General features: G+C 41.4%; 1 protein-coding gene across 1 annotated transcript; it reads right to left on the bottom strand.

Moving 5' to 3' along the window:
- Positions 1–1,516: 1,516 nt before the first annotated feature.
- On the bottom strand, positions 1,517–40,676 carry LOC131223854 (U-box domain-containing protein 62-like). Its single transcript, XM_058219380.1, has 8 exons — positions 39,548–40,676; positions 38,518–38,812; positions 27,823–27,904; positions 25,857–25,914; positions 4,352–4,440; positions 4,154–4,249; positions 3,997–4,067; positions 1,517–2,059 (listed from the first exon to the last, which is right to left on the bottom strand). The coding sequence occupies exons 1-8, from the start codon at positions 40,056–40,058 to the stop codon at positions 1,933–1,935; spliced, it is 1,329 nt and encodes a 442-aa protein (XP_058075363.1). The 5' UTR covers positions 40,059–40,676; the 3' UTR covers positions 1,517–1,932.
- Positions 40,677–72,089: the final 31,413 nt, after the last annotated feature.

The following is a 72,089-nucleotide window of genomic DNA, read 5'->3' on the forward strand; positions in this document are numbered from 1 at the left end:
AATGTGACACATGTGTGACCATCCATCTTCTCTTGCGCCCCATGTGTGCCATTGTGCCACATGTAACATAATTCATTTTTGCACCCCACATACACCCATGTGTCACACATGCCATTGTCCATCTTCAATCCTCCAAATATGCCTTCTGCCAATACCCACATGCACCAATGTGTCACAATATATGATATTGTCCATCTTCAATCCTCCAAATATGCCATGTGCCAATGGTGCACTATTCGTGCCACAATTCAGCTTCAAGTACCCACACAAGTACCCACACATGTATATGCAGCAAGTGCCACTGTTCATCCCTAAGCATCCCAGGTGCTAATCTAGCACATGCTAGTGACTGCCTACAAAATTTTCCAAGAGAATTTTTTGTTTTGCCAACAGTGAACTTGAGAATAGATATTAAATTTCTTCTCCAAAAATCTGGTTGAAAAACAAACAGGGAAACAATATTTCTTTTCTCACAATTTCCTGGAAATAAGGTTTCCCAAACGGACCCTTAACATTACGACTGGGCTATGAGACTCAAGGTTTTAAAAATCAACAGCATCATAGGATGATCCCAGACCGACTGTACACTTGGATTACCGATTCCAACAATCCGAGCAAACGTTTCAGTGGTCTAGAATATTGATCAGTGGGCCCTCCATGAATGCACCAGGCTCAGAATCTCCTTGATAAAATGGTTCATCAACAATGCCCAGGAATGATGACTAGAAGTAAGCTGGGGCAACCGAAAACAGGCCAAGGATTGGTGACTAGAAGTAAGCTAGGGCATGGTCCCTCCACACTTCGTGGATAACTGATCAATCGTTTAGATTAACTGAAATTCGGCCCTGGGCCAAACTGTAAAAGGAAAAGGAAGAAAGAAAATTAAAATAAAATAAAAAATAGTACTCCAAAGTCCAAAGCCTGTGGTTAATTCCTCTTTAAAATGGATGTCAGTGAAAGAAAAATAAAATAAAACGTAATTGGAAAATCAATCCCACGCTAAACACCAATGTCTAAGCTGTCAAGGCACTTGATCTCCGTATTTGCGAACCCACCTACAGCCCGATTGTCACCTCTACAACTTGTCCAATTAGTGGCTACTGGCTAGGATTACCCAAACAAGTATATGAATTTCCAGGCACACCTCGTCCACGGTTGGTTGGATACATGCACAACATGCATGTCATGACGACTACAATGTATAACAAAAAACAAGTTATGAGAATGGGGACCCTTTTTTAACTAATTAAGTCCCATAGTCCATCCACAATGGGCCAGCAAATAGACAGTTTTAATCCACCAAGTGTAGTAAGCCCCAACTACAATGGGCCCAGACATGATACAAATTGAAGTGATTGTATGCCCTCCAAATTGTATGGATGGGATCAGCAACAGTTGTATAGGATGATTAAGTACTTACCATTATCAATTCGACAACATTTACCTGAACAGATGAATTAATCCAACTACCAAAAGGCTGATGTTACACAATGCTGCGGGGACAGACAGATCTATGTGGATTACAATAAAGTAGCTTATATAACAAAACTCAGAGAATTTAACAAAACAAGATCATGGGTACATTTTCATCAATACGCAGATTGAAGCAATCCAAAGCTTATGTTTCTTCACATAATCAGATGGCTAAAGACAGATCAATAAGCCCGTTGGCACAAACCTTGCTTGTTGGATATTCGGTTTCTTTCTTCTTCTTTTTCTTTGCAAAGTGAAAAATGAATACATGTCTAAATGCGGACATGATTATGTAATCTCCAACCAGCATGCATCTGCTAGAGGATATCATGCATGGTCTACATGACTATCACGTCATCAATCAGGAGCACATGCATATAGTATGAGAAGATTTGTATGGACCTAGAGGCTACCACTTTGATGCTTGCATCACCCCTCCCATTTGCACGGGTAGAAGAATTAGAGCCAGTTTGGAGTAGCAGACTTACATGAAGTCGTATTGGAGGGTGGATTACCTGGAACCTTTGCTAAAGAACGGTACTGCAATTTGACACTCTCTGCATTATCCAATGTCTTTACCACATACCTGACAAACAATAGGTATTAAAAATATACAAGATATAAGATTTCACAATATCCTGAAGTTATGTAAATGATAGCCACATGCAGACAAGGTAACTAAACATGCTAGCAAAGACGAGCAGGGCAGGTATGTCTAGTTTCAGGCCAGTCATCAAGAAATCACAGCCACACAGATATGACCTGGAATGAAAATTAGGTTGGTCAGAGAAATCCCAACCAATTGATTTGGTGTTGAAATGGAAAATTGGAATAAGGCTAAACAATGGCCCATGTTCTATGCTCAAATCAAGCAGTTAGGATTGTCTGAACAACGGGCTCTTGTGCAACCAACGTGCCCAGAATTTCCTTCACAGCTGGTTGTTAGTGGAGAACGGGGCTATCAGAAGGGTTTTGTACCTCAACAACCCTTGGCCAAGTGGGATTGAGGTGTACAATGACAAGGGAAGGTACCCCTCCACTTCTGAGGGCCCATTCAAGAATGTTGTCAGACTATCCGTAGGAGATTCACCATAAAATGGGCTCGAGTTTTCTGGAGGACTCAAGTATCAAGTTTTGGGTGATTTTTGGTTCGTGGGAAAGCTAACTTAAAATGGGCTAACTAATGGTTTTGATTGGAGTTGAAAGTTTGAAGTGGCTTGAGAAATATGAAGTTCTAACCATAAATGTGACACATGTTATGAAGGAGGTAGTACCCATAGCAGTTAACATCAACCCAAATTCCAGATTCCATTATACTAGTAATTACTATTCTTGGAGTTGAAAGATATTTTGTGCTGGTAATAATTCCAAAGGTACAGCCAATTCAGAAGTACACCCAATGGATCGCAATTAAGTACAGAAATCATTGTCACTGTTTAAGAATCATTGAAATATAGTACATCACTCAAAAAAAAAAAAAAAAAAACCAAGTGAAATTATGGTATAATAAAAAAAGATAGCATTAGGGTCATAAACATAGTGATATATCATGATCATCATAGCATCATCCCAACTTGTTGATTGTAAGGAACCCATGTAATAGATTACTAGATAGTGGTTGATTGTAATCAACCCACGTAATAGTCTATTACATCATGCCTGTGGGAGTTCTATGCTCTCATTAGCGGTCCCCAGCCAGATAAAGGAGGGATTGCAACAGGTTGGCAGCTGGCATCAAACTAATGCCATACATAACTTCCAACATGAATCCAAACTAATAAACATAGCTACATATCAGACACCAAAAAGGAATACACTTTGCTATATCCAGAGCAAAATCCAAATTTAAGTAGCCAATCAGTCTATATTTATATTAGTAGTGACAAAGAATGGGAAATTTCCAGCTCTCCTAATATCCTACACCTGATACAGATGAGCAAGCTCATCATGATAAGCTTACTTGCAAGAAGGCCAAAAATAAAACAGAGGTGCTAGTGCTGCCAATGGCTAGGCTGGGTCTGCCTCAGCCAAGGTCTAGCCATCGGGCTTGAAAAACAAGCTTAGGAATGTCAAATGGTCTGGCTGGTCCCAAGCCCAGCCCATTTCTTTTCATGAATGAAACTCAGGACCAGGCGCAGCCCACGCTCAGGCCACTTCCTTCTGGGCCTGAAATTCAAGCCCAGGCCCAGCCATTGGGCTTAAAAAGACTTGCGAATGTCAATGGGCCTGGCTGGTCCCGAACGAAGCCCACTTCTTTTCATGACTGAAATTCAGGTCCATGCCCACCCACATGGACCTTGCACATTCTAGACATTAACGGGTCTAAATGAGGGCTAATGCCCAGCTTCAATGAATTGTCAAACCTGATCCCAAGGCCAGCACATTCATTTGTTGGGCCTGACAATTAGACCCAGTCAGGCCCAGAAGCCCAACATGCCGGCCAGCCTGACCCATTGAATACCCTAGAAACCGCACAGATAAAAAGAAAACAAATAGAACAAAAGACCAAGAGAAATCACTTACCATCCATTTAAGCACTGTGTTGTGACAACAGCTTCACGTCCAACAAAGCGTAGTGGTGTCCTCTTGTTCCCCTGAGCCAAATTTCTTCAGGATGATACTTTAAATTTTTAACAGCAAATGACTGGACCAAACAAAAGTCAGGGATTCTGTAAAATACCTTGATAATAACCCGGTCAGTGACTGCAAATGGAAACTGAACACCTTTACCCCTTGAAAATTCCATGGGAAATTGATCACCGTAACTACACTTGTCCTGCATGGATGAGGAAAAAAAAAGATATGATGGCATACATGAGAATTGAGAACAAACTAATTAGAAACTGGGTTTTCTAATTTCCTTGCATAAAAGACAAACCTGTTCAAACCGGTCTCTTCGTCTTTTGGATGCTCTCGAAAATTGCAACTCTTCTTCCCTACGGAATGCCTGAACTGCAGAGCGGAGAGCTATACAAATGCAGGAAAAGACATTCCAAATAAGAATGAGATGTAGTAAAAGAAGAAATACCTAGTATCGTTGAATTGAAAAAAGAAAGACACGCTACCGCAGAACAGAGAATGATTACAGATTCACCTTTCAATGATTTCCAAAAATAAGAGCTACTTGGAGTGCTCGCAAAAACAGGAGTAAATTAGTACAAGGTTGGCCAACTTGCCAAGTCGACTCAGGACACACCCAAGTCAAATCAGTTTCAAACCCCTACTGAGTAAATTCAGTATAGACTCGGAGGGGGTTAAAATCAGACAAGACTGGAGCAAGTCTTCCCAAGTTTTGGATTGATTCAGTGACGCATCCGAATGACAAAACTCGGGCAAGTCATAGAGGTTTACATGGCATTCTTTTGAAATAGGAACTGGGTGAGTTGAACGAATCAACGCGTGACTCACTGACATGGTTGCAAATTCACAACAAATGTAGTTAATTTTAGGTTTTTTCTTCTTCTTTTTAACGTAGCTTCCTTCTCTAAGACAAAAGTTTAATGCTCCGACAGAATATGATTGGTGATAGGCTGGCACTTAAAATTTTGTTAAGAAAGCACACATGCAATTTGAGTAATTCAATTTAAACTGTCAATTATTGAGACACCAATTACCAATTTAGATAAACCAAGAGCCAAAACTTGCACTTATTTGGTTATCCATCTATAAGATACGTGGGCCTTTATTGGACAATTAAAAATAAAAAGGTAAAAGCAAACTAATGATCCTGATTCAACAGACTAGTGCGTACAAATCTGAGGTTAGGACTTTAAAAAATCTGACTTTTGGATTGCACCTCAGAGACAGTGGGTTGCACAGTTTAGCCGGTTTATCTTGAATTAGTACATGCCACATACCAGTTCTTTTTTTCTTTTTTTTTTGCTTTTTTTTTTTTTGGCTATCCTAGAGTATCAAATACCCCTCTTAAAAGACTATAGAGTCAAACAGCTCTTAGAATTCCCCATCCTCAATATGAGCTTTGCTAAGAGCATACACGTGCAATAGAGGCCATGAACACGCAATACATGTGCCATCATGGCACATAGGGCGAGATCCGATCCAATCCATCCATTAGGTTGGTTGGCGTTTTAAATAGCTACATAAAGAAGCTTCGTGTTAACACTATGTAGCTCATGAAAATAGCTTCAGTCACATGTACCCTATGCTACATGATAAGTAGCATACGCTACACGCTGCGGCCTCCCTCCCTCATTAAGTTACCCCTTTGCTGATGTCTCTAAAAGTGATAAAACCAAATACGAACGAAGTGCCCCTCCTATATTACAATAAGACAAGTACATACCAAGTGCACTAGATAAGAATATGGGACAGTGAATAAAAATATAGACAGACTGGACCATATGACATAGGGTCATCTAGGTGGACTGTACAGTCAATTGGCACAATACACCCACACACCCGTTCACATACACACATTGACAATAAAAAATTTATATAATAAAATAATTGGAATAAGAACGAGTTGACAAGTCACTAGAAAGGATTTGTATTGGTTTCCAAGTCATGGGTGAAATCTTGCATTACTTTGATTCACTTGACACTTGATTAATTGATTTGACTAAGCTAAAAGGAAAACAAATAAATCACAATAGAACATAAGATCATTCTTTTCCATTGATAATGATTATTTTCTTAGAAAAGGGGAAAATACATCAACACGGAACTGAGAGAAGCACACCCACAGTAGAATAGAGGATCAGAATCTCAATAACCAAAGTAATCCAAAATCTCCCTCTAATGCAAAAGTATTCGCATCTGCACTGCCTTCCACAATGAACACGGTGAGCTGAAAACAATCAACACCTTACCAATACCATGGACCTCCATAAAATCAGTGAATCTCCATAGGAGACCACCCTTTCACAAGCCCACTGCCTAACATTTACATAAATTCTTCCATCATTAAAATGTATGGGGAAAGTGCAAAGATACCATAACCTACACTCCTCTTGAGTCCCTCTCTAATCTGCAGGAATACACTTTCAAAATCCAGCCATTGTGATCTCGCATCACATCATGACTTAGCACCAAGATAACCAAATCATTCATATCCCATTTCCCAACAGACTCTTAGGCTGTTTTCCAAGGTGCCATAATCTAGGTGCATTTTGAGTCCACATCTCCAACAACTAGAAGAAGCCTTCAGAATCCTACCATCATGGTTTCACATTTCTTCATTATGTAGCACCACTGAGCCCCAAGAGCACTGTCACTCGTATCAGATATCCCAACAGACACTGAGGCGGCATTTCAAAAGTACCCGCAATCAACATTTGGTTGAATATGACAATGGGATCACTTCGTTGGACTCACTGGCATTTGTGCAACAAGAAGAAGAAACCAAATTTGTTGGATTATTAGTTTTCATGTTTTTTTCTGGGCATTTGGGCAATAAAAAAGAAGATACCCAATTTGGTGGATTATAGGTTTCTTTTTCTTTTCTCCTTTCTTTTTTTCTTTTTTTCTTTTTTAAGGATTTATTAGTTTCCTTTTTTTTAATTCTAGATAAGTTGGGCCAGAACCTGATAGCTCAATGATGAAAAGCACCTGGTCCGCCATTGAGCTGCAGGATCAAACCCCATTTATTCAGATTATCCACCCCAAAACAACGAATTTGCTTGCGTCAACTTAAAGGAAGAAGATGCAAAATAGCAGTTTGCGGAGGTTGATTCCGCTGGCTCCTGATTCCTAATGTAATAGCTAAGGTTATTCAGATTTTGTGATGTTCATAAATAGTTCAAAGTACCATAATTCATCTCTAGACTAACTTTTAATATGGTGACCACACATTTGTAATCAAATACTCAACAAAATGGTGTTAATCCCATCAATGTGATCCCATTCTACACCAAAGAGGACTGTGAAGCAGCCAAAGAGTGACCATGATCAAGATATCCAATCAGTGGAGTGAGTCCAATGTTGTCAAAATACTATGGTTTATGATTTACGATTTACAATTTAAGTCAAATCTTAAGCAAAATGATTTGAATCCCACTTTTGATTCCCTTTTTGTATGAATCTTATGATTTTACAATTTGAATCCTATGATTTACGATTCAAATTATACTTGTTCTCTTCTATTTTAAGCTTCACTTGGCTTTCATTTTATGTTTTTAAATTGGTGGAGGTTTAAAGAATTGTTTAGAAAAAGTAAATTGTTTCAATTTGTTCTTTATAAGAGATTAAATTATCTATATATATATATTCTCTTCAACATTAAATCGTAGAGCTTTTTTTATAATGATTTCTTCTTCTTAACTGGTCAAAACGCCAAATTGATGTATGGTTTATCTAGAATGTTTTTGTGGATGGTTACGATCATGTCGACTTATATGTATTGTGGAATGATGGTTAGCAATCAAAATATCTTTTTTGGTCGGTCTACAGAATCAAATGCCGCCTTTCCAACGTGATTCTACATTCGAGAAAGTTAACAAGAATATAAATTATTAAAGGATCCTTGTATGTTTTAAGGAAATTTTCTTAAAAGACTTGAAGATAAGAATAAAAACACTATCATGACATGGTATTAATTGGTGCATATTGATGGCAAAAGGATGATTGCCAAGTTTTTAATTTTTTCTGATTTATTTAATTTTTCATATTTTTAAGAACAGTAAAAAAAAAAAAAAAAAAAAAACTTACGATTTAAGATTCGATACAATTTATTTAATTTTTCATATTTTTAAGAAGATCAAAAAAAATCTTACGATTTGAGATTCAATACGATTCAACCCCTATTACGATTTGCGATACACTAACGATTTTGACAACATTGAATTTGGATCCATGAAACTGTGATCAATTAGTTGGACTCAAATGATGGCCTTATTGATCTTTATGATGGTCGGATTGATCTAGCCTTATTGATCTTTATGATGGTCAGATTGATCTGTGGGCCCATATGGTTCATAGTGTTGGACTATTTCACACATTTAAAAGTTAATATGGAGAAAACAAATTAATTAGCAAGTTCTATTAGTAACCTTACTTTAGCTACTTATTCCCCCTACTACTTATCTTTTGGGCCGCTTTTCAGGGACCAAACAATGCTCCAATGACACACAATTATTCCCATTTGAAAACATATTGAGTAGCTTTCAAACCAGCTGATTATGTGATTTTGACATAAATTGAGTTATGACCAATTTACAAAAGAAATGTATGGTTTTGACCTGATCTAGGGATTTTATTTTATTTTTCGAACAATGGTAATCTCATTAAAAAGGGCTGAAGCCAAGGAACACAAAAACAATACAAAAGATTACAACAATGGCCAAGAAATAGGACATTGTGATGCGGACATCAGACCCTTCAAAGTTTATCAAAGACAAAGGCGGCCGGCGAATACATCTTTATGGCTCGATGATGGTTCATGGCACAACCGATGATAATTTTGAAGATATGGTTTGTTACACAACTAAATGATGATTTTGAAGACCTTACACGTGTCATTGGTTTAATTGAAGGCCCCACATTAGGAGGGCACACGTGTAGGATGAGTTAGAAGACTGATCTGTTACGCATGATTTATTTTTATTTTTTTTAGAAAGCTTTGTTTTGCGCATTTATTTTTACTTTTGTTACACGGGTATTTTAGTCATTTTCTTTTAAATCCGAATTTTATAAATAGGGTGTTTTCTACCCTAAACCTAATAATATTTTTTTAATGAAAGCTTGGTGCCTCCTTCCCCTTTCTCTCTATGGTAAGTTATTCTCTTCCCCTAATCTCTTCTCTTCTTCTAACTTCTATTTCTAGCCCTCCAACCTTCTTCTCCTTTTATGCCCAGTCTTTTTCTCTCTCTTTTTTTTTTTTCTCTTTTTTTTTAAAGAGGAAACTTGCAATATCATTAAAAGGGGAAAAAGCGAAAAAAAAAAACAAGAAGGAGAGAGAAGGGTCGCTGAGAAAGCGACAAAGCAGACTCTCGCCTAAAACAGAAAATTAAGAACAAGAAGAAAAAGAACAAACAGCCCACTCGGTGATGCAGAAGTGGACTTTAGCCATAAATTCTAAGAATCGATCCCAACCCTCTCTCAAATTTTCCAGTCGTCCCTATTCTAAAAATCCTTTCATTTCCTAGACTGGAGAAGTTGCATTGATTGTTGGATTGAAACCATGCAAGATCGGGAGGTCTCATCCCTCGCCGGATCCAATCCACGCATGCTTTGAATACGGTACTGCAGGATTGTGATGATGGTCTGCAACCATTGCATGTTCCCTTTATTATTATCTTTCCTATGATGTAGAATGTGAATATTTTGATTTGCTTAGTTTATTTCGCTAGATCATTTTTGTGCTCACATATGCATTCTAGTCTAGACCGTCCTGCATCAAATTTGGTATCAAAGCTTTAGGTTTTGCATGGTTTTTGTTAGATCGAGTTATCTGAACTCAGGATCATCCGTTTTCTCATACAGTATTGTCTAAATAATTCCAGATCTACATCCCACAGAAATTGCGAACCTGAATTTTCAGATTCACAGTCCTGTGAGATATATAAATCTGAATTTCTAGATTTGTATTTTCATTCTAGTTGAATCTGAAAATTTGCAGCATTCATACATCATATAGAAATAGGATCATACATCCATATTGAGGTCTGTTCAAACCTTAGAGTCGAGTTTAGGAAAATCAAGTTTGAGCTTTTGATGTATGCTCACTAGAAGTGGTAGAGGTTTTGGCACACCCCATCATGAGTAACGAGTAATTAAGCGACCACCTCGCTCAATTACTCCAAAAGATACCCGCCATAAAGACATCCAACAAAAATATCGAACGAAAACTGATCGCCACCGAGGCTAGACTTGAGCGATTAGAAGCATCCCAAAGGGAAAACCCCACTGTTGGGGGAGATGTGCAATCGCAGGCAGGTGGTGTTGGTGAGGGGCCAGCCCCAAGACAGACCCCCACCAATGGCGGGCATGTGGGCAGAGAATGGGCATATCAGGACTGCTTCGATCCTGACGAGTGGGCCATGAAGAATGTCAGGATTGATGCCCAGAGCATTAATGGTTGCTTCGACCCCAAGGCATTTCTTGATTGGTTAGCTAACATGGACCATTATTTTGAGTGGCATGAGATGTCAGAGAACCAACAAGTGCGGTTTGTCAAAATGAAGCTTGTGGGGCAAGCAAAGATGTATTGGACCAATAATGAGCGTAGGATTGAAAGGGTGGGAGGAGCTCCCGTTACCCAATGGAGCGAGATGAAAACTATGCTAAGAGAGAAGTACCTCCCTCTTTCTTATCGCCAGAAGCTCCTGGAACAATGGCAATCTTTACGCCAACGATCCATGCCTGTCACGGAATACATCGCAAAATTTGAGAAATTTATGATGCGGTGTGACATTGAGGAAGACCCTCTAGTAACGACGGACCTTCGATCGGATCTTCAGGGTGAGCTTTGGGCTCGTCTCGTGACAGATTTGGACGATATGTACCAAGTGGTGCAGGAATTAGAGCAGTATCTAAAGACTCCTGTCACAAGATGGTTCGATTTCTGAGACTCTAATGTTAGGACTAGTTCTCAAGGAACTAGACCTAACATTGGTAGTCAACCCAGGGCGTAGGCGAATGTTCCACCTAAGTCTAAGAATGACAAGAGAAAAGGCGTCCTTGGTGTTGGTCCAAGTGGAGGACAGAATGTACGATGCTACGAATGTGGGAATATTAGTCATTTTGCAACTCAGTGTCCCACTAAGAGCAAAGGAAAAGCCTTAGTCATAGGCGATTCCCAGGATAGCGAGTATGATCAGGACGACTCTGAAGTCGAAGAATATCAGCCCGTAAGATCATTGAGTGATGAGGATGAGGTGGGTGATGATGCCACACTAGCAGTTGTCAAGTGTGTGCTAGCCCAGACTAGAAGTAGTGTTGACTGGCATCGCAACACTATCTTCTACACGATCGCCAAGTGTGGCGAGAAAAATTGTAAGGTGATTGTGGACAATGGGAGTTTCTAGAATGTAATTTCTACTAGCACCTTAGGCCGTCTAAAGTTAGAGGCCACCCCTCATCCTGACCCGTACAAAGTCTCATGGGTAGATAAGACTTCCCTCCTTATCACCCATCAATGTCTTGTACCCATCGAGTTCGGGTCTTATAAGGAGTCCCTGTGGTGTGGTGCGTTGCCCATAGATGTAGGTCACATCATCCTAGGCAGACAGTGGCTATTTGATAATGACGTCACAATCTACGACCGTTCTAATGCGTGTACGTTTATGCATAATGGCAAGAAAATCAATCCTATGTCACCACAAAACACTGCACAAAAGAAAGGTGAGAAGGCTAGTGAGCCTAAAGAAGTGAGGAAATCCACACCTAAGTCTCTCCACATCATCACAACTAAAGAGTTTGAAAGAGTGACTGAGGAGGATTCTACGGTGCATGCCTTAGTGGCTAGAGAGGCTACACTAGAGGTACCAATAGGGTAACCCCACAAGGTAGCCCCGATCTTAGAGGAATACAGGGATGTATTCCCTGAGAATTTGCCGAATGAGTTGCCATCCATGAGGGACATCCAACATGCCACTGATCTTGTCCCTAGGTCGACCCTACCAAATCTTCCTCACTATAAGATGAACCCTACAGAGCATGCAGAGTTGAAGAAGCAGGTAGATGACCTCCTGTGAAAGAGTTTCATCCAGGAGAGCATGAGCCCATGTGTCGTACCCGCTTTACTGACACCTAAGAAAGACGGCGCTTAGCGCATGTGTGTGGACAATAGAGTCATCAACAAAATCACAATCAAGTATAGGTTTCCCATACCTAGGCTTGATGACATATTAGACATGATAGCTAAATCCACCATTTTCTCCAAAATAGATCTCAAGAGTGGGTATCACTAAATCCGTATACGCCCTGGTGATGAATGGAAGACAGCATTCAAGGCGAATGATGGGCTATATGAGTGGTTGGTCATGCCTTTTGGCTTGACTAACGCACCCAGCACTTTCATGCGGGTGATGACCCAGGTCTTAAGACCGTTCATGGGAAAATTCTTAGTGGTGTACTTCGACGATATCTTGATCTATAGCACCACTAGAGAATCACACCTTGAACATTTGGAGTTGATCTATAGCGTCCTTAGGGCGGAGAAATTATGCGCTAACCTTAAGAAATGTTCGTTCATATCTAGTCAGGTTGTGTTCTTAGGGTTTATAGTGTCAATAAAAGGGATGCGTGCAGACCCGGAGAAAGTCGAGGCCATAGTTGATTGGCCTGAACCGAGGAACATCCATGAAGTGCGAAGCTTCCATGGCTTAGCCACATTCTATCGTCAGTTCGTTAGGAGTTTTAGCACGATTATGGCTCCCATTACAGAGTGGATGAAGAAGGGAGAATTCGTGTGGTCGAAAGCCACAGTTAGGCTTTCAAAAAAATTAAGGGCAAGATGGTCGAAGCTCCCATCATGCGCCTTTCGGACTTTTCTAAAGTCTTTGGAGTTGCATGTGATGCATCTAGTGTCGGTATAGGTGGAGTCCTGAGTCAAGAGGGTCGTCCTATTGCCTATTTCAATGAGAAATTGAATGAGACAAAACAAAAACACTCTACCTATGATAAGGAATACTATGCGGCACTGCAGTCTTTGAGACATTGGCACCACTACCTCCCACCGCAGGAATTTGTCTTATTCTATGATCATGAGGCCTTACGTTATCTTCACTCCCAGAAGAAACTTAACCCAAGGCATGCTAAGTGGGTTGCATTCCTTCAAGAGTATTCGTTTGTCTTGAAACACAAGGCCAGAGTAGAGAATAAACCAGCTGACGCCCTTAGTCGTAAAGTGGCGTTGCTCAATTCTTTGAGTGTAGGAGTTGTCGACTTTGAGCAACTGAGAGATGAGCACCCCACATGTCCAGATTTTGGGGGTACTTATACGTCACTCTCGAGTGATCAACAAAGTGCGGGGGATTTCGTTTTGAGAGATAGATTCTTTTTTAAAGGAAATTGTTTATGTATTCCCCATACGTCCTTCGTGAATTCCTCGTCTAGGAGCTTCATTTGGGAGAGATAGCTGGCCACTTTGGACGCGATAAGACTATTGCCCTCGTAGAGGATCGTTTCTACTGACTAAGTCTCATGCGAGATGTCGCCAAAATTTTAGGGCAGTGTAGAACGTGTCAGATGGCGAAACAACAAAATAAAATTTTTGGATTATATACGCCATTACCTGTGTCACATGCTTCGTGGCTAGATATTAGCATGGATTTCGTGCTTGGGCTTCCCAAGACGATTAAAAAACACGATTCCATTTTTGTTGTTGTGGACTGCTTCTCTAAGATGGCACAATTCATCCCATGTTCTAAAACTTCGGATGCGTCTAATATTGCTAAGGTCTGTTTTTTATGGTGTGGTCCGACTCCATGGTTTACCTAAGACCATAGTGTCTGACCGTGATGTCAAATTTACCAGCTATTTTTGAAAGACACTATGGTGCAGGATGGGAACACGTTTGCAGTTTTCTACTGCATACCACCCCCAAACTGATGGCCAAACTGAGATGGTTAATCGAAGCCTTAGAAACCTCTTACGATGCTTAGTGGGTGAACATATGAAAACTTGGGATTTCATTCTACCTATAGCCGAGTTCGCCTATAACAGTTCAGTCAATAGATCTACAGGGTTGAGTCCATTTGAAATTGTTAGTGGGTACAAACCTTGGATGCCCATAGACTTATTACCCATGTCAGTTACCCAAAGATCTTCTGAGTCAGCCGATGCATTTGCACGACACATTCATGATTTGCATGCACATGTTAGACAGCGAATAAATGTGATTAATGATAATTATAAATGTTCAGCTGACCAACATCGTAGGTGGACAGAATTTAATGAAGGGGATTATATAATAGTTAAGATTAGACCAGAGCGGTTTCTTTCGGGTTCCGTAAGAAATTACAAGCTCGCAGTACTAGACCATTCAAAGTATTGCGTAAAATTGGGTCTAATACGTGCAAGGTAGACCTTCCACCTAAAATGGGAATAAATTCGACGATCAATGTGGAAGATCTAGTCTTCTGTCCTAACCCTTCCATTGTTTCTTCTTCCCACCCTTGGCCACTTTCCGACTTTACTTTTCAACCTACTCCACCCCTTCCACCATCAATTAACCGTAAGGAAGAGATTGAAGGGAAAGTGGATGAGGAGATTATTTCCACACGAGATGGGAGCTTCCAAAGGTACCTCGTCAAATGGAAGAACAAACCACCATCCGATTCCACGTGGCTTATAGAAGCGGAACTGCAGTGGATTGATTCGGACCTTCTCGAGACACAAAAGTTTTAACTTGTCGGAGCCGAGTTCTTCTCACCCGAGGGGAGTTGATGCAGACATCAGACCCTTCAAAGTTTATCAAAGACGAAGGCGGCCGGCGAATACATCTTTATGGCTCGATGATGGTTCATGGCACAACCGAGGATGATTTTGAAGATATGGTTTATTGCACAAGTAAATGATGATTTTGAAGATCCGGTTAACTGCAAAACTAAGGATGATTTTCAAGACCTTACACGTGTCCTTGGATTAATTGAAGGCCCCGCATTAGGAGGGCACACGTGTAGGATGAGTTAGAAGACTGATCTGTTATGCATAATTTTTATTTTTTTATTTTTTTTTAGAAAGCGTTGTTTTGCGCATTTATTTTTTACTTTTTTTATAGGGGTATTTTAGTCATTTTCTTTTAAATCCGAATTTTATAAATAGGGTGCTTTCTACCCTAAACCTAATAATATTTTTTTAATGAAAACTTGGTGCCTCCTTCCCCTCTCTCTGTGGTAAGTTCTTCTCTTCCCCTAATCTCTTCTCTTCTTCTAACTTCTATTTCTAGCCCTCCAACCTTCTTGTCTTTTTATGCCCAGTCTTTTTCTCTTCTTTTTTTTTTGTTTTTGTTGACCCTGAAAATCTGAAAATTGATCCCAACCCTCTCTCAGATTTTCCAGAAATCCTTTGATTTCCTGAACTAGAGAAGTTGCATTGATTGTTGAATTGAAACCATGCAAGATCGGGAGGTCCCATCCCTTGTCGGATCCAATCCACGCATGATTTGAATACGGTACCGCAGGATTGTGATGATGGTCTGTAACCATTGCATATTCCCTTTATTATTATCTTTCCTATGATGTGGAATGTGAATATTTCAATTGATTTACTTAGTTTATTTCGTTGGATCATGTTTATGCTCACACATGCATTCTAGTTTAGACCGTCCTGCATCACATTGGCTATAGAGATCTATAGCCACAGCCCATTCCTCAACCTACCCCTTAGCCCTCCTAAACACATCCAATACTCTCCCTTAACGATTTCTAGACAATGATCGTTCCTCTCACTCCAAAGGCCCCATAATCCTGCAAGCGTAGCCAATCTCCATATTTTTGACCCCCTTGTTCTACTCCCTCCTCCGTGCCATAAGAGCAAAAACACATCCATAGAACCCGGAAGCACCCACTTCACTCCAAACAGAAGAAAGAACTCATTCCAAACTACTCTTGCGAAAGAACACTGAAGGAAAAGATGATCCACTGATTCTGCATTTTGGAAGCAAAGCAAGAAAATATTTGGAAGACAATTTCCTTTTGTAAAGATTGTCCACCATTAAGACCTTATTTCTCACTACTAGCCAAGCAAAAGCTGCCACCTTCGACGAGGCACCATGCCCCCAAACGAACTTTGTCGAGCATAATTCGGCACCTACTCTCCTACCGCTAATCGAGCAATAGAAAGATTTCAATGAGAAACTCCCTGATTTATCTTTAAACCATCTTAAGGAGTTGATGCTTGCTAGATTCAGCACCATACCATGTAGCACTTGGAGAAGACGAACAAATTAATCCACCTTACCATCATCGAGATTCCTCCTACACAGGGGAACCCACACTACCTCCCTACCCCTCATGGAGAAACAAGAAGACACTGGTAAACTTCCCTCCCTAGCTATCCCAGCTAACCTTGGGAATTCATCGCACAACTTATTGTCTCCCACTCATATATCCTCCCAGAATTTGATATTTTTCCCACCCTCAAAATTGAAACCCAAAACTTCCCAAACCCGATGTTTTTAGGACGCTACTGACATCCACAAATAAGAGGCACGATATAACAAAGAAGATTTAGTCCACCAGCCCCCTTCCTCCACCCCATATTTTCTACCCAACAACTCCATCCACCTGGCTCCCGTCAACCCCAAATCTCCACACACATTTCCTTAATAGCGTGAGATTCTTCTCTAAATTTCTAATACCCACTCCTCCTTGATCAACTGAACAACAAACCTCCTCCCACTTCATAAGATGAAATTTATGCTTCTCCTTCGAATCTCCCCACAAAAAGTCTCACCTTGCTTTCTCCAAAGAGTTAGGAACTGATTTAGGACATTTAAATAAGGACATAAAGTAAACTAGGAGATTCGACATAGCCGATTTGATCGTGGTAATTCTCCCACCTAGAGAAAGATGTTTTGATTGCCATGTAGACATCTTCCTCTTGCTTCGTTCAATCACTTTATCCCACATAGCCTTTCCCAGTTGGCCAATGCATAACAGAAGCCCAAGATATGAAGATGGAAAAGACCCCACCCTATACCTGAATAGCGACACAAAAATTTGAATATCTTCTTTAGCTATACCAATCCCTAGAATCTCACTCTTACAAAAATTCACCTTTACACCCAACACCACCTCAAAACAAACCACAATAGACCTCAAATTCTGAAGATACCACTCATCTGCCTTACAAAAAATCGAAGTATCATCCACGTATTGAAGATGCCACATCTAGAAATCCGAGCTATCCACTTGAAAGCCTTCCACCAGCCCAATATCTATCCCTCTATCAATCAATCTGCTAAAAGCTTCCATAACGAACACAAAAGGATAAGGATAAATAGGATCACCTTGTCGCAGGCCCCTTGAAGATGAGAAAAAACCATTCGGCGATCCATTTACCAAAATAGAGAACTTAGACGACCTTACACAATTTTGCATCCAAGAATGCCATTTTGCACCACACCCCAATCTTCCCAACGTGTAGTCCAAAAAAGACTAGTCCACATAATCATATGCCTTCTCAATGTTTAACTTAACGACTAATCCTTATCTCCTCTTTTGTTGCAAGAATCGATACATTCGTTGGCCATTAGAGAACTATCGACTATTTGTCTGCCATCCACAAAAGCACCTTGAGAAAAAGATTACTTTACCTAAAATCGATCTGAATCTGGAGGGCAACACTTTAGAAAGAATCTTATAAGGGCCACCAAGGATACTGATCGGACGAAAATCACTTAAGCTCTCGCACCTTCCTTTTTAGGGATAATAACTATGAAGGTGGCCCCTAACTCCACTTGAAGTGTACCTCTCTCAAAAAAAATCTTTCATGAAACCTATAACATCCTACCTAACCACATCCCAAATTTTCTAGAAGAACACAATCGGGAAACCATCCGAGCCTAGAGCCTTATCACTGCCTAGACCTGCCACTGCTTTCTTGATTTCCTCTTCAGAAAAAGCATGCTCCAGCATATTCGCTTCCTCTACTGAAAGTGAGTCGAAATGCATATTATCAAGTAGCGGCCTACGCCAACCTTCCTTGGACAAAAGAGTTTTATAATACTTGACTATGGATGCACATATTCTTGCCTTTCCTTTGATTCTCTCCCCCTCCACCACTAGAGATTTGATTTTGTTGACTCTAGCTCTAGCACTAGCACATGCATGGAAAATTTTGCTATTTTTGTCCCCCTCTTTCAACCATGTTGCTCTCAATCTTTGGCGCCATTTAATTTCTTCCTCCCTCAGTCTAGCATTATACTTTGCACGATGTATCTCTCACCATGCTCTCTCCTCTTCTATTAACTCTTCCTCCTTTTCTTTGGAATCTAGCATCTAAATTTGATGAAGAAACTAAGCAGACTCCTCCCGGCCTAACAAGTGTTCTTTTAGGGATGTTTTAGCCACCTCAGATTTTCAAATACTGTCAATTTGGGTAATTCTTTATTCCTGAAGAGGCGCATCAGATGAACAGAGGGATGTAAACACCACGGTAGGCCCTATACAAAACTAATGGTGGGCATCCCATCCCAACTGTTTCCTATTGTGTGCCCACCTGAGTGTTGGATCATCATGGTTTTTGGGTTCCATGGTGAACATGAGGCAGTGTACCTGATGGACAGGGTGCATCTGATGAAAGATCCATTCACGTAGCACTCCATAGGCAAACGTAACCTTACAATCCAACAAATGATGTCATGAGTTTTGGGAATACTGTGATTTTTGGGTATTTCTTTCATCATGATGAGTGTATTGGATGGCATATAAATACCATGGTGGATGCATACAAGACTAACGGTGTGAGTCCCATCCCAACTAGACTGCTCAGTGTTGGATCATCCTTATTTTTAGGTTTCATGGTGGACATGAGGCTACCTGATGGACGAGATGGCTCCAATGAAAGTTCCACCCACGTAGCTCTCAGTTAGCGGAAGTAAACTATCAAGTAACCTAGGGTAGCATGACCAGGGGTTCCTCCTAAAACCTCTCCTTCTTGCAGTGTTAACGTGAGCTGTTGGATTGGCCACAAGGAGAGGATTATGTTCTCTAACTCCCAATGTTGTCAAATGGAATAAGCGATCCTGTGCGATCGCTTATGCAATCGCACAATTGCATAAGCGATCGTACAGCTCATTTTTTTTAAATTAGAATATATATATATATATATATATATATATATATATATATATATATATATATATATCGAAAAAAATGGATAGCATGTGATCGCATAATCACATTTGCAATATGCAATCGTATAACATCCATATGGCATATGCGACCATCGCATATGCCATATGGATAGCATTATGTGATTATGCGATCGCTTTTGACAACATTGCTAATTCCCCACGTGAGCCGTACACATTCACAGTCTAGCAACAATGTGACACACGCAAGATCTAAGCTTTCTATCTGGGGAACTGCACTGTTTAGATATTCTAGCATAAAACTCAGGCTACTTCGGCCACAGCTAAAAAAAAAATCGTGAGCGTTGAATTTGCTTCATACATTGTAGCCCACCTGAAGAGTGAAATTGTCTAATTTTTCAAGCCAAAGATCTAAACATTCTTTCCAACCTTATGGAAAGCTCAGATCTCATACAAGCATTTCATATTTGCACGTCCTGCATGTTGAGATGTACGATTCTACACTCATGTGGACTTAACAAACATTTCAAGAGGAGAGTGATTTTCATGATTTTGTAGAACCAGAAAGAGCTCCTATAAACGGGGTCAAAATCGGCATTATACATGAAAGCTAACAGAGAGAGGAACGGAAGCATAAAGAGTTGTATTTTGGCAAAAAAATCATGAGCTTCATGTGTTTTAGGAAATTTTTAATAGTTTATTAGTTTTTGGATTTAAAAAAATTAATGAATCTGGCCAGCTTTGTGTAGTAATAAATAAAAAAGATGTGATCCACCAGATGGGCAGCTGGGATCTCATATCTGTGCGCCATGCCATCAATTTGGTAGCATGTAGATGCAATATACACGCCCATGGCTTAGCAAATGAGGCAAGAATCCTATGTTAGTTTTGCACCATTTAAAAAATTAGTGGTAACTCATCCTCATATCTGGCAGTAACATATAATTATCAAGACCATCCAAAATGTGGTCCCAATGTGGATGAATGACATACGTAAAATTACACTGGCCAACCAATCTTAACCATCCAATTAATGGCTATCACATGGATGGTTAGTAGTTAAATAGTGGGTGGTCCAAATTTGAACAGAAACACCAGGTGTTTTATATTATCTCTTAGTGCAATTTTCTGATTATGCTCAATCCACGGTTGGCGTAGCGATTTCAGTAGTGGGGATTTCCATGCAACCATGCCATGTAGACCTTTGAAGAGTCATCACCATATCTAAATGGTACAAAAATAACATAAGAACTAGCCCAAAATAAAGAAGGTTGACTCTATTTGCAGGTGAAATGCATACTTCTCCTCCTCACTTCCATACAAGAAATCCACATCTCCATGCCAATCATGTTAAAGTTCAGAAAGAAGTTTTCAGAAGACCGGGAAGACAATGAGTTTCTTCTTCTTCATAGCCTAAATGCATAGCCTAACTTTGAAAATATCCATTTCTTTCATGGCCTAGGTTTTCGTCATTGGAGCTCGATTCAGGAGAACTTGACAAAAAAGAAGTCAGAAGCCTTGATCATACGTTGAGCAACTTAGATCCGGACACGTGCCTTTGTCTCTTTTTAACCAACTCCCAAATCTTCCATCCATCTTAGATTGTGTGATATTACAACGATGCCCCTCCAACCCTAAACTTGCTGGGTTGGGCTGGGCTTACACGCCCAGCCTGAGCCTCACCTGTTTAATAAACGGGCTAGAATTCTGAGCTTGAGCCCAGCCATCGGGCCTATTAAATTGGCCTAAGTCCAGACCAATGTGGGTAGGCTCGGATTGGATCTGGGGCTAAAATCTAGAACTGATTAAAGAAACAGGTTGCATCTAGAACACCTCTCACTCGACACACTTGCACCCCCTACTTGTACCTCTATCAGATTGACTATTAATAACCTGATTAAATGCCATCATCATCAAAGCCTCATCCCAACTAAATAGATCAGCAAACTTGAAGACATGTTGTTCTCCAAAATATATATATATATATATATATATATATAGAACCTTGATTAGATGTCATATGGTTACAAAAAATTCAAAAGACTATTAAAAGCATACATATGGATTTTTTTTCCTTTTTCTTTTTTTATGAAAGGCTATATATATATATATATATATATATATATATATATATATATATATGGTACCCAATCTTGATCAACAACATTGAATTTAAAACTATAGTATTCAAAGCCAGCATATACATCAAAGAATCTTGATGAAGCCCAAAGTGGCCCACAGTTGCTTGGTCTATCCAGTGGGTCGCATATGAGTAACCCTGATTTGTGAGGTTGTTTAGGCCGTTGACGTCAGCAATATAGTGATTAAAGCCTAAACAGGCTATGCTGCTACAGACATGTGGTTTAGGATGAATTTCAGGGAGACTGCAGGTTTAGTAGCTCTTTGGGGTTGGTACTGAACAGTATGTAACTGTTTGGAGTAGAGATGACAACGGTTGAACTGACCAGCTGACCAGAGAACCCAACGCACTTCAAACCCTGGCTTGGTTAGAAAAAATGACCCACTTAGGCAAATGGGTCACACTTGGGTTGACCTTGGCCAGACCTGACCAAACCTGCCCATATATGTGATTCATAATACAGTCAATAAGCAGCAAGTGTGTGTGATTCGGTGAAGGAGATGAGAGGACTACATAAGGTCTTTTGTTTAAGGCCTCCCAGTACAATTTGTTGGCAGGTTGGCCAGGCTGGGCCTGGACTTGCAAACATTCTCATGGCTGGGCCTGGTCATTTGATCTCCAGTCGGACTCAAGCCTGGATTCCAGGCCTGTTCCATAGATAGGTCAGGCTCAGGCTGACCCCGAAGACCTAATCCAACACAAAACCAACCTAGTGGCCAAGGCCAAGAAGACCGACCCACTTGTAAACAAGAAGGAAAAATAAATATTGGGAGGGCACCCAAACTTTTTCGCAAGGTTCCCCCTGTCCCTACCACTAAAGCAAGCACATAGTCACTGGACACTTATTCAGAGTAATATATATGGGCAGGTAGGTAGGATCAGTGTTCGTAATATCGGTATCACACATTGTATCGCACCCTTGGGATACAGATACCGGTTATCGCACGGGATATATCGTTTGTATCACATAGTTTATCGCACTTTTTGGGAAACATGAGCAAACATTGGGAAAATGGTTGAATTTTTTAATGAAACTTTGGGGATTGTTTAAAAGGCCCCTAATACACACTTTTAAATCATAACATCTCAAAAAAAAATATGCACATAATAATGATTGGATATCCACCATTAAATCGCAGGTGGACCACACCAAAGGAAAACAATAATGATTGGACATCCACCATTAAAATCCTCCTAAGGCCCACTGTACTGTTTATTTGACATCCAATCAGTTGATTGGGTCCTAAAGACCGAGATGAAGGGAAAAAATAAATATCAGGTTGATCCAAAGCTTTTATGGCTCCCAAAACGTTTTTAAAGGTCAACATTCATTCAACACTGTTTCCTGTAATGTGGTCCACTTGAGTTGTGGATATGGTTCAATATATCCACAATTTTGGGCTCAGCACCTAAAATGATCAGTAAAAACGGATGGACGGCGTGGATAAACCCCGTGTAATCACGGTGGGCCCAACAGAGTTTACTCAATAAGATAAGAGCGTACTGAGTACGCATATGAACGCCCGTCACTAACGGGTGAATGCGGATTGCGCTTTTATCGTACTGAGTAAACTCAGTTGGGCATACCATGAATCTGTGTGGGTTATCCACGCCGTCCATTCGTGTTTTTCCAGCTCATTTTAGTGGTCGAATAGAAAATTGAAGAATGCCCAAAGCTCAAGTGTACTACACCACAGTAAACAGTGGAATAATGACTTCCAGCGTTGAAATCTTGATAGGGCTTACAGTGATGTTTATTTGTCATCCAACCATTTCATAATATCCCACAGACATGGATGAAGGGAAAAAACAAATAATAGATTGATCCAAAACTTTTATGGCCCTAAGAAATTTTCAACAGTAGAATTTCAATTCACACTGTTTCCCGTGGTGAGGTCCACTTGAGATTTGGATATACTTCATTTTTGGGCTAGAGCCCTCAAATTATCTTTTAAAATGGATGGACGAAGTAGATAACATATGTAAATCATGGTGGACCCCACAGAGTTTACTCAATATGCTCAGCGTGCTGAGTTACTCAGCACGCAATCCGCGTCCCTGACGGGCCACAAGATGTCACCAAGTTACGTGGGTCCCACCATGATGTATTTTTTCTATCTACACCGTCCATACATTTGAAGAGATCACTTTATAGCATGAGCCAAAAAATGGGTCAGATCCAGAGCTCGAGTGGACCCCACCATAGAAAACAGTAGAGAAAGGTTTCAACGGTGGAAATCAGTATCACCATTGTTTCATGTGGTATGATCTTATATTTTTCTAAAATTTAGGATCAACCCTTAAATTAGATGGGAAAGCGGATGGACGGCGCGGATGGACCACATACATTATAGGTAGGCCCAAGTGAGTTTACTTAGTACGATAAGAGCGTACTGAGTAACGCACCATTGAGTAATGTACGATAAGAGCGTACATTAAAGATGGATTGCGCACTGTGTACTGAGTAAACTCTGTGGGGCCCACTGTCATTCATGAATTTTATCAAATCCGTCCATCCGTTTTATCAAATAATTTCTGGGATTTAAACGAAAAATTAATCATATCCAAAGCTCAAGTGGACCACACCACCTGAAACAGTTTGAATTGAAGTCTACTGTTGAAAAGTTCGTGGGGGCCCACAGAAGTTTTAGATCAAGATGATATTTGTATTTTCCATTCATCCATGTCTTTGTGATATTATGAACAGTTTGGATGACAAATAAACGTCATTGGGGGCCTTATAAATATTTCAACGGTGGAAATCAATACTTCCACTGTTTCCTTTGGTATGGTCTACTTGAGATTTTGACATACTTTATTTTTGGGCTCAACCCCTAAAATGATCTAGAAAAATGGATGGGCGGCGTGGATGAACTATGGGCTGCGTGTAGGGATGACAATGGGCCCTACAGAGTTTACTCAGTACGATAAGAGCGTACAGAGTAACTCAGTACGCAATCCGATTTCCCTCTTTCACTTTCCCTCCCCAATCCGCGCCCCTCTTTCACTTTCCGTCTCCATTTTTACCCCCATCCACGCAGTCCGATCCGTCTTTCACGCACGCAACCCCTCAAATCTCGTTCCGGAAAGAAGTGTCCGTCGATCCGGCCTGATTCCTCGCCAAAATCTCCGAGAAAGAGGGAAGTAGAAGAAAATTGCAAGAAAATCCTCCTTACCTGTCGAATGGCCCACCTCCGATCACCGCTACAGCCAGGTACTCTCCGATTTCTTTTCTTTTTTTTTTTTCTAATTCAAGTTTTTTTGTCGAAATATCGTGCAATATCGACGATATATCTGCCGATATCTGGTATTTGGGATTTTTTGGTATCTTCCAGGGGTTATCGCGAGTGTATCGTCTCGCAGTGGTGCGATAACGATAATATCGGCCGATAGTATCGATATTTCAAACACTGGGTAGGATCAGGTTGAGGTTAACAGAAGCCCAACCCATTTACCTAAATGGGCCACATTTTTTTTACCCAAACCTGGTGAAAAACACAATATACTCGATCCAAGCCCATCTTTTAAGCTGATCAGGTTGGTTGGCTTGCAGGTACACCCCCACGCATGACCAGTTCTAGTTTGCAGTCTTTTGGTAGATAAGCTGTTTGTGATTAAAGAGGAGTCCTAAGTGCCACTTTATGATTGGCTAGTGGATATCTATGGAAGATATAGTGGTAGGAATAGCATTAAACACGAAGAGAAGTTAGGAAATTGTTGGAATTAGCTGTCTTTAAGATATATCTGGGACTAAACTAGGAAAATAAGGATGTCCAATTGCCTTTTTCGAGGGATTTGGACTCCATATCCATTTTTAGGAATTTATGAAGGGACAGGGAACAGGTAATGCAAAAGGTCTGTATGCTTCCTATTGTTACATGAGGCATGCATAATGTGTAGGTGTCAACTAGAGAATGGTCTAAACCATGCCTAGGATTTATCTTTACGGTTTTTCTTTTTGTTATGTATAAATTCCTTGTAGATGTCATGATGATGAGTGGTTAAAAAGGCTTCTTTGCTATCCTATTTCCAATGACAGGAATAACAGGAGAGATTCTCTTAGAACTGTGGTGAGACGCCACAAATTCTGTGTGAAGAATTTCAAATTGGTCCAGCTCCTATTCAAACTCTTCTAGTGGTGCAACTCTACTACAAAATTGTTGAAGATCTTCTTCAACAATCCCCTATTACCTGCATGTCTCATTCTTGCATTGCTGAATGAGATTCTTATAATGAAAATAAGGGTGAGAATAGCACAAAATTTCCCCTAGTTTTTGTGGAATTTTCTACTATCTGGAGCAACAGTTTCTACATACATGAGATCATAGAAGTTTGAAGTGGTTTAGTAGCTAATTTTGAAATTCTATTAATCGACAATCCAATAGAACTCCATTATGCTCTACAAGTATTTTGAAAAAAAAAAAAACAATTGCAGGATCTGAAAAACCATGAGATAAAATTTAGACTAAATAACTACAAATCAAGCTTTTAAAATTATTACATGAGTACCAGTGCGAACTATACCCAGATTTGGAGCCACTGCATCTTCTGAAAGTGACTGTGTACATGCATAGCAAGCTTTCTGCACATGGATTGCAGATGATGAAGATATGTGAAGCAATTGGACAGTTATAACAATAGAAATATAAAAAGTCATTTTTTATAGAAAAAAAAACACAATATACAAAATACAAAATGCAAATGATATGTTATCAAATAATAGATCACAGTGGAAATGGTTTTCGGAGTAAATAACTTAGACAGAAGCTTCATTTCCAAGTTGTGTGCAATTTCAAGTCATAATAATCTCCAGATTCATAGCCAACTAGACACAAATACAATGCAATTTGCAAGTGTGCAAATGAACACATGCACCGATTCATGCGCAAGCACATGCAGATATTGTAGCTCCACATGCATTCATTGGGGCGAACATTTGTCCATCTGTGGCCCCAAAAACTCACATATGCAAGCACACAACAGAAACATAACCGAAACATTGCGTTAGCTAAATTGTAGTTTTTCATATACATATGTTTTATGTGCTTGTTCCACCTTCCACGGTAACATGATCCAAAAATCCTTTTAAGTGGCTGTGAATCCCAACATCTAAAGATTCGCAAGGTAACATGGATGGAGTCCCCTCACCACTATAAAGATGATTAGATAAAAGAAATCTCCACAAACTTCAAAACAATTAAATACCTCTAACAACTTCATAGCAAAAAACAATACCCAACCAACATCCATGATCATTATCGAATTAGTGAGATGATATGGAGCCGGAAGAACCAGAATGTAGTAGAGACATCTCCCTACAGTACACGTGGTGGTAGGGTGATGGACAAATCCCCATTTTGTCATATGCAGGGCCATAGCATGGATGGCTTATGTCTCAAAAATGACACCAATTACACAATCCTATCAATCTGATTTGTAGCAAATAAACTGACAGTAAAAAACAGCAGCAGTTAGTTGTCAAAGTAGCAGTGGGATAAACTCTACAAAAACTAATGGATAGGATTGCCACATGGGTTTTATTTTTAAGACGTAAGCCATCTGACCTGGTGCGAGCATATGGCTAGATCCGATCGATACATAACTCTGCCACATTTCCTGTCAAGAGATGGCTCTACCCTATTCCAGTTCTTTCAGCTCTACAGTATCATCACCCATTGAATTATTTATATGCAACTTCATCAGGACCGTGACTTGGCATTAAAAGAATTTCAACGCTGGTTTCAGATTCTCTAAATTCATAACCCCAAGATCTCAGGTTTCAGATTCTCGGTCCAATCAATCTGATATGTAGCAATTAAACTGACGGTGTAAACAAAAACAGTTAGTTATCAAAGTAGCAGTGGGATAAATGTACAAAACTAATGGATAGGAATAGGATGGTCACTGGGTTCTATCTTTAAGATTAAGCTGTCTGACCTGGTGCAAGTATATGGGTGGACTCAATTGATACATCTTTCCGCCACATGTCCTGTGGAGAGATGGCTCTATCCTATTCCAGTTTCCCAGCTCTAACGTATCATCACCCATCACAACTTCCTCAGGAATATTTGACTTGGCATTATAACTATTTCAATGATGGTTTCGGATTCTCAAAATTGATAACCCCAAGATCTCAGCAGGGACAGCAGTATGTTAACCAGAATATGGATCTCCTATTGGGTACAAAAATAGTTAAACACAAAGCTTTTGCAAATTTATATTTATACTAAAAACCATTAAGCAAGCACATATAATACAAGTCTACATCCATGTGCAATTCTTAAGTTCATTAACAAAAACAACAATATAGAGAAAGTATATGCTTGTTTTTCATTTTTCCCCAAAAGCAGTATGCTAGAAGCTTCAGAAACAACCAACTTCGGAGTGAACCTACTTATTTCTGCATAGAAATTATACAATAGTTGAGGTAGATACACAGAAAGAGCCAATAAAAATAAAAATAAAAAAAGTGCATATGCTGAGCACCCACCATTCTCAGAACATGCTGCAGTCCACCACTTCCAAAAGAATGTCCACAAGATAGTATCATTGCATCATCCATGAGACTGCCACTAGATACCGCATCCACATAAAGAAATAATCAGATGTTCGAATTAATGAAATTAATAGTTCTACCAGACCCCAAAAGGAGTCGTCTATTGAAGATCCATAAGCCCAGATCACTAAACTGCATAAAATGAGCAATGGCTACCACGACTGATTGAGCTAATATTAAGTAATCATGCTACTACAAGCACTGACTGTTGTTTTATGCAGTAACAGGTCACCTTCAATTGATCAATAACTTCTTTATGAAAATGAAAAGAGATCATATCTAATAAAAGGTTACTGTGTGAGATTGATGCATTGGTGTAATCAAAACTAATTGCATAAATATAACTATACATACCAGATTCAAAGAAAATAAAAGAGAGGGACAACTGTGGAATCCCTCCACAAAAACCCCAATGGAGTGGCACCAACAGTTTCCTAGGGCATCACTAGAGAAGAAATCCCATCATAGGAAATCAAAAGAAAGCAACTTTTTAAAAGATCACAGAATCGTCACCATCCATATAGACTGATGCCACATTTATAGGCCACATACATAAGAAATACTTCAGGACTCGGCATGCACCTAATTGGTGCTAACACCACACTACTCTCCTAACTACAGCCAAAAATTATTAGAATTTAGAATCTTAAATTATTGTGCAAATGGATTGTTATAGCTGTATACACAGTTGTACGATGGTTTACACAACCATACCTACTCATGCATTATAATTTTAGTCATAAACTGATATCTAAGACCGTCACAGGTGTCATCAAGTGGGCACACTTCTGGGGGCCTCTGATACATGTGTGGCCATTTTCAGGATGCAAGGATTGGCTGCATCAATTCCCTGTGGTTCCAAAAATACTTCCTCGAGGTGGATACCGGCATCAACCTTGAAACAGGTCGCATCTTCACAGCGGGTCTTCCTTGGAGCAGCAGTTGATGAAGCCCTCCATGTTCGCTAGGCACAATGTAGGCTGTATCTCCATTCTCCCTCCCTCCATCCCTAATGCCCTCTGCCATTAGACATCATGGGAACAAGGTTCAAAATATCACCAGATACAACTTGGTTTCAGTCGGAACTTATCCAAGTTCGACCACCTGTACTCTTAAAATAAGTGAATTGATTCCTAGTCTCAATTTGATCCAACACGTCCAAAGTCAGGAGGAGACTGTGTGAATCATCCAAAGTAAATTGGAAGGGAATAGGCATAGGGTGAAGTGCAATTACTGTGTGATTGTGATCTCTTTAGGAATCAGATTATTTAAATAAGCAAGACTAGAGGTGATGCAGGACATGAAATTAAATATGACATGCAAGATTTCAAGCTTTAGATCATACCAATTTTAAACACTCACAAAATTCCACATCCCACATACGATTAAACATTCAACAAGGGGAATCAACGGGAGTCCAAGCCTACACACATTTACGGCTGGATCAAATAAAATTATAAACCAAACAATGCCCAAAGGAGTGTAAGATTCATCCACTCTTGGAAAGGATTATTCCCCAATTCAAGAGATTCACAATGTTCCAATTCGGGGAAAGTCTAGGGTTTGCATAAGTTGGAAAAACTTGGAATTTGAGATTATCTACGGTTAGGGTTAAGGATTTAAGGAGAGAGAGGAGTGAAATAGGAGAGAGAGAATAACCTAAGACAGTCCACATGTGTGGACAGTAGCCCAGCCCAGACGGAAGTGCATGGGTTCCTATCCGCGCATGTGTGGGTTCTTTTCCCCACATGTGTGGGGCCCACGAAACTGGAAACAGCTAGCTAGGGGTTGGTCGGCCAGGGGAGGTCCACCCTCACGCCAAGTTTCACGTCGATCCGCGGTCCGGTGTGGGCATGGTGTTCTGCCGAAGTTTCAACTCCCTGGTGGGCCAGAATCTGAAAATTTGTTGTAAAGGAGAATTTGGGTGCAAAAAAAAAAAAAGATAAATTTAAAGACCGTGGGAGATGATGGATGTGGAGTGTAGGAGGTGAGGACGATTTGGGATGATTGTGGCTTCCCACTACGGTAGTTAGCCCTTCGAGGAATGAGGGTTTTGCACCTAATTAGCTTCTTCAACTCCGAGAGATAGAAGAAAAAACGCAGAATTTTATTTATAAACTTCAATAAAAAAAAACCTACATGGGGTTGCCTATTTATAAGAAAACCCTAAACCCCAAAAGTCGCGCCATGTGCGCACACTATTACTTAGAGACGAAGTAACAAAAATAACAACTAATCAAAGCAATCAAAACCGTTCATGATGTTTCTAATAACAATAATAACCAAAACTCAAAATCCTAGATCATCTAGGGTAGTGGGCCACGTTCATGAGATCCAATGGTCGAATCCCTATGATGATTGGGTCCACTCCAATGCTCCATAGCACGGCCCCCTAACTAAGAGGTCCTCCATAGATGTCGTCGTCGATCCAAATCAATAGTGGGGCCTTCCTCCTTGAGTACGTGCGTGGGGTGGAGCGCGTGCGCTTGCGCATGATGTCCCCATCAACTCTCCCCGAGTACAAAGATTTCGCCACTGGCGAAACAAAACTCCTGAGCCGCTCCAAGATGTCAGGATCAAGTCTTTGAAGCTCCTCCTCAGTGAGCCACGCACTATCTGAAGTTGGGCATGACTTCCACTTGACTAGAAACTTTTGAAATCCGTTGTCTGACATCAATACTATCTGATGGTCCGAATATCCTCTGTGTCCTCTCTGGGTGTAGGAAGGGTAGGTATGGGAGGTAGAGGCTAGGAAGATGGGTCGGGAAGAGGCCATGAATCAAGGGAAAGGTCTAGGGAATCAAGATGGTTCAGTGCAATATATCAGTGGTCCCCTGAAATGCAACTAGATCCTCCACATTGCACGTGGAACTAATTCTCATGGAAGGTGGAAGATCTACCACATACGCATTGAGACCGTTTCATTTTATAATTTTGAATGGTCCAACGCTACGCGCGTGTAATCTACGAACAGCTCCCTGAGGGTACCGCTCTAGCCTGATGCGGACCATCACAGTCCCCTACATTGAATTCCTTGAATCGTTTATGTTGATCTATAGAAATTTTGTAATGTTCATTACTAGTATTGATCTTTTGCCTAATTTTTTGATGCAATGAAAGAATGTGATGTGCAAAGGACTCTGCGAACTCTGATGACCTATGGGACAGGGACATAAGGACAGGATCAATAGGCATCCTAGGAACAACATCACACCAAAGTGTGGCTTTATACAATCTAAACTAAATAGGAACAAGACAACAATGTGAGACTGGACTAGAAGTTTCATCAACCCAAGACACTCTATAGGGTTGAGGATGGGCTTCAAGCTTTAAGCCCAAACGGCTCACAGTGTCAGTTGATACCACGTTGGTACAACTACCACTATCCACGATCATCTTGCAACTCTTATTACCACATTTTGCGTGAGTATAGAGGGTCATGTTGCGGCGCCAATCGTCGGTATTTTTTGCTTGTGCAAAGGCGCGACGCACAACTGCAAGGGTCGCAGACTCTTGCGCTCCCTCTTCCTCATCACTAGGGGTTTCTATTGGCTCATATTCTTCCTCCTCACCGTCACTTTCTGGGTGCACTACTTCTACTTACCCATCAATAAGGGACACCTTGGTGCCCTCTCTCGTGCCACACTGGTGGGCAAAGTGACCAAACCCCTAACATCTAAAACACCTAGTCGCATCACTTTTGCGCGAGCTAGACCCGACAACTCCTTTACCCTTATCATCCTTGGGCCCAGATTGAACACTACTGGAAGGCTTGTATGATATTCAGTGTTAGGCTTAGCCCCAGAAGAGTTAGCCTTAGCGTCAGAATTGCGAGGCTCAAACCGCCTTTCCACAGGTGTTTTGAGGTATTGCTCGACCTCCAACACTACTTGATACATTTGTTCAAGAGTGTCTATATCTTTGGCGAGCAACTCTCTCCTAATGTTAGAACAGAGGCCCGTCTTAAATTGAGCAAAAGTGAGTACGGGATCCTCATCAACTTCACACCGGGTCAAGTACTCTTCAAACTTCTCGATGTATTCAGCCACACTCATGGAACCTTGTTGAAGAGACTGCCATTCTTCAATCAACCTCAAGTGATAGGAGAAAGGGAGGTACTTTTCCTTAGGAGTTTCTTTCATTTCTCTCCAATGGACCATTGGGGGCTCCCTCAACCTTTCTTTCTTTCACTCCACAGTAGCCCAAAACCTCTTGACTTGGCCCACAAGCTTCATCTTGGTGAATTGGACTCAACGAGCATCCGACATGTCGTACCACTCAAAATAGTGGTCCATATCCGCTAACCAATCTAGAAAAGCTTTAGGGTCTAATTGGTCATCAAACGTAGGGGCCTCTACTATAACTCCCTGGAGGAGTCGCGCATCTGCGTCATAGTGATCACGATGCCCCTTGCGAGGTGAGTGCACGGGTGCGCGCCCATGACTAATTCCTTGGCCACCTTCATTCCTTTGTTTATCCAACTTTGGGTAATTCTAACCACCTAATTAACAACAACTAACCCCAAAGACATTACAAAAATACTCGTAGAAGTCTTAACAAATATCCGAAACTACCAAAACGCGTAAGGTCGCTAGCTAGCAAAAATAGTTTTCCTACTATCCAATGATCTTCACCAGGTTCACTGGGTGGTAGGAAAAGTGAGGCCCCACGCTCTTGCATCAAACTCCTCTATTTAAGAGAACTCGTCCTAGAGTTTCTTTCTTCCCTACTCGTCGAATCACCATATACAAAGTGAGTTGGATGAGGTTGAACTTTTGACGATATGGATATGACTCGACAGACAGAGGGAATAGGGGTATCTTTAGGCTTCTTTAAACATAGGCCCGTGCCCACATAAGAGGGCTCGACCACCATCCCCTAGGATCAAACACAATAGTTATTTTCCAAATCTTCAAAAACCCATTGCTCAATGGACCATGACCAAGACATCAACAAATACAAACAGGTGGTCCCAATGCTCCCACACTAGACTCTCCCGATCAAAAAGGATTCGTAACGAGTCTCTTCCTACAAGAAGCTCCAAAATGACATTGACATGTCTTAACCTTGCATGATAAAACTAGGGTTGTACATTGAGCCGAGTCAATTCGAGGTGGGCCAAGCTTGGCTTGACTCGCCCTTGCTCTCCTTGAGTCTACCATTGAAGCTTAACTTTTTTGGCAAACCTTTCGAGGCTAGCTAGTAGATCGAATCGAGTCGAGCCTGCTCCCACCTCAATTTATTATATTTTTTGCTACAGAATACAAATTAAAAGTCAACAACATTAAGTCCAAAAAGTCCCACATGCCACAACATTCACAAATTCACAATTAGAATTCAACAGTTTCAACTCTACAAAATGCAAATCTAATCAAAAATGCAAATCTAATTTGACCAACCACACCCAGCCACCCGACCCAACCCCAAAATCTCAATTTTGGAATTTGGGGTTTTCAATTACATAAATAAAAAAACATATAATGCAGGGGCAATTTCACATCGGGCTCAAGTGGGGTTGCCTATGGGATTCAGGGGCACAGTCGGGGTGGGCGGCCCATGTGAGGCGGGTGGCTCATGTGAGGTGGGCCCCATCCGTGTGAAGCGGGTGGCTCGTGTGAAGCAGAACCCATGTGAAGTGGGGCCCACGAGGGGGGTTCGGCCGAGGTCCTAACCCATGCAATGTGGGGCCTGGGCTATGAGATAAAGGGATTTATTCACCATGCTCTATCGGTTCGAGCTTTTAGAGAGTGGTTAATTGTACTGCATCAACATATATATTAGATTTAGATAAAGGAACTTTGCTGTTAAGAGAGAGAGAGAGAGCGGGTGGCCGAGTGTAGGCCGTACAGCTGAGACAAGTCGGCCAGATATTGAGTCGAGCTAGGGCAAGTGGCCGAATAGGGAGAGAGGAGAGAGAGGGGGAAAGAAGCAGAGCTCGGGTAGGGTAAGGGTTTTAACTTTTATTATTTTTAAATTTATATATATATATATATATATATATATATATATATATATATATATATATTTGAGTCGAGCTAAGCTCGAGCTTCGATCCAAGCCGAGTTCAAGTCGAGCTCCACTCCACTCGACCACGGCTCGTTTTCAAAACGAGCTGGGTCATGTGAAGCTTGGCTTGCCTTGAGTCGTCGTTCAAGCCGAGCTAGACCAAGCCAAGCAAGCTTTTCGAGCTAGCTTGGCTCGTGCACAAGCCTAGATAAAACGTATCACTTCCATTGCACAAGCCACCACAGATCCAATGATAGGGAGAAATAGCTTATCAACATCAAAATGAGATGAGTAGTTGATGAAGACACTCATGATAGCCACCAATCCTAGTAAAACCTTCTAGTGTTGCTACATAGAAGGCATCATCAACAAAGACTTGATACTCAACCAAGCCTCTAGCAACGACAAGGCGTCCATCATCGCTACAATAATCAAAGAGAAAGTGAGGGCTCTTAAGCTTCAAGCTACACACAACATCCAGAACTACAATTCCATAAGCATGATGGATGCCCCACAGCCATTCCACATGAAAACCATGAGATCATAATCCACCACAACCAAGGCTTCATGTGAGGGGTCATCGCCAGTCACCATACTACGATGTCAACCATAGTTACCTCATCATGAACAAATTGAAAGGGGTGAGCGTGGAGAAATGACCTTCACCATCCTCTTAAATAGGCGAGGGTGATACTTCGTCCCACATTGGCACCAATGGGAAATTCAACTTTGGGTTATTAGTCAATCGTTATACAAAACTCTCCAATCAAAACTCAACAATCCGATCAATGTAACATAGCATACATCAATGGTTTGCAGTGTAACACATCCATATGACATACTCCTCGGAAACGGAAAGTGGAAAAGGGCAAGGTTTAGCAATGGTTACCGACCCGTAGTCCACAGCACAACCAAATCTCTCTTAGTGGTCATCCATCAACTATTCATGCATTCTTGTGGTTGCACTTTGTAAGTTATTATTATACATCCTTCAGCCACTATTGGAACATGATCCTTGGCAACATAGTTGTTCATACAGACCGGGTCACGATCAAATCGCTTGCAAGGAAAATAGCACCACCCTCTTTGTATTCTTTCCCAAAAATCTTGACAACATGCTCGGACTCTTTAAAAGAAATGGGATCTTCCCAAATGCTTGATAATTCAATTGGATCCACATCATAGACCAGGTCTCCTATGATGCTTTAAGACTCCCTACTGATTCCATCTTGTATGCTAGGTCTCCAAAAAGGCCTCAGATCTTGACCATGTCATCTTTGAAGATGGGATCTCCATCAAAGGATAGGCATTTGCAAGAATCAACATAGAAACCCAAATCACCAATCGCGCCATGTGAATTGATGAACCTCCCGTTAAAAATTGGGTTCATGCCAAAACCCAATTCTCCAACACACATCTTGCTCCATTTCTTGAACAAAATGGTGACCAAGATCATTCATAAATCCAAAAATGGTTGAAAGGTTATGCTCTTTTGCTCAGACAATTCAATCAACATCATTGTCACCACAAGGGCAATACACCAAACCACCATTCCACCCGGAGAATTTCTCAAATTCATCACAATATTCCACCACCAATCATCCATCGCCATCACATTCAAACATCCTGTGAGCATCAAACTAGCAATCATGAACCACTCTAGGTTGCTCTCTTGCCAACTTGTTGATGCATGGCCCCACCACTAAGCTTGGCCAAATCTAGATTCAACATGAACAACTGGTAACTTCTCCTTGGGAGATCAACGAGATGCTCTGTGATGTGCAAACGTCTTGTGAGTGTTGGATTATCGGTATTGAACCACTCGGGGTTGCTCTCCTGTGCACTTTGTTGATGCACACCCAACCACTCTCCTTGGCCGAATCTAGATTCAACATGAACAACCGGTAACTTCTCCCTAGGAGATCGGCGAGAAGGTCCAAAAACTAACCACATGATCCACCATAATCAAAAGGAGCTCCTTGATCATCAAAGGTGCAATATTGACTACATGGAGATCTTGGACCATCCCCAGTGCTTCTATGTAAGGGTTTGCTCCCACCACACCAACGCTCGGCCCTTGAAGTGGTATGCCACTAGCTTGACAAGCGGCCCATCCGAGATCACATGGAATTCTAAGATATGCTCAACAGAGTCACCCAGTCTTTAATCTCTTTGGCATTGTATTTCTCATAAAAGTATTCCGTATCCGTTATGGTACGGTCGTAAAGGCCAATAAGTATAGCTAATGGTTGTGACCATTACACAATATGGGGTTGAAACAGGGTAGTTGATTTTTTTAGGACCATATCAGCCATTATAGGGGTCATAACAGCCGTTATGGGGCATAATGACCATTGTCCCCATAACAGTCCAAAAACAACCACTTCTTTTTTCTATGTAAATTTATTTTTCCTTCATTTTTTTCACTTTTCTCATTCCAAAAACTTTCTTACATCATTCTACAGCAGATTTCGATCACTCATAATATAGTTTTTAGAATTAAAATAGTAGATTGAAGTGATTTGCGTGAATAAAAGCTCTGGGGGCCATTTTTTCAAATTTAAAAAATAAAAAAATAAAAAATAAAAAAAATGGTATATATGCATTTTTTTTCCGATTTCTAATTCTGATGTTTGATTGTAATGTGTAAACATTAGAGACAACCATGTTCATAAATTCACCAAACAACCCAATACAACATTCTCACTAAAGAGTGGACCCTTACACTACCATAAACATTTTCAAAACAAAAAATGAATACGGATTTAGAATATTTACATTAATTCTAGAGTTTTACGATATTTTTTCCAAATTTTTCAGGCAAAAAAAAAAAAAAATTTGAACTGTTATGGGGATCGTAAAGATCGTTACACCCCCGTATCAGCTGTTACTATCGATACCCGTATGGCCGTATCGGTAATGGTGGTGACTATTACAATCACTGTTACCAATACAGAATACCTTGTCTCATCCTTTTTGAGCTCAGCCTCAAGAGTAAGTCATCGCACGTTAACTCGCAAAATTCCCAATGGATCATCCCACCCACAGTCATCTCGTACGAATGCTTGGTGATCAGGCAAGCATTTGGATGGTAGGGGTAATGAGTAGGTTTGATGTGGTGGTTGATGATGGGTTTTATGTAATGGGTGATGGTAGAGGAAGCTCTTGAGGATATGGTTTGAGATGGGTGGTGGTGATGTGGCAGGGAGTGATTTAGGGTAGATAACGATCATGGTTTTGAAGGAATGTACAACAATGATGGTGGTTGCTGGATCTTCTCGACAACTTTGGTCCATCAAGGCATCAACAATGTGAGCCAACGGATAGTTTTGCATGGTGAATTGTGATCAATATTCCACCTGCCTTCGTAGCCCAGATCAATTGTGGCTCTTTGTTCCTCACACTGCATCGGTTGGGAGTCGTCATGGTCTCTTTGAATCACTATGGCTCAATTCCAACAAGCTCTGATTTCCAAAGGTGTTGCTATAATCACCGTCCCCTCTATAACTTTTGTTCAAATCATGCAGTTGTGGACAGCTGGCATTTTGTGGCCTTCATAGCCTATGTATCTCCTCATCTCGCGGATCGACTGTGGCTCTTTGTTCCTCACAGTGCATCTAGAGGGGGCCATCATGGTCTCTTTGAATCACCAGGGCTCAATTCCAACAACCTCTGATTTTCGAAGGTGTTGCTACAATCGCCTTCCCTCCACAACTTCTATTCAAATCACGCAATCATGGACAGCAAGCATTCCGTAGCTCTAGCCCCTCTTCCACGAAAACTCACAAAGAGATTGACCAACTACAATGGGGTTTCCATCAAAACTCTTGCACTTAAGCGGATAAATGGAAAACCTAAGCAATTACATACTCAAGAGGGAAAGCTCTCGGAACTCGCTCTATCCAAAATAAAAAATAAAAAATCTCAACTCCAATCAATCTTAAAGCTAAAATGATTACAATGCATAAAATGGAGTTTTATACAACCTTAACAACAGACTAACAAAATCCCTAATTAATCGAAGATTAACCTCAATTAATGACTTTATTAGGTAAGACTAATCTCTAACACCTACCTAACAACACTAAGCCCAAAGAAATTACAAAAAAACCCATCAAACTGAAACTGCCTTAATCGTGCAAGGTCCTTGGCTGGCGAGAATACCCACCATCCAGTGACTTCCACGGGGCTCACTCGCTGGTGGGAAAACTATTCTTGCCAGTCAATGAGCCCCACATGGAGGGCATGCCCCCCGTGCCCAAAAGCTCACACAAAGGAAAATCCGGGGGGACGGCCAAAGATTGAATGGTTAGGATTTTCCAAGCTAGGTGATTTTGGAGCGTCCTCAGTCCTTAACCCATCACATGAACCATCAAATTAATATTGTTCGGATCATGAAACCATGCAAAACAAGTATCAAATTGGGAGCTTCAGAAAAATGAAGCCAACAATGCATAGATAGTATACAAGCATTCCTTTATACTGGTATATATGGGTGGTATCGATTTAATTTTTTGTTGAAAAGAAGTAAAATATATGGCTGTGTATACCGCACATAGCAATCTTGTTGAGACAAAATTAGAGACAAAAAATAGAACTAGAAATGTTCATGTCAAGACTTACGTGATGGGATCCGAAAGAATTGCTCTCAAAGACTCCCCTGATTCAATCGATAAAGGAAAGTCCTTCCTCCCACTAAACCCACACCCATACTCCCCTCCTATTTCCTTTTGTGCAAGGGCCGAAGCTTCTGGCCCCTGCATCATTTGCGCATGGTAAATATCAGGTTCCGCGATCGTAATAGCATTCTCATAATGAATCATCCGACCCAGCTGGTGTTGATGTTCACTTAAACTCCCTCTAATGTTATTCTGAGAGTGAACAGCGCTGCTATCTTTCACCAGAGCTCTATGTGATCCTAAATTTGATGAAAAGGCAAATAAGAATTTAAAATGATACAAACCCCAAAATCTAAAATAGGAAATATCCACTGAACTACCCAATTTACCAACATTCTCATTCAGGCCAGAATCCACTACAGGTGAGGGCCATATTTTAGTGATCCAGACCATTCATATAGTAGGCACTACTGTGGATGGTGACGCTGGAATGAACTCCCCTATCTGACAATGCTAGACATCTTGTCTGTTAACAGAGTAAAAATTAATGGTCCGTACACAAAGTGAGAAGATCCATTATGTTTTGACAGTGGAGATCTTCAGTCCAACACCCAGTTACTGTGGGGCGCACCAAGAAGAATGGTTTGGAAAGGATTGCTCCACTGTGGATAGGCAAAGCTCACCCTTGGACAATCAGAACTATCCAAAAATTCACCTGCAGTGGTATAAATAAAAGGTAACTGGCCAATGGTTTGAGACTCTAAATGCAAACAGCAAATGGCCCCCGGTCAGGTGACAGGGATCATTGCCAGAGTAGGTTTTACTTCATCAGATGTTCATAGCAGAACCCACCAAATGAAGAGCCCAGGGTTCCAGATCACTTGAAATGGTAGGCCTCCATGTCCAGAACTCAAAAGTATGTAATTCAAACTGAGCATTGTCTGATACCTCAACTCCGGAAAAATTAAAAATAAAAAGATAACCACGATAGTAATAAAAGAAAACTAAAATGATGTCGGAATTTTCTTTCATACCAAAAGATGCATGCTGGTGTTTCTGCAAAATCGTTTTCTCAGTTCGAATCTTCTCTGAACTACTCTGTACACTACCACTGCTATTGTTATTTTTACCACCGTCTTCAACTGCAACCAAACCGTCAACCTCGCCGTCCCCTTCATCATCTTCTTCCTGCTCATCCTCGTCATCATCTTCTTCCTCCTCATCCGATCCATCACCACTGGGTGTCCCGGCACTCCCGTCACCATTCCAGTCTGGGTTCTCCGGCTGGTCCCGTGGCCGACATGGTGATTCATAAATACTCCGCCGGAGTTCAGTGCCATGCATTCGGAAAAACCGCTCACGGTCGACAGCAAACAGCTTGTCATCGTTGTCAATGAACCTTGGCTTGCGCACAGGATCTCCAGCACGGCGCTGCGGTGCTCCACAGGAGTAGTGCAAGCTACCATCTTGGAAGACCATCTGCGGATTCAAGCCATTCTCAATCCTCTGCAGAGGAGGAACCAAATCCATCTCTTCTGAGACCATTCCCCAATGGATTTCCGCAACAACGAAAACTAATTTCTGGAACTTCCCATGGAATTCGATGAAAAGGGGCTTGATTAAGAGCTCGAACAATAGAAAGGATGAAATTTTCAGAGAGATCAGATGTTGCTATAGGAAACACCATAGAATTTTGAGAAGATTAGGGTCTTCTGCCATTTGAAAACCTAAGTTGCGAGATTTTCCATGGAAATTGATGAAAAAGGGCTTGGTTTGGAGTTCGAATGACACCAAAGGACTGGATATTTCCAAGAAATCAAAGTTTGAAAAGAGAGAAACGAAGGACACTGTAAGAATTTGAGGAAAAAGATGATTCTATCAGCAGCTCGGAAGGCTAGTCTAGTTCGCGAAATTTTCCATGGAATCGATGAAAGATAACGCGAATTGGAGCTAGGAAGATCAGAAGAACGGATTTATGGGAGATATCAAATGGACGAGGAGAGCAACTTTTAGAACATGATAGAGATTTAAAGGAGGTTTGGGAGGGATTTTTCCCGGAGATTGGCAGGGTTTGAGAAATTTGCGGGAGAACTAGTGCAGATCGTAGAAACTGGCATTTGGTGAAGCCGGTTCGCCTACAAGGCCGGTCGAATAAGCCCATTCTACAAGGGTCGCGTGTGCCCATGGGTCGCCTCACCGTGAAATCATAGAACGCGGATTGGGTACGGGCGCTTCGTTGGATCCGGGATCCACCGAGCTAGTTGGGACCCCTGACTGTAGGGCTCAACGGTGATGTATGTGCCTAAAAGCCACACTGTAGAACCATTTTGACAGCTCATTTTAGGTGAATCCCACCATTAAAAACATCATGATTTCCACTGAAATGTTTATTTACCATCCAGCCTGTTAATAAGGTCACAAAGACCTAAATGAAGAGACCACGTAAATATCATCTTGATGCAAAGTTTTTTTTTGGCTCACAATAATTTTTAATGGTCAATAACCATTGTTTCTTGTACTATGGTCTCATAAATCTGCTTCATTTTTTGGATCACTCATTAAAATGAGTTTCAAGTGTTAACGTAAACACTTTTACTACTTATTATTAAGCTTGATTTTTGTTACATGAGGTTCTATAGATGTATCCATTATAACATACTACGATTGATATTTTGTATCAGAGTTAATAGTAACAACTAAATGCATAATATTTGAGTATAATTTGATCCTCTAACCATGAGATAAGACTGCAAGTACTTAAATTTGTTTATGAATTTAAGATTGTTGTTTAAGGTTTCTCGGCAAGAGGCCATATGTCAACCCTTCCAGTCTTACCTTCATATTCCATCGCTACTTTTATAGTGTAAATTCTTCTATAAGCTTTTTATGACAAAATTTCAGGTTTACTAATAACTAACACTTGCAAAACATGTCTTCATCTTCACCTTCACCTTCACCTTCACCTTCTTTTGAACTCCCTTCTAACTCGGATAGCTAGTTAAAATACCTACATGAAGTTGAGTTTCATGAGTCAAAAAATATAGTCATTAAATACCTTATGACAAACCCTTACTTAGGGCCTTGTGGACGCTAGGATCCCAGGCTAGAATTGACTCAAGGCCACTTTCTCTACAGGTTGCCTCTATAAAGAAATTTGCATTATAATTGATTGATTATGTTTGACCAGAGTTGCCACTAGCCAATTTCTTCATCTCTACAGTCGGCTAGACCTTATAGAAATGTCAGGGTAGGGATCCGAAAATTTCATTCCCTAAAATGACTCTTTTGTTTTGCGATCAAAGATTCTAGGTAAGTGTAGACACCCTACCTCATGTTGATAAGTTTATATAATTTGAAAGGATGGATAAACTGCTGGTGTGAGTTGTCAATTAAGAGATTATAGGAAAAAAATCAAATCAAAGAGATTCTATTCCTAAAAATCTGTATAGCGTAATCTGTATAGCTAAGAATAACGTAGCAAATCTCTCTATAAATGTATACAATACCTTTGTAAATCATGAATGAGAAATACACTGAAAAGCAATTGTGACATGGTATCAGAGCCAGTCATGATTTGGCCCTTGTTCACTCCCATCCATTACTAGCTTCTAAACCTCCTTCCGCCCACCACCCTCTCCTATGGCATCCAACGTAACACTAACCCAGACAGATGAATCTCCCACCAACCAGATTCTGTCTGAATTATTCACCTCCAAGATGGTCGAAGCTCTGTCCAAAGCTCAGGCCCCAACCGTGACCTCTGAACCCATGGCTCTACCGATTGGCATCAAGTTGGATGGTTCCAACTATGGCTTATGGTCCCAAGTTGTCGAGATGTACATCTCCGGCAAAGACAAGTTACGCAACATCAATGGCGAACTGACCCCGCCATCTCCTACCTATCCGTCCTTCCGCAAATGGCACACTGACAACGCCATTGTCAAAGGATGGCTAATCAACTCCATGGATCCGACTTTAATCGAAAATTTTATTCGTTTTCCCACGACTAAACAGGTGTGGGACTCTGCTGCCACCACCTATTTTGATGGTGGTGATACATCCCAAGTTTATGATCTCCGGCGCCATGTCTCACGTCTCCACCAAGCATGTGGATCCCTGAAAAAATACTACACTGACTTGCAAGGTCTTTGGTGTGAGATTGATTTTCAACGTCCAAATCCAATGAAGTGCCCTACTGACATTCAAAGGTATAATAATCTCCTCCAAGAAGATCGGGTCTATGTCTTCTTGGATGGCCTTGACGATAAACTGGACAACATCCGCAGTGACGTGTTGCAGCTACACCCGTTTCCCACCATGGAGCAAGCTTATGCTCATGTCCGTAAAGAGGCCCTTCGCCAGGTGGTGATGAACACAGGTGATCATGAACCTCCAGGAGCTGTGCTTGCTTCAAGAGGCCTCAAGCTTGGGTTCTTTGGATCGACTCCCCAACATCATGGAAAATGTGTCTCTAAAGGCCGATCCTCATCTGACAGTCTCAAATGTTCTCACTATGGCAATATGAAGCAAATATGTGACAACTGTTTCCAGTTGCATGAATACCCTAATTGGTGGCACGAACTCCAAGCTAGGAAAAAATGGGATAACTGCTGGAACGGCTGAAGGCACGGGCAAGGCTGCTGTAGCGACAACCGAACCTTGCCTCTCTCTAATCCCACCCACCGTCTCCTCCCAACAGGACTTCTCCCTTGTGGATCAAGGTAATCTCTGTCACGCCTTGCTTAGTCATCGCCAAGATGTCGACCGTGGTGATTAGCTTCTTGACTTTGGAGCCACGGACCATATGACTTTTGATCCCGCGGATCTCTCTCACCACTCATCTCCACGGCGCACTAGCATTGCAAATGCCAATGGGGTGATCTCACCGGTCACAAGGGCTGGATCTGTGACCCTATCACCCTCTCTTCATTTATCTCATACTTTACTTGTTCCCTCCTTGTCCCACAAGTTATTGTCGGTTAGCTAAATAACTATAGAGCTACATTGTGTGGTGTTAATATTTTCTAATTTTTGTCTTATTTAGGATATTCTCACCAAGGAGATAATTGGGCGTGGTACTAAAAAGGGGGGATTATACTACATGGAAGATTTCAGTTCGGGTTGAGCACATCACGTATCTTCTTCGCCTGGCTCCAAGACTCGACAGATTTGGTTGTGGCATCGTCGTTTGGGATACCCATTATTCGGGTATCTATGGCATTTGTTTCCTAATTTATTTTTCAATGTTGAGACCTCTGAATTTACTTGTAATACTTGTATTTTAGCCAAGAGTCATAGGGCTACTTATCCGTTAAGCATGAATAAAAGTGATACCCCTTTTGCTTTAATCCATTCGAATGTATGGGGACCATCTCCCTTATCTATTGTCTCTGGTGTACGCTGGTTTGTGATATTTGTTGATGACTGCACCCGCATGACCTAGCTATACTTGTTGAAACATAAAAATGAAGTTTTCCAGATCTTTCAGTCTTTTCATGCTATGATTAAGACCCAGTTTTTCGTTCAAATCCAGATTCTCTGTTCTGACAATGGTGACGAATATGTTAATGTAACGACCTTGGAATTTTTGTGCTAATCTTTCCTTAAGTAGTTGTTTTTGGGGTAATTAGCGCTATACTCGATTGCTTGTGAAATTCGCATCAATCGCTTTAAATTGTATCTGCATGGCTCTAAACTTGTAGGTTAGTTAGCGCTACGTTACTCTGAAATCTGAGATCCATCGCTAAATCCAGTTGTTCTGGGGAATTTTTAGAAGATCTGAATCGGACCTGGACCGCGCGTCGAAAGTCCGATGGCGATGATCTTAGGCTGTTGCGGTCATCGAGTTGGGCTTGACCATCATCTCGAAAATCAAGTCCATGTGATGTTCTGGGTCGATTTGATTGAGTTCGGAGTGAAGAGTGTGAGAACGGTTGGATATTTATTAAGTTTTTATGAAATCTGAGTCGTGTCGCTTGCGTGACGATTTTAAGTTATCTGACCGTTGGATTCTGACCCAATTTCACCCTCTGATCAGGGAAGGTGGCCCAGGCATATCCTAGTGCTTGTGGACCTGATCGAGATTCCGTGACCGTTGAATTGAGTGTGGTCCGCCACGGCTGATCTGAAAAGCCGGTCGGTATGAAAACTCAGCCTGACCTAAATCCATGGTCAGTGCGCTTAAGTCCAACCTTTTGTGGTTATAGGCCCACCAGAAGTGCTTCGTTGGATCGAGAGAGGCATGCTTTGGTTATAACCTAAGTATACCTTGTCCCTGGGGTTATTTTCATCAATTTAGGCCTATTTATAGTCCTTAAACCCTAGCTCTCTTTTCCATACGAATTTTCTCTAACCCTAGCTTGGAAAGAGAGTGGAAAAGAGAGAGAAAGTGAGAGAGATAAGTTGGTGAATCATCTTGGATTCTTCTTTGTTCTTCTTCATCTTTGAACCTTCACTTTGAATCGTTATTTTGACGGTTCTGAGTTCATTTTGGGGTAAGTTAATCTAACCTTAATCTGTGTTAGAGCTTAGATTAGTCTTGGTGTTGTTGTATCTCATTTCTATCATTGTTTTAGGGTATTATTTCGCCGTTGACGAAGACAACTCGTCTAAATCAGTTCGGTGTTTCTTTCCTTGCTTAAGGTGCGGACTTTAAGTGTATAGGTTATGGTTTTCAAGGCTTTCAATGCCAGTGAATGATTTATTCTTGTTATGGATGAGATTCTGCATGCCAAATGTTGTGTTTACGTTGCTTTCCTGTTATGCATGTGTTATATTGAGATTTGTGTATTCTATGTGTATGTATAAGTACCGTATACGTATAAAATATGCACCTGTAGTTGCCATGATTATTTGTCATGTATGTATGCTAGATGTGTGTATGACAACTCCTTGGTAAAGGGAATTGTCTAAATGCATGTATTTCAACATACGTCATGTATGTTGTTCCATGTATGCTAAGTGTTTTTAGAAATGCATAAATGATCTAAAGTGTAATTTATTACCCTAATTACGGGCGTTGAGAAGTGATTCTCAACACTCCTATTGATGTGCATGATTTCCTTTATGCAAGTTACATTCCATGTTATTTAAATTCAAGCACTACTTGTGCTTACATTTATGTTAAGTTGATATTCCTCAAGTGCTTATGTACCATGATTGAGTTGTTGTTCCATTACTGTTTTACATTCCATATGAATATCTGTTGTAGTGTAAGGTGTGTGGGACTATGCATTAGTCCAGAAAATCGGTAATCGACTCTATGTTCGTGGTCGAGGTTGCTTTCGCCACGTAGGACATATTAGACGAACCTAAGCCGTGTTAGAGTTGTCGGCAGTGGTTTGGCCACGCGGAGTGTTTGCGCACTCTATGTCGCTCAACTCAACGTGCGCTCGTGCTAGTCGAGTTCGTCAAGTAACCCGATTGTCCGATGTATGTTCACCATGTATGGACGCTACTGCTTGAATCTAGGGTACCGAACTTACCAGTGAAATCCTATTAACCATGGTACCTCGATCCGCTAAGACTCATGAGCTGGACATGGTGGTATGGGACACCGTGGTCGAGCTGTCGGCCTACGCTGGGGTGACGAGCCTCCCCGTAGTGACCAGTGAGCAACTAAACTTGTGAGCCGATTATGGTGGTATGGGACACTATATTCATGCTGTCGGCCTACATTGATTGGTGACAAGCCCTTTGTAGTGACCTCGAGCATACCTGGATACCGCAAGGAGGTGACGAGCCGAATTGTGGTAGTAAAGGTATGAAAGGCGTGCATTGATTGGTGACGAGCCCTTTGCTACGACCTCAAATATATGATCGTATGAGACGTCTAGGATTGACGACCCTAGAATGGATCACTGTTTGGATGGTGATATGAGGAAGGTATCTTAGCTTCCCAATCTTGCTGCATGAAATGGACTAATAACAACTTGGTAATCATATCCATGCACCGCATTTGCATGTGCTTTGTAGATGTGGCGCACTTTGAGGCGATGTCATGCGTAACGTAATATGAAGACGCTGAGGGTGTACGCGTGAGGGCACGCATCATTTTGCATACATCCTTGCATTAATAAGAGTACTTAGGATTTATTTAATTGTTCTGCTTTATCATTACTGTTTGATTGAACTGATAACATGTTAACCAGTGCCTTATTGTTCCACTGAGTTGATCACTCACTCCCACGTTTTTGGGGCGGTGTTAAACACCCACCAGACTTTGTCTTAGGTTCTGATGTTGCAGATGTGGATGCGACTTCTGAGGCAGAGCGGGAGATGGATGATGATGAGGCTGTCTTCTCTTATATGCAGTTTTCAAACGGGTTCTAGCGAGCCTTGGTCTGATGCGCGGGATTATGGGATTAATTTTGGAAACTTAAATGATGTAACTTGATACTTATAATTTTGTTAAATAGCACTTTCATACGACCTGACTTGTATATGTACTTCAGGGATTTACACTTGTACACATATTTTTCTATAAGTCTTCCGCTTGCTTTATACACTTATCCCTGAATCATATTTGTGTTTTGGCTTAATCTATTCCATGTTTTATGCACTAATACAGTCAATATACATCCTTCATTAAATATGTTGCATAAGTGATGTTTTGGAACTCGGGAGCTGAGTTATGCTCGACCCCCGAATTTCAGGGCGTTACAGTTAATCACCACTTTCATGCCTATTTCCAACATCATGGCCTTATCCACGAGACCTCATGTCCTTAGACCCCACAACAGAATGAGGTCGCTGAGCGAAAAATTTGTCATATTCTTGAGATTGCCCGGGCTCTCCTCCTTGGTGCATCTGTCCCTACACGACATTGGCCCGATGCTGTTACTACTGTTGTCCATTTGATCAACCGCCTTCCCTCAAAAATCTTAAAATTTTGAACTCCATTACAGTCCCTGGCAGCCTCGGTCTCTCTACCTATAGCCCTAATGCTCCCTCCTAACATATTTGGATGTGTGGCCTATGTACACACTCCTAAGAACCAGCGCACCAAACTTGACCCATGTGCTCTTCGGTGCCTCTTCTTGGGCTATGCTGCGCATCAAAAAGGCTACCGCTGCTATGACCCTACTACTCAGCGTACCTATGTGACTATGGATGTCACTTTTCTGGAATCTGCATAATTCTACCCTTCCTCGGCCTCCACTTCAGGGGGAGATGAAGAGTTGAAGTGGCTAACCTTTGAATGGCTTGAAGATCGGAATGACACATCAATAATTGGTGAGGAATCAACGGATACATCTTTAGGGCTAGACATATCCTCTGAATATAGAGGACCTCTGAAAACTGAGCCTACACCATCAGGAGAAGCACCAGAATCCCCCCGTCTCTTAGTACTTGCAGGTCCATCTCCTGAGAATATTCCTGAGGTAAGTAATATTGAAACACCCTCATTTATAAATAACATAGATACTTCCGCTGGGTATAACTTACCTTTCAGGCATAACCGGGGCAAGCCACCAAATAGATATTCTACAGACATTGAGGAAAAAAGGGCGAGATATCCAATTGCCAATTATATTTCCACCGAAAAGTTACCTGAGCCTCTCAAGACATTCTCACATGAGCTTTCCGCATGTCATATTACCACTATAGTTCAGGAAGCATTAATGGATCCCAAGTGAACCAAAGCAATGGAGGAAGAAATGGGGGCACTACTAAAAAATCAAACATAGACCTTCGTTCCACTACCCTAAGGGAAGAAGACAATCGGGTGCAGGTGGGTCTTCTCTGTTAAACACAAGGCAGATGGATCTATAGAACAATACAAGGCGAGGCTAGTTGCAAAAGGATACACTCAGACATATGGTGTAGATTATCAAGAAACCTTTTCACCGGTTGCTAAACTAAATACAGTCAGGGTTCTGCTATCTCTCGCAGCCAACCTGGATTGGCCATTGCATCAGTTTGATGTAAAGAACGCATTTCTTCATGGTGACCTTGAAAAGGAAGTCTACATGGATACTCCTCCAGGCTACAAAGCATCCTCAAAAACTAAAGTTGTGTGCAAATTACAGCGTGCACTATATGGACTGAAACAATCATCTCAAGCATGGTTTGGGCGGTTCAGTCAAGCAATGAAGAAGTAGGGCTTCTGTCAAAGTAATTCGGATCATACATTATTTCTGAAGCACCAACAGGGCAAGGTAACAACTTTAATCATATATGTCGATGATATGATCATCATAGGGGATGATACAGAGGAAATCACCAAGCTTCAAAAACAATTGGCAACTGAATTTGAGATGAAAATTTTGGGAGGACTTAAATATTTTCTGGGGAATAGAGGTGGCTAGATCAAAGCAAGGTATATTTCATTCCTAGCAAAAATATATATTGGATTTACTATGCGATGTTGGAATGTTGGATTGTAAACCAGCAGGCACTCCAATTGTTCAGAATCACAAGCTCGGAGAATATCCAAGCCAAATTGCCAACAGATAAAGGAAGATACCAAAGGTTAGTTGGAAAACTTATTTACCTCTCACATACTCGCCCTGATATTGCTTATGCAGTAAGTGTTGTAAGTTAATTTATGCACCAACCTAGTAAGGATCATATGGAAGCAGTAGTCCAGATTTTGCGATACTTAAAATCCTCCCCGGGAAAAGTGCTTGCGTTTTAAAAAAATAACCATCTCAGAGTTTATGGTTATACAGATGCAGATTAGGCGGGGAACACCACAGACAAAAGATTCACCTCCGGCTATTTCATGTTTGTTGGGGGGCATCTTGTTACATGGAGGAGTAAGAAGCAAAAGATGGTGGCATTATCAAGTGCGGAAGTAGAGTTTCGTGGAATGGCTAAAGGACTCCGTGAACTTCTATGGCTCGGAAGACTTCTAACGAAAATTGGATTTGCACCTACATCCGAGATGGACCTTTTTTGCGATAACAAGGCAGCTATCACAATTGCTCATAATCATATCCAGCATGATCGCACTAAACACATGGAGATTGACAGACATTTTATTAAAGAAAATCTCGAAGCTAAAATAATTCGGTTTCCATTCGTGAAGTCTGAAGATCAACTGGCGGATATTCTTATAAAGGCCGTATCAAGCAAAGAGTTTTACAACTCACTAGACAAGTTGCGCATTGAAGATTTGGATGCTTTCACTTGAGGGGGAAGTGTTGGCGTGAGTTGTTAATTAAGAGATTATAGGAAAAGAATTAAATCAATGAGATTCTAGTCCTGAAAATCTGTAGAGTAAGAATAGCGTAGTAAATCTCTCTATAAATGTATACAATACCCTTGTAAATCATAAATGAGAAATACACTGAAAAGCAATTGTGACATAGACAACTACACCCTGATCCTAAACCCTAACCCCGGGAGCGTAAACCCTAGGAACCCCAGTCCTAACCCACAAACTCAGCCCATCCAACCCATTCAACTTAGTTAATTCGGTCAGCCAAACCCAAAACATTGTGAACCCAAAACCATAGAGCATTTAGTCAACTCGGCGAGTCAACTCACCAGTCAACCTACCCAACCTAATAACCCAATCAACTCACATAGTCAAGCCCAAAACCAAGCTTGAACCCAAGCTCAATTGGAGAGATGGTCAAAACCTCAAAGCAGCCCTTATAGTAGAGCCTCCATATGCTTAGAGGATACTGCCTACCAAAGCAGGGAGTCCAAGAAGGGACCGGCGGCAACTAACCGCATGACACTCCCCCTCTTTCAGGTAGCATCCCTCAAGCATGTGGGTTCCTCCTTTTTAAATCTTAAGTGTGCGGTTGAGGTGCATTTACTCCGATGTAAAGCTCTTTACCGAAAATCACACTTGTACCACCTCATCCAACCCCATTAGATGATGTCATGTGGCAATCTCTGATCCCAACCATTCAATTATATTTTGTCCCTAGGATCACAGGAATCACAAGAAAACCAGGTTGGGAGACTATAAATAGCCCCCCTCCCCTTCTCATTTGACACATACCAAACTTCACCAAGCAACAGAGAGCCTTATCATTTCAGAAAGCTCACCCATCAGGAAGTTATCCTTCCACCAAGGAGAGTGGGAGTGAGAGAGAGAGAGAGAGCCTAGCACTGGTCTAGTATAGCCTAGTCGGAGTCCAAGCCTCCTGAGCTACCCGAGTTCAAATCTGAGCCACTTAATATAGCCTTGCGACACTACCGTTCATCCTACCTTTTAAGCCTCTATCAATTCCATTAAACCAACGTATTAGCATCATGCAACATTCATTCCCTTCTCAACCCCTCTACCTCATATACATTAGCATCATAGTGCATTTTCATCATTTTCACGCATATGACTGACGAATATATGTTATATAACTTGTCAATATAATTGGATCTTGCCCACCATAAACCTTAACCAATTAGTCATTGTTTAGTATACACATTGCATTACATCATTTTCATTGTATATTACTGGCGGGTGTATGCTCTGAGACCTACCGATATAATCACAATAGGTCTACTAGAAACTTTAGTCGGTTAGTCATCATTTTGTCATAAGCATACATACAACATCAAGCATCCTTTGCACCATGCACTTGATCATTTCAAACGTATTCTCTGCAGCTTACTGATATAATCGGATCATGCCCATCATAAATTCGAATCAATCAATCACTAGTATCATTTAATCACATTATATTTTCAGTATACAAGAACAACCCTTATTCTTCAGAAATTAGTCAAATCTTATAAAGTAAAGATTGTATATTCGTATGAGAAGAGTGTGTGACTAATATCTTCCCTCTCTGTAATTGCAGTCCCTAACTTTGAATCTCTGTAATGTAAACTCATGACTCATCTTGAGGTTAAGGATATTCGGGTCCTTAATCTTAAGCGTTTCTGCGGGCTCTAACCGATTGTAAAATCATAATAATTGGTTAGTGATGAATCTAGTCAAATATAAAACTCTCACGCCTATCACAAAAGCCCTTAAGTGAGACAACTAATGAAATGAGGAGAGTAGATCTCTCGTGCCCTCGGGGAATTCACTCTCTTGGCATCCACAGAATAGCGACTCTGTTGGGGAGTAATTGGTCACATTAGTCGAACCTGACTTAAAAAAACAATATCTTATGAATTCCTGAAGAATACCTATTCTCACATATCCGCATCTGCATTTGCATTCATACTAAAAACAAAAAATGTGCCTCCAAGAGTCAGGCGCCCTAAAAAAAGTCTCCCTTATCTCAACATAATCGCACCAAATCTCAAATAGCAATGGATCACCATGAGGAAGATGTTCAACCCTTCCACACTATCGATCTCACAAAAGCACAACCTGCACAACCACAACAAGTAGAAGTCATGTCAATGGCCTACATTCAAGAATAGGCACGTGGCATGAAAGCAATGCAAGACATGTTTCAGTAATTCATGAAAGCACAAGTTACCACAGCCAACAGCCAAGTTGGTCCAGTTCAACAACAACAACAATCAGCTCACAGGCTATTTCCAGCCTCCAATTTAAATCAAGCACAATCGTCGGACTCTGCACAGGATCACCGACACCGGCCAACGTAGCCCTCGATCATGGGGCACTTCTTTCAATACCCTCCCGCAGTTGATAATCAATCTCAAAACAATCCCATAGCCGAGATTCCTAATCAATTCCAGAACAGCCTCATAGCCGAGGCCTTTAATTACCTTTCAACACATCCCTTAGCTTTCAACACATCCCTCAACAGAGACTTTCAATCAATTTCAACCAATCTAGCAATTGGATCCCTAGTCAATTTCAGGACAGCTTCGTAGCTGAGGTGTCCCATCAATTTCTAGCACAGTTTCAAATTGATCATGCAAACAAGATCCCCAGTCAATTTCATGACAACTTCGTAGCTGAGGCGTCCCACCAATTTCCGGCACAGTTTCAAACCAATCCTTAAACCGGGACTTCCAATCAATTTCTAATTTAGTTTCAAGCCAATCATGCAAACTGGATCTCAAGCCAATTTTTAGTACATCCCACAACAGGGATTTTAAATCAGTTTCGAGCAGCAGCTTCCCTGATCAAAGCCTTGGAGCAGCACTGGTGAATGCCCACAATGGGGGTCAGTGTCCAGCCCAGTTTGATTAGTAGGACGTAGCTAATACCCAACAAGGGGGTCACTTCCAGTATCTCAGCCTCCCATCGACCCAGAGTGCTTTCAACTTCCCGCACATAGAAATTCGATTACATTTCAATAAGCTCCCCCTGACGGGAGCCATGGGATCGAAGAAATCGATCACTATGCCAAAGAAGCGGAACAAGCCTTACTGCGAGAGACATCGGTCCCTCAAACAAGCCAGGAAAAAATATAAGAGTTGCGGGAGCAGCTCCAAACCATGCAAAATCAGCTTTAGAAACAACAGGGGGTTGATCTCCCCTTAATGAAATTTAGGAACTTATGTCCCTTTCCAGATGCACAGGTAAAACAAAAATTTGAGTTACCCAAGTTCAAAAGATATGATGGCAGCAGATGTCGTACAACACACCTCAAGGCATTCTGTGGAGAATTGAATGCAGTGGTAGGAAATGAAGGAGCACTCATCCACCTATTACAAAAATCTCTAAAAGGCGATACTTTGGATTGGTACACTTCCTTGGATTGTAACTGGATCAAGATATGGGAGCAACTATCGCATGCATTTATCAACATGTTTGCCTACAACCTCAACTTGGCTCCTAGAATAGCAAACTTGGTAGCCTTGAGACAAAAAGGTAATGAAACACCATCAACATATGCAAGGTAATTGTGAGCGATTGTTGCCAGAATGCGCACTCTAATCGATAATAAGGAATAAATATCCATGATCATCTATCTAATAATTTTGAGCATCTCTAGATATTTCATCTCGCATCCCTATGCGAACTTCGCTCAAGTCATCTTTGCTGGAGAGCAGGTAGAAGTATGAACAATCTCCCCATGGCCTCGTCAAGTCGCTCCAGCCAAACGGAACAAGGTCGAGGGGAGACCTATGGGAAATGGGAACAGCAACGGTGTTGCCCAAGCCAACATCATCGTTACCGCTCAAGGCACCCAACAGGTGCTTTAGTAGGGGTGACAACAGCACCAACAGTACCATCCTCAGCATCAACAAGAGAGATATCAACCACCTCTACCATGACAAAAATCCACAACCTCCACAACAGCAGCAGCAATAGCCATAATTTAGAGGAAATGTCCAGTACCCCAACAGAATCGGCAAGCAAATAGGTAGTTAAGGAGATTCACTCCACTCATGCAAATGTACAGCCAGATCATGACAACATTAGTGCAAAAGCAACTCCTCACTCCCTTGCAACCAAGACCACCTCCAAATCCCTTGTCGATGAACTAGAACGAAAATAAGTATTAGGAGTTCCATCAAGGCCGAGGTCATTAAACGAAGAGATACTTCTCTATGAGGCATGTAATCTGAGATCTTATCTATAGTCAAAGATATCTATCTCAATCCTTGTGACTATACCAATGACTCCCACAAATATCCTTCAGAATCCTCTACCACAGCATCCTTCGGACCGTAGCTCATCACGAGGTCCAATAATCAATATCCTCAAGAAGGAAAGCATTGATCACTTCTTCATTTCTCTACGGCCTATCCATGCCATATCAGGGGACCATTCAAATGCACCACTGGTCTTACAAGGGGCACCCCATACCCCTCTCTTAGCAGCAGAGCTAGTAATTCTTTAAGTAAGGAACATTCCTTATCAACCGTACGAGCTGGTGGTATTGGAAGGTTCACCCTCCAACTTCGAGCCAGTCATCTTGGAAGGGGCACCCTCGGCATACGAGTCAGCCATTCTACAAGGAGCAGCATGAGCAATCACTGACAATTCGCTAAGGAAACCTTTTCGCATGCCACATCAACTAGCACTTGGTAGGAGGATCCCTGTCACGCCCCAAACTCGAAAAGCGGGCTCATAGAATTCCCGATCACTGAATCTGGCCCCAACAGCCTCCACAGTGCCCCATTCTCAGCTCCTGGCACCCATATGCTAGATTCCGATCCTGGGATCCTATAAGGAGGATTTTCAATATTATCTTTTTTTTTGTAATGGAGTATAAACACAAGTTTACCCAAATCACAAAGGCAACATCATCATCACATATCCACTAATATAAATAATTGAATACAGTGCTGAAAGGGAAATACATAAATAAAAAATCAAAGCTCCATAAGACAGCTGCACGCTCCATGCTCAACACTACTGCAACCTAACGTCACCTGCATGCATCTATCGTGCATAAGCTTATAGAAAGCTTAGAGGGTGGTGTAAGTGTGTGTGCAAGGTAAGCATCAAGTATGCAATATCAGAGCAATGCGGAGACATGCTGACAAGTCCATAAATATCATTAGCCTTATCCAGGCTATATGATGCAAAAACATAATAAGCCGATATCATATACTGAAGAAGCACTGTAGAACAACTTTGCAATACAGAGATACAGTAAGCCAAATATCATATATTGAGGATGCAATGCAATATGCAAATCCTGACGAGTCCACAAATACCATCAACCTCATCTAGGCCATATAAATGTAGAAACATAGCAACCCAAAATGTCATATGCCGCGGATGTAATGCAATATAAAGTGCAAATAAAATGACCAAGCCGAAGTGTGAAGTCGAGATGATAGTACGTAGTATCGCAGGCTATGGGGTCCATCACAAGGGCTTTTATCCAAACCAGTCCCATACCTAAATTTAGATAATCAAACTCAATGTGGTAGACTCCTGATCTTAGGTTAGTCGCGCACCCCAAGCAAAATCCTGGCCATTGCGAAGGTACACAACAATTAGTTGCACACCACTAGCCCGAGTGGATAGTGAATGAATGAATGAATGAATGAGTAAAATGTCGAGTATGCAACTCTTGCTTAATAAGTCCACATATTAGTACTGTACATATCTGAGATAATCACCGGCGTCTAGTACACTCCACACTGACTGTTGCCTCCCTAGCCGTACAACCCAACAAGTGGAAGAGACCACATTATCCGCCTGCTAGCAGTATACTAATGCCTACCCGGCTCGTCGATAGCAGACCTATTTACGAGCTGGTCAAACTCAGCCTAGGTTACAGCCCCCTCACTTGGGCGGATAAGGCCACACCTCCTTCCAACCGACCACGACACAGTGGGAGATGCGGCCTACTGGTATTCGGCACTTGGGTGCTCATGTATCCACTCGGTTTAGATGTTGGAGCGTCTCCTAGCCACGGAAGTTTAGGAACTTTCACCCACGAACATTCAAAGTGCCCATATGCTCAAACCAAACATTTTGGGTGTCCCATCTCGCCATCCATGATATGCTTATGGAGGCCACATCCCTAATGTCACTAGGGTGCCAAATAATCATGTCATAAAATGCAAGATGCATGGGTCATATAGTCTAATCATGCATCATCCTGTGCATACCGTGTGCTCATGTGAGACGACTCCGCTTATCACAGAGTCCCATAAACAACCTGCCCTATGACATATGCAATGGTCAATCACATCTCATAACAAACATGTAGATGATGCGTATGGGCATGTATCACAATGTTATGCTGTCAAATACTCATAATCGGTATGATAACCGACATCGATAATCGGTATCGATAATCGGCCTCGATAATTGGCATCAATAATCGGCCTATATGTAAGGCGGGATCCATAGATGAACAACTGATTTAGACCATAATATAAAGATCGACCCTTGGCCATGGATATGCCAAATTCAGTAGACAGAGCCATCCGTTTACGGCGATGATGGACCATGCAACATTAATGGGGCCCAATGATTTGGGTTGACCCAGAATAATGAGAATGGGCCTAACAAAGGCCTAAGGGAAGGTCATAATGCGGACGTTTAACCATCATCGCCCATCAATGTGGACAATTAACCAACATTGCTCCCAATGAGTGGCCCACATAGAGCCAAGCATATAGTGGGCCCATGGCCTCACACAAGGGCCCTATATACATCACAATGAACCTCACTCAAGGGCCACATATACATTACATCGGGCCTCACAATATGAGCCTCATATATATCACATCAGGCCTCACACATGAGCCACATATATATATCACATCGGGCCTCACACATGGGCCACATATACATTACATCGGGCCTCACACATGGGCCACATATACATCACATTAAGGTGGGCCCTGCACATTTCAAATGGGCCCCATCAGATGGACAACTTGGGTCAAACACGTTCATCACGTGGGGGCCATGTGGAAGGATGGTGTGAATATACAACACATCACAAGGTGGGCCCCACCCATTCCAGCCTAAGGACGGTGCAGATAATGCACATACATGATGGTGCATCCCATGTCCAGCTGGCAAATGGACAACATGGAGAAAAACATACATCATGGTGTGCCCCTCTCAGCACACCGTCCAGATGGACGGTGTGGATACAAAATACATAAGCCAAGGTGGGTCCCACCTGCCACACGTGTCACACGTGTGGGGTGGGCCCACGCCCAAGATAGATGGATGGTGTGTATAAAAACACACATCATGGTGAGACCCACACCGAAATAGATGGACAGCTAGGGAAACACATACATCTTGGTGGCCCATAAGACTTGTTGACGTCAATCAGCAGTGGGACCCACTATCCTGAAAAATAGGTGGACGACAGGGATATAATACAGACATCAATGTGGGCCCCACCCGTCCAGAATGGACAGACGGCTATGATATAAAATACATACATCAATGTGGGTCCCATCTATCCCACGTGGGAAACAGATGGACGACAGGATACAAAATACATATATTAGGGTGGACCCCACCCCCACACGTGTGGGGTGGGTCCACGTCCATGGAAAATGGATGGATGGTTTAGATAAAACACATATATCATGTGGTCCCACGCCCATTAGCTGGATGGTTGACGTGGGTATAAAATATATACATAACGGTGTGGCCCACTGTCTAGCCATCTGGATAGTGTGGATCTCAACATATACATCACGGTGTGGCCCACCGTCTAGCCATTCGGATGGTGTGGATCATGATCAGACCCACGAAATTTGCTGACGTTAATACAACAACTATATAGTTGCTGTACACTAGCCAATCCTCTGCCAAATATGGTGGGTCCCACGTAGGGCCCATCATATATATATATAATATTATATATTTTATTAACATCATCTGAAGCTAGATATGTTGTGTGTGTATTATATTAACATCATTTGCAGCCTGCCCATGTCCAGCGACCACCGTCCATTGGATTGGACGGTGTGGACGCAAGAAATACATCATGGTGGTCCCACGACAGCGTGGCCCACCCGTTGGATAAAGCTGATATTTGGGTTTCCCTTCATCCAGACTAGTCAGCAGCAAGGTGGGCCGCTGCTGCTGGACAGTGGGCGGCCTACAGCTAAACATCCACCCCATCTGGATTGTTAGGAAATTCTGGACAATCATTGTCTCACGCGTGCATCATCAGGTGGGCCATACATATCATCAACACCATTAAAAAATGTGAGAGAAAAAGAAAGAGAGAGAGAACGGTCTGATGAGGGACCCCGCCACTATGGGACCCTCTAGGATCTACAACACATACTTCAAAACAGGTCCCAATTACAAGTGAGCTTTACATCAAAATCAAGATATAATGTTATGAACACCCACCGATTTCCCTCCTTCTTAGCTCCTTGGAATGCTAAGCTCATAAGCTTTTTCTTTGATGGAGGATGATGAAGTTTGAAAGGTTAGAATGAGAGATCTTGGGGTAGGAAGTGGGACACACTTGGCTCTTCTCTCCTTAGTCTTTTTTCTCTCTTAGTTGCTAGGACAAATGGTAGAGAATGAGTGAAAGATAGGAGATGTAAGGAGAGAGGGATGGGTGTGTAAGAGGGATGGGATGAGAGGTATAGTGGCGTAAGGAGAGATGACATGAGGGTTGACTTTTGGGTAAGGCTTGTGTAAGAGAGGGATGGGTGTTGTACTTGATTGATTGATGTGATTGATTTGATAGATTGTAGAGATTCTCTTCTCGGGATTTACAACGCATGGTGTTTCTTCAAAATAAATGTGTGCCCACAATTCCTGGCCTGGGTATCGCATAGGTGCGTAAGACGCAGCGTTGAAACTGCGGCGACGGCGCAGTTGCAAGAGTACAAGTCTCAGCTCAACTTGACTCGGGTTAACAGGGCATGATTCAAGGTCGTGTGCAAATGCTAGTTACAAGTCGCGGTATGCTGGAATTCGATAGGGAGGATTGCGTAAGTCTACAGAACTGTACAATCTAGGATATGGGTCTTACAATCCCTCGACAAGCACTAGTAATGAAGAGAATAATGTTCTTCATCCCATGGCAGCCTCCGACCACAAATGCAATCAGGCCACGACCTAATCATCATTTCATCGATGAGGATGAACCTCATTGTATCCCATCCAACACAGGCAACAAAGTGGTCTTATAGGCAAGGGATCCATATGACGAGGAGATAGTGATCATTCCTCCAACCTCGATACAACTCCCAACTCAACTAATAACATTTGAGAAGAAGGAGCCTCCATGCTACACGGTGGTTCCTTGGCACTATCCAGAATACGACAAAGTGAAGAACCTAAGCCTTGACAATCACGATGACTCCAAAGGCACTCTGTCGAAGCCAAAATAGGTGACAACATCAAATAGAATAACACATCTCTAGACGATCCCATCACAAGTATCTATATGGGAGTTGCTATACACATCATGGACGCAACTGGACTTGTTCGCCAAGATGTTAAATGATGCTCACATCATCTTAGACACTTTGCCAAAGATGATTGCACTGATGATCAGGCGACTCCTTGCACTCAGAGCTATCACCTTCATGGATAATGAGATGGACAATGAGCTTCCTCTCGATGGACGAGATCACGAAAGGCATCTCAATATTTCTCTGCGGTATAAGAACCTATGAGTTCCGCTGGTCCTCATTGATAATAGCTTAAGCCTAAATGTGTGCTCACTCCAGATAGTGATCCACCATGGGATCGAGCCATCATCCTTTTGCCCAAGCAACATGAGCATCAGAGCCTTCGACAACTCTTATTAAACTGTAAAAGGTGAGGTGGACATTAAGGTGCAGATCGGTCTAGATATCTCAGTCATCACCTTCTAGGTCTTGGATATACCTGCATCTTTCAACAAGTTGTTGAGAAGGCCATGGCTTCATAAGGTCAGAGCCATCCCTTTCACTCTCCATCAACGGGTGAAATACATCCTCGATAACAAGGTAATCTCTATCCTGGCTGAACTGGAGCTTATCATTCTAAATGACTACATTACCCTAAAGCTAGACATTCTAGTCATTGACACCCAACATTCGAAGAAAGACATCCCCTACCATGATTTTGAAATTGAAACTATGAATACGATGATCAATCAATTACCAATGAGCGCTGAGTATGTCTTCTTGTTCACTGAATGACAAAGTTTCAGATACTGTGCAAATAATCATTACATAACAAGGACAGTAGAGACCACCTATAACAAGAGAAAGTGAGGACTAGGATACAAGCCGAATCCCAAGGAAAAATGGAGGAAAAAAGAGTTCTAATATAAGCCGATCAGCTTTGTCAGACCTGAGACTCCCTACAAGAGGAGGTATAAGCCGTGCCACCCGAAGGTACCCCTCTAAACCACAATGATACTATATGGGCCCTTATCTGGTGGGAAACAATCCTTGGGCTGTTAGGGAAAGAACCGCCTGCATCAGAGGAAGAAGATGCCTCAGACTATGAACAGGATCCAGTGCAACATTTCAGAGGATTTCATGATGCCCTGATACTTGTCATCATAGTCTCAGCTTCAATTAACTATGGGCACACCCTGCTTGTCTCAGCTTCAACCAACCAAGGGCACACCCTACTAGTCTCAGCTTCAACAATCAACCATGGCCAGGCCATTCCTGCCTAACATCTATCATCTAGTCACGGCCACAATGGTCCAATCCATTAGACCAAGAAAGGAAAATGGTAAGCCCTGATTTGGTCTGATGTACAGATCCCATGGTAATACCAAACGACGGAGCAAGAAGAGCTTCAATGCACAGTAAGTGACATGAGAGAGACTGAATACATCTCAAATCTTGAACTCGACCAAGGGAAAATTATGGTCATTGGGCCTGACCATGATTCTCCATGCAATGCATCGACTCTCGCCTCTTCAGGGGAGGGAATGCGAGGTCTCCACTGGATAATACTCCCCTAACCATTGAGTCATCCAGTGAGCCATCCATGGGCAACGGTCTAAAAAAATACCAATATAAGTAGCATTTGGCCCCCCCTGAGTCGGGTTAGGATCAATCATGGTTTGCAATGCTGGCTTGCTCAGGTCCCTTGGAACCTAAAAATCCGAAAAATAAAAAATCTTCAAAAACCATCTAGCATTTTAATTTCTCCAATTTTTTTAAAATTAAAAGCATTTCAATTCTTGCATTCATAAATGTGCCTAGTTCGTCTGAAATGCCATATGAGTTCAAAATTGACGCAAATGATTTCGACATTGAATTAGACTTTGAACTTATAGGTCTGGACGAAGTTCAAGGTGGGGAAGATGATGACCTGGCTCCCGAACTTGAGGATCTCCTCAAAAAGTTTGAAACCAAAGCCAATGTCAGAGCCAACGACTTTGTAACGCCCTGAAAATCGGGGGTCGAGCAGAAGCTCAGCTCCCGATTTCCAATGCATCACTTATGTAACATAGATAATGATGATTAAATGTTATCCATATTAGTGCATTAAACATGAATGGGATTACACTAAAACAACATATCATACTCCAGAGGCAATTAGATTACGCAAGCGGAAGACTTTGATATATATATATATATATATATATATATATATATAAAGCATATAAGTGATCCCCAGAATATGAACATGTCACCAAGTTAAATAATTACATGTATAGTTCTAAAATTTACAAAATAACAAGATGTGATGGCATCCAATCCGTATCCCTGTAGCCCCGACGACACAACTCCAGGTCTACATAGACCCGCCAGAGAGTTGCATGTACGAGAACTCCTCCTCGTCATCATAAAAGTCAGGCTCCACCTCGTAAGCCTCGCCCTTATCTGAAACTAAAACAGGGTCTGGTTGGTGTTTTAGAACACCGTCCCAGAGTGGGAGTGAGTGATCAACTCAGTGGTACTATAAGGCAAAGGTTAACATGTTATCAATTTAGTCAAGCAGTAATGATAAAGCATTACAACAAGCATTCCCTAACTACTCTCGTTAATGCAATGATGATATGTATTGATGATGCATGCCCTCGCCTGCACTCCCTCAGTGACACCATCTCATGGTCACACATGCTACTCCTACTGTGCCTTCATCGCCAAAGCACATGCAATGCGGTGCATGCACGTGTTAGCCGAGTTCTTGATTAGGCTTATTTATACAGCAAATTCAGGAAGCTAATGTACTTCCCTTTATATTATTTACCCAAACAATGATCCATCTAGGGTCGTCTAGGCAAGTTATAGAGCAATATCACTGCTGATTTGAAAAGCAGTGGATAGGCAAGTTCGCGAGTTTTCACTCGAGGTCACTACGGAAGGCTCATCACCTTAGCATAGGCCTATTTTATACTCAAGGTCACTATGAGAGACTCGTCACCTGATTGTAGGACGACAACTCGAATACGGTGTCCCATACACCACCATATTCGGCTCACGATTTTGTATTACTCACTGGTCACTACGGGGAGGCTCGTCACCCCAGCGTAGGTCGACAGCTCGATCACGGTGTCCCATACACCACCATTCTCAGATCATGAGTCTTAATGGATCGTGGTATTAAGGTTAAACGGGCTTTGCATTGGTAAGTGGTACCTTAGATTCAAACAGTAGCGTCCATACATGGTAAACACACATTAGGCCAATCGGATTACTTGACGAGTCTGATTGGTATAAGCGCGCACTAAATTAATTGACATGGAGCGCATACGCACTCCTCGTGGCCTAACCACTGTGGATAATCATTGTACGACTCAGATTCATCGAACGTATCTGTTGTGGCGAAACTAATTCGGCCACTAAATCAAAAACTGTTACCGATTGCCTGGACTATGTAGTAGTCTCAATTATACTCAAAAGCAGTTGATATTCACATGTGATAATCATAATAACAATTTAACAATGAATACAAATACAATAATCATTTGAGCATTTTATCAAACACATAAAACATATTAATATACATATGCATCTTCTACAAAAATCACGTAGTAGTAATATAGATTACATGAAGGGAACTATAGATATTCGTAAGGTAGTTGAGAATCCTATCTCAATACCCTTATTAAATACAATTTGTCAAACAATTTCTTATTCAAACATTTTGTCAAACACTTAGACTACACTTTACTACATACATGAACTAAGTTAGTTATAGCATATATTATGGCAAATCCTTTCACAAGGGAGTTGTCATACCTACAACAAACATGTATTTTCAGTTAATAGTCATAGCAAGCACAAATCATAATTTCATATTCATTCAAACATTTCAACAAACACATGGAATGTATTATATAAACACATAGTTCATACACATATAATCTATCGAATACATCGTAACTAAGATCATATGGTAGCAATCAAGTCAGACATAAATCATTGTTGACATTGAAAGCCTTGAAAACCATAACCTAAACATTTATAGTCTGCACCTTCCATCGGTAAACTCGTATCGAACTCAGTTCGAATACTACGTCTTTGCCTATGGGACAACAGCTACCTGAATCATGGAATAGGTTAGCTATTTCGTTGATTCTTCTATTTGGACTTCTAAAATGAGATTAAGGTTAGGATTCCTTACCCAAATCATAGTTGAAATGAATTGAGTAGCATAGCAAAGAGGCGATTTAGTGTATGTAGTCTCACGAGAGAAACACCGCCTCGATCTCCCTGACTTTCACTCTTCTCCTCACACTTTTCTCTTCTTTTCTCTCTTCTCTCTCATAGGGTTTAGAAAATTCGTATGGAATGAGAGAGGGGTGGGTTAAGGCCCTTATATAGGCTTAGAACTGATGTTAATGGCCCCAAGGCCATGGTATACTTAGGTTATAGCCAAAAGTCATCTGTTTCAGGCCAACAGAGCTCATCCGGAGGTCCATACCTCACATACGGTTTGGAGAAAGTTCCCAGACAATGGATCTATGTCAAGTTAAGATTTCAGTCTGATAGGATTTTTGGATCGACCATGGAGGACCAGTTTCAGTTTAACGGCTATCGTCACTCGATCAGGGCCACAAGTACACTAACATGTATAGAGAAATTTCCCTGATCTGAGGGTGTAGCTGGGTCAAAATCTGACGGTCTAAAACCTTAGATTTGGCCTGCAAGCGAATGACCCAATTCACTTAAGTTTGAGTCTATTTTCTAAAGATATTCACGTTTCTCACACACTTTTCTCCAGGCTCAAGTTGTGCATTTTTGGATACTATTTGGACTTGATTCTCGAGATGGTTGTCGATCCCAGTAAGGCAGTCATAATTGTATAGTTTCACGGTAATCAGACTTTCGATGCGTGATCCAGGTCCGATACGGAGTTTCAGTGTACTCATGAGAGCAACTGGGTTTTGAGATTTCTCTTTGGTTTTTAGGTGATGCAGAGTTAGCGATTCTACTAGTTTTGGGTCTTGCAGTTCGTACAGAAAGCTGTTCAAGCTAATCTACTAATTAATTCAGTTTAGTACTTAATTAATTTTCATCTAATTTCTACATAATTTGATCCTTAGCAGTTTCTGTCTGAGGTGGTACTCGAGTCTTTATACGGATTTTTTCAAGATGTTACAGACTTCGAGGTAGTAAATTTGGGAACCCCTAAAGTCTCTAGGGAAGTAAGCATTGGGAAATCCTAACCACTAGAATTCAAGCCAAAAATGGTAAAATTCCTGACTCCGAGACTGTCCAACTTTGTATTCTCATATGAAGACATGCCGGGGCTCAATGATCAATGAAGAACTTGAAGTACACCATGTGCCAACGAAGCCAGAGATAAAGCCAGTTAAGTAGAAGCTTAGAAAAAAAAAGCTAGAATGGGCCCTGAAAGTTCATGATGAAGTCATCAAGTTATACATCGCGGGATTCTTGGTAGTCTCAAACTACCTGGAATGGTTCGCTAACATCGTACCAGTACCAAAGAAGGATGACAAGGCTTGGATGTGTATCGACTTCTAAGATCTTAATAAAGCTAGTCCTAAAGATGACTTCCCCCTACTGCACATCGACACTTTGGTTGACAACACTGCAAGGCACAAGATCTTCTCCTTCATGGACGGTTTCTCATGATACAATCAAATCAAGATGGCCATTGAAGATTGTGAGAAGACTTAATTTATCATGCTATGCGGAACGTTTTGATACACGGTTATGTCGTTCGGTCTGAAGAACGCAGGAGCTACATACCAGCGAGCGATGATAACCTTATTCCATAATATGATGAGCAAAGAAATGAAAGTATACATCAATGACATGATTGTCAAGTCTCGCATGATTGAATGACACTTTGAAGATCTAAAGAAGCTCTTTAACATGTTAGAAAAGTACACCTAGATCCATAGCTCAACTGGCAGACTGAGTGGAGATACCTCGTTTCAACACTTGAGGTCTTGGTATCGATCCCTAGTGGGGGTGGCTAACATGGAGTGTGTGTATTAACATGGGTGTGTACTAACAAGCTAACCTAAAAAAAAGTACAAGCTCCGACTTAACCCTTGGAAATGTGTCTTTGGTGCAATCAGAGGCAAACTTCTCTGTTTCATAGTTAGTGAGGAAGGCATTAGGCTCGATGAAACAAAGACAAGAGCCATCATCGAGATGCCACCTCTAAATACGGGAAAATAAATCCATGGTTTTCTTGGCAGAATCCAATATATTAGCTGCTTCATCGCATAATTCACTCCTTTATGTCAGCTGATATTCAAGCTCCTTCGGAAGAATTCGCCTAAGGAATGGAATGACGATTATCAAGCCTCATTTAATCACATAAGAAGATATATGATGAATCCTCCAGTTCTAGTGCCATCGATTTCCGAACGACCTCTACTATTATATATCTCGGTAGCAGTGAACTCCATCGGTTGCGTCCTTGGCCAACACGACGAGACAAGAAGGAAGGAACAAGTAATATACTAGCTAACTCGCAAGTTCACTGATTATGAGACCAGATATTCAACGCTTGAGAAGACAGGACATGGATTGTGTCCTAACCCCACCCATCTCCAACTGGGAACAGGCAGCAGCTTTGAGTGGCCACCATGATGTATGAGTCTTATCCACACCATCCATCCATTTTTTTCATATTATTTTAGGGTACAAACCCAAAAATGAGGCAGATCCAAGGCTCAATTGGACTACATAATAGTGATTAAACTCTTATCATTGAAAACTTCTTTGTAAAATTATGGTTTATACCGTTGATACTGAAGAATGAATCTAAGTTAAGGTCCTAAAGGGGGGTGAATAGAACTTTACAAATATTTTTTCCTATTTAAAGTCCAAATTGCCTAACTTAAATAATCATTCAGTTTAAAGCAAGTAAGGCAATATAACTTTAACGGCTTCCAAGCCAGTTAGAGGTTCCAATCACAAAGGCTATTAAAGATATGTAGATATAACAACTAGCCTAGTGTTGTGAGCTTGTGTGTGGACTGTGCTTCCTATCAATTTATAGCATTTATTCAATCATGTATGAGAAGTTAAAACATTCAAGCATATATAAACGTGATTAAATAGATGCGCAAATGATAATTTCAAACACAGGCATGTATAGTCATTCAGCTACGTGCCTACTCCACTCTTGGCATCCACACTCAATCTAGAGTGCACCATATTTCACTATTAATGGTTTTAAAACAAGTTCACCAATAATCTTTACAGTCCTACACTAAGGACACCAATTTATGCTCTCCGCAAGAGCAAAGGTCCTACATTAAGAACCCACGTTTAGGCCCACCAGCCAAGGTTTCACAGTAGGAACCTCCGTTTAGGCCCATCGGCCAAGGTCTCACACAAAGGCACCTATGTTTAGGCCCACCAGCCAAGGTCTCACATAAGGCACCTATGTTTAGGCCCACCAGCCAAAGTCCCACACAAGGAACTTAATCGAGTTTGTTGATAGCAAACTCTTAGCCTCAATCCTAAACAATGAAAGAGAATAAACTTTGAACTCTTAACTATGACGCTTACTTGTTGGATTGAGTTTTCTTTTATAGCTCATCTTGGATTACTTGATCTTCACACTCTCGTGCTTGAATAAGCTTCCCGGTGCTCCCCTGATCGCGTAGCTTAGATTTTCCTGCTGGTTTAGCTTCACGATCAAGAACCTTACATAAGATGTACCTATAAAGTTGACCAAGGTAATGGGAGTTGGTTAAATCTCTCATTTATGATAATGCATGGATTTCTTAAGAGATTCAACCTATGGATGCTCTAGAGTATCAAAAGACAAAGGGTTTTCCTATTGGTCTGGTCTTTGTACTTTAGAAAAGGCACGAGTTCATGTTTTCCATTAATAGGAGCTTTGAATGCTCATAGAAGTGAAAGATCACAATGAAGAGCGCATGAACCTCGTCTGGATAGAGTTTAGATGGGCTAGGATAAGCTTGGGGTATACTAGAGACTCTATGATGCCTATTGCCATTGATTTTGCAAGTTTCTAAAAGCTGCTTTTATAAATAAAAAGTTCCAACAGATAGAAAATGACTCGTTTATAGTGCTACGAAGCCAACTTCGGTATCACCAAACTTGCTTCGGTGGTACCGAAATATCTTTCGGAAGTACAAAATTAATTCCATAAGTTGCTGAATGAAAAAGGTCCCTTTCGGTGGCACCAAAGTTTGTTCGTCGGTGGCAATCGATGTCACTGAAATATCCAGTCGGTGACACCGAATTATCGTTCTAATCTTGCTGGACTGTTTTGAGCCCCTTCGGCAACACCGAAGGTATCTTTGGTGGCACCTTCTTCCTACCGAAAGTGGACAGATTTTCCTATTTGTCCATTTAATCATTCATCAACTTGGGACTTGCTAAAGTTAAGACTAAAGGATAGAAAATATGAACTCAGAATTGGCTTTGAATAGATGACCTAAGTAGGTTTTCCTATTTGGGTTGGGATCATCTATTTGCAAGGTCAAGATTGTAGAAGTAGTTCATTGTCTTCAATGTGGCTTCGATGCTTCTGATCTAGTTAAGTCGCCGGTCTAGTGATTGAGAAACAAGTGTGCAAAGTTGGGTGCACTTACACTTTGGGGCCACATAAGTTTTGGATGGAGCTGATATTTGTGTTTTCTCTTCATCCACATCTATGTAACTTTATGAATAGGTTGGATGGCAAATAAACATCACGTTGGGCCTTAGAAAAGTTTTAACAATGAGAATCATTATCACCACTACTTCCCGTTGTGTGATCCACTTGAGCCTTGGATCTGCCTCATTTTTGGGCTTTTACATTAAAATGATACGAAAAAAATGGATGGATGGTGTGGATAAGATGCATACATCACAGTGGCCACTCAAAGTTGTTGCTCACTCCCAAATGGAGACGAGCAGTGGTAGGACGCAACCCGCATCCAAGAAGACATGCCTAGCCCTAGTCTGGGCAACTTAGCGACTCCGGCAATATCTGATTGAATATCCTATCCTTCTCCTCACTCAAATGGATCCACTCAAATACCTGTTCGAGAAACCTACACTCATTGTAAGGATAGTCAAATGGCAGTTACTTATGTCTGAGTTCGACATCACCTGTGTCACTCGGAAGTTAATCAAGGAACAAGCCCTCGCTGATCATCTCACCACCCACTCACTGCCCAATTACTGGTTGTTGAAGATCTTCTTCCCTGATGAACATCTCTTACTCATTGGGGAAGAGGAAGAAAGAAAAGCATACTAGTGGACATTATTCTTTGATGGCACAGTAAACTCTAAGGGAAGTGGAATCGGAGCTATCCTCTACTCTCCCGAGGATGTCCCAATTCCTATCTCCACGCGAATAGCATTCGAACGCACCAACGACATGGCAAAGTACAAAGCTTGCATAACTGGTCTGAAAGAAGCCATACTCTTGGGTGTAAAGAACCTACGAGTTTTCGGAGACTTACAGCTTATCATCAACTAGACCAATGGTGACTGGAAGACTAAAGCTGAGAAGTTGATATCATATCATGTATATCTCGAAAATCTAATCGAATAATTCAAAGAAGTCACATTCTCATACATGCCACGAGCAAAGAATCAATTTACAGATGCTCACGCCACTTTATCATCAATGATAAAGATACCAAGAGGATCTTCAGAATGGGAGCTCACAGTCGAACTTCAAGATGAACCTGTCTTTTGCCTATAAATTGAAGAGACTGAAGCCACTGCTATTAACAAACCTTGGTACACCTACATCAACGATATTTGAAAAGTCAGGAGTACTCGAAAGAAGCTAAATCAACTGACCATCGAACCATCCAATGTTTGGTAGGACAGTTCACAATAAACGGTGAAATTCTCTATAAGTAATCTTATAATTAGATTCTCCTTAGGTGCATCAATGAATCTGAAGATATAAAGAATATGGAAGAAATTCATGATGGGGTGTGCAGCCCATATATGAACAAACACATGATGACGAAGAATATTATTGTAACGCCCTGAAAGTCGGGGGTCGAGTAGGTACCCAACTCCCGAGTTTCAACGCATCACTTATGCAACATAGATAATGATGATTTGATGTTGTCCATGTTAGTGCATAAAACATGAATGAGATTAAGCTAAATCAGCAAATCATACTCCAGGGACAGTTAAATTTACGCAAGCGGAAGGCTGTGATAAGTGTATAAAACATATAAACCATTGTAGGTCCCCAAAGTATGAATGCATTTCCAAGTCAAATAGTTACAAGTATTGTTTCAAAATACAAAATATCAAAAGTAATGGTCCACTACAAGTATAAGCTCTGAAACCCCGTCGATCAGAACAGTCTATAGAAACCCGCCTGAATACTACATATATGAGAATGCCTCCTCATCATCCTCAAAGTCCGGCTCTGCCTCGCAGGCTGCGCCATCATCTGAAACTATAACATGGTCTGGTTTGTGTTTAAAATATTATCCCATAACGTGGGAGTAAGTGATTAACTCAGTGGAACAATAAAGCAAAGGTTAACATGTTATCAATTTAGTCATGCAGTAATGGTAACACAATACAACAATCAGGTCCTAAGTACTCTTGTTAACGCAAGAATATTTGAACTATTTTATTTTCCGATTAGGTCAACCATAGTACTCGGATCCTAATTGTGTTATCAAAGTCATAATGATTTATGGATTATTAATGTCACGCCCCAAACTCGGAAACCGGGCTCACAAAATTTTCGACCGCCGAATCCAGTGCTGACAGCCTCCGCAGTACCCCATTCTCGGCTCCTTGCGTTTATATGCCAGATTTCGATCCTGGGATGCTACAAGGAGGATTTTTTTTTTGTACATTTAACTCATAATAAGCATAACCACAAGCATACCCAGATCACAAAGGCAACATCATCATCACATATCCACTAATATAAACATTTGAATACAATGCTGAAAGGGAAAAAATAAATAAATCGAAAATCAAGCTCTAGAAAACCGCTACACGCTCCGAGCTCAACACTGCTGCAACCTAACATCACCTGCACGCATCTATCATGCATAAGCTTATAGAAAGCTTAGAGGGTGGTGTAAGTGTGTGCACAAGGTAAGTGCCAAGTATTTTAATACAATGCCATTATCATACAAGACCGGAAATACTAGTGATCCATAAATTGTACAATATCAGAATAAACAGATATACAAACAAGATCATGAATTATTAGAGTAAGCAGAAATACTTATAAGAGCAGGAATTATCAGAGTAAATAGAAATACCGACAGGAGCAGGAATTATCAGAGTAAACAGAAATATTGACAAAGTTATAAATCACACGATAACAGAGTAAGCGGAAATATTGATAAGTGCATAAATCATACAATATTAAAATACACAATACAAATCAGTATGCAAATGAAGGGTCGTAGAGAGCCAAATATCAAATGCAGAGGATGCAATGCAATATACATTCCTGATAAGTAAAATGAATAGCGTCAACCACACCATATGCTGCGGATGTAATGCAACATGCAGTGCAAATGGAATGACCATGATGGAGTGTGAAGTCGGTATGGTAGTACGTAGTATCACAGGCTATGGGGTCCATCACAATGGACTTCTATCCAAACTAGTCCCATACCTAATTTGGATGGTCAGACCCAATGTGGTAAACTCCTGATCTCAGGTTAGTCGCGCGCCCCAACCGAAATCCTGGCCATATGCGAAGGTACACGTAACAAATAGTTGCGCACCACCAGCCCGAGTGAATAGTGAATGATGAATGAATGAATGAGTATGCAACTCCTACTCACTAAGTCCACATATCAGTACGGTTCATCTCTGGGATTATCACCGGGGTTTAGTACACTCCAAATGACACTGCCGCTCTCCTAGCCGCACAGTCCAAGTGAGCATAAGAAACCTCACTATCCGCCTGGCCAATAGTCTGCCAATACCTATCCGGCACGTCGATAGCGGACCCATTCACGAGCTGGTCAAACTCAGCCTAGTAATGCCCCTACCCTCGGGCGGGTAAGGCCACACCCCCTCCCAACCGACCACGACACAGTGGGAGACGCGGCCTCCTGGTATTCGGCACTCGGGCGCTCATGTATCCACTCGGTCTCGACGTTGGGGCGTCTCCTGGCCACGGAGGTTTAGGGATTTTCACCCAGGGACATCTATGGCGCCCGTATGCTAGAACCAAACATTTTCGGTGTCCCATTGGCCATCCACGATATGCCTGTGGAGGCTACGGCCCTGATGTCGTTAGGCCATACAGTAATCATAATGCGAGATGCATGAGTCATACAATCCAGTCATGCATCAATCCTGCGCATACCGTGCGCTCATGCGAGATAACCTCCGCCTATTAGGGAGTTTCATAATAACGTGCTCAATGACTTATGCAATGATCAACCACATCTCATAACAAACATGCAGATGATGCGTGTGGGCATGTATCATGATGCTATGCTATTACACATTCATAGTCGGTATCAATAACCGGCATCGTCAATCGACCTCGACAATGTGGACATTTAACCGACATTGCTCCCCAAGGAATGACCCACATAGATCCTAGCATATAGTGGACTCATGACCTCACATAAGGGATAAATATACAATACCATGGGCCTCACTTAAGAGCTTAATACACATCACGATGGGCCCTTCACATGGGCCTAACATACATCACAATGGGCTCCATAGCCTAGCCCTCAAATATACCACAATGGACCTCATACAATCATAATGGGCCGTGTCACATGGGTCTAATACGCATCACATGGGCTACATCACATGGGCCTATATACATCGGATGGGCCACGTCCCATGGGCCCCCGAATACATTACAATGGGCCACAACCCATGGGTGTCAAGTGCATCGCAATGGGCCTCTCACACGGGTCCATTATGCATCACATCAAGATGGGCCTTAATGGATGG

This window comes from Magnolia sinica, chromosome 13 (genome assembly GCF_029962835.1).
Source record: "Magnolia sinica isolate HGM2019 chromosome 13, MsV1, whole genome shotgun sequence".
NCBI classification, from domain to species: domain Eukaryota; kingdom Viridiplantae; phylum Streptophyta; class Magnoliopsida; order Magnoliales; family Magnoliaceae; genus Magnolia; species Magnolia sinica.

What these genes read in the sequence shown, in the direction of transcription:
- LOC131223854 (XM_058219380.1), bottom strand. Translation starts at nt 40,058, where the DNA reads ATGGTCTCAGAAGAGATGGATTTGGTTCCTCCTCTGCAGAGGATTGAG. An exon ending in ACACCAGCATGCATCTTTTG is followed by an intron (nt 38,813 to 39,547) that starts GTATGAAAGAAA and finishes CATCAAATTTAG; the next exon opens with GATCACATAGAGCTCTGGTG. An exon ending in TGCAGTGGCTCCAAATCTGG is followed by an intron (nt 4,441 to 25,856) that starts GTATAGTTCGCA and finishes GCATTTGTATAG; the next exon opens with CTCTCCGCTCTGCAGTTCAG.